The sequence below is a fragment of the Triticum urartu genome, chromosome 5A, assembly GCF_056163025.1.
Source record: "Triticum urartu cultivar PI428250 chromosome 5A, HENAU_Tu73, whole genome shotgun sequence".
NCBI lineage: Eukaryota > Viridiplantae > Streptophyta > Magnoliopsida > Poales > Poaceae > Triticum > Triticum urartu.
In genome coordinates, this window is record NC_141877.1 from 643,544,424 (window position 1) to 643,616,512 (window position 72,089).

The 72,089-nt window shown below is 47.3% G+C and overlaps 2 protein-coding genes across 4 annotated transcripts; both read left to right on the forward strand.

Moving 5' to 3' along the window:
- Window positions 1-22,643: 22,643 nt before the first annotated feature.
- LOC125511352 (inactive purple acid phosphatase-like protein) lies at window positions 22,644-27,724 on the forward strand. 3 transcript variants are annotated; one of them, XM_087522207.1, is made up of 11 exons: window positions 22,644-23,205; window positions 23,627-23,723; window positions 23,864-24,115; window positions 24,368-24,407; window positions 24,624-24,705; window positions 25,381-25,458; window positions 25,542-25,667; window positions 25,877-25,998; window positions 26,942-26,981; window positions 27,092-27,166; window positions 27,288-27,724. In XM_087522207.1, the coding sequence occupies exons 1-11, from the start codon at window positions 22,922-22,924 to the stop codon at window positions 27,451-27,453; spliced, it is 1,362 nt and encodes a 453-aa protein (XP_087378333.1). In that variant the 5' UTR covers window positions 22,644-22,921; the 3' UTR covers window positions 27,454-27,724. The 3 variants fall into 3 exon arrangements, with proteins under 3 accessions (XP_087378333.1, XP_087378334.1, XP_048532655.1); XM_087522208.1 differs by having other exon boundaries at window positions 22,647-23,205; window positions 23,864-24,057; XM_048676698.2 differs by having other exon boundaries at window positions 22,647-23,205; window positions 23,632-23,723; window positions 23,864-24,057.
- A 1,678-nt stretch (window positions 27,725-29,402) lies between these two features.
- Window positions 29,403-32,304, forward strand: LOC125511353 (chitin elicitor-binding protein). The gene is made up of 4 exons (XM_048676699.2): window positions 29,403-30,177; window positions 31,423-31,540; window positions 31,642-31,835; window positions 31,944-32,304. The coding sequence occupies exons 1-4, from the start codon at window positions 29,517-29,519 to the stop codon at window positions 32,036-32,038; spliced, it is 1,068 nt and encodes a 355-aa protein (XP_048532656.1). The 5' UTR covers window positions 29,403-29,516; the 3' UTR covers window positions 32,039-32,304.
- Window positions 32,305-72,089: the final 39,785 nt, after the last annotated feature.

Sequence of the window (72,089 nt, forward strand, 5' to 3'; positions counted from 1 at the left end):
CCTCCCAGTCAGAAGCTGGTCGAGGTCTGGTGCAGATCTGAGCCTTGCTTCGGGCGGCGGGAGAGGAGAATACAGTTGTATCTCAGTCGCGGGATAGGATCCACAGCAGATCTGTGATGGCAAACACAGTTCAGTCGGCCCATAGCCCAAGATCGCCTTCGAGGCGTGAGGGACGTGGGGATCGACGAGATCAGTACAGAAACCGAGAGCAGTATGATCATCGAGTCGCTCGTGATGATCGCCGTCGAGTGCCCACGAACTCCTCGGCAGCATGAAGATAGACATCCTCACAGTGTTGGGCGAGGTATTCCAATCGACCCCAGGGAGCCAGGCTTTGGTGCGAGATCTATTCTCGTGCAGGGCTTGGTCGACAGAAACAGAGCTCACCGGGAGGGCCATGGTGGAGGTCCACAAACCAGCAACAGGGTGCATGTCTCTGGTCCAAAGTGCTTCAGCAGAGCTATCAGAGTTGCGGTGATTCCCCCAAACTTCAGGTTGGTGTCTGGAGTTAGTAAGTTCACCGGGGAGTCCAAGCCTGACACTTGGCTTGAAGACTACCGAGTGGCTGTCCAGATTGGTGGCGGTAATGATGAAGTGGCCATGAAACACCTTCATTTGATGTTAGAGGGCTCGGCTAGAGCGTGGCTGAATCAGTTAGCACCTGGCAGCATCTATACTTGGGAAGATCTCGCCCGAGTGTTTGTCAGAACATTCGAGGGCACATGCAAACGGCCGGCAGGTTTGACTGAGTTGCAGTGTTGTGTTCAGAAACCGAATGAAACTTTGAGGGATTATATCCAGAGATGGATCACCCTGCACCACACAGTAGAAGATGTGTCAGATCATCAGGCAATTTGTGCCTTTAAGGAAGGCGTCAGGTATTGAGAGTTGAATATGAAATTCGGCCGGACAGGGAATATGACTCTGGCTCGGATGATGGAAATTGCCACCAAGTATGCCAATGGTGAAGAAGAAGAGCGGCTCCTGAGCGACAAGCACAAAGCAGTCGCCCACGAAGCCAGAGGAGAAAACTCCAGTCGGAAACAGAAGCGCAAGGCCGAGCCAGCTGCTCCGGGTGAAGCCTTGGCTGTGGTTCAAGGAAAGTTCAAGGGGAAGCCCAAAGGGCCATGGAACCCCAAGAAAGTAAAAGATCAAGATGGAAATGACGTGTTGGATCTGCCGTGCCATATCCACACCAAAAAAGATGAAGAAGGTAATTTCATTTACCCGAAGCACACCACTCGGCAGTGTCGGCTCCTAATCCAGCAATTCTGAGGGAAACAACCCAAGGAAAAAGAGAAGGAGACAGACAAGGCTGAGAATGAGGAAGAGGATGACGATGGTTATCCCCACGTGAATTCCACTCGGATGATTTTTGCTGATGTCGAGAGCAAAAGTCGATTGAAAGTTATCAACAGGGAAGTGAACATGGTCGCTTCGGCGACACCCAGTTACTTGAAGTGGTCACAGACTGCCATTACATTCGACCAGTCTGATCATCCAACGCACATCGCCACCCCTGGGAGGCAAGCACTGGTGGTCGACCTAGTGGTCGAAGGCACTCGACTGACAAAGGTCCTGATGGACGGTGGCAGTGGTCTGAACATACTGTATGCAGAAACGTTGAAAGGAATGGGCATTTCGATGTCCAGGCTCAGTGAAAGCCATATGAGTTTCCATGGGGTCATTCCAGGCAAGAAGGTCGCATCCCTCGGTCAGATTGCACTCGACGTGGTTTTCGGTGATTCCAAAAATTACGCAAAGAAAAGTTGACGTTTGAAGTTGTGGATTTCCAGAGTGCTTATCATGCAATTCTAGGCAGGCCAGCTTATGCACGATTTATGGCTCGACCATGTTACGTGTACCTCAAACTGAAGATGCCAGGTCCCAGAGGAGTGATTACTATCTCTGGTAATCGGAAGAAGGCAGAAGAGTGCTTCTAGAAGGGCTCAAAGATCGTCGATGCCCAGATGGTCGTAGTAGAATTGCAAGAATACCAGAAAAATGCCAGATCCGAGTGACTTGCTGCGAGCCAAGAAGCCAGCCATAGATTCAACATTCCAGTCGTCTGGTGAAACGAAGTCGATTCATATTCACCCGACAGATCCCAGTGCTGCTCCGACTCACATTTCAACCTCACTCGACTCCAAATAGGAAGAAGCGCTCATCCAGTTCCTCCGTGAGAACTGGGACATCTTTGCATGGAAGCCTTCTAACATGCCGGGTGTTCCCAGGGAACTGGTTGAGCATCGTTTGCGAGTCGACCCGAAGGTGAAACTAGTCAAAGAACATCTTCCACGGTCCGCCGTCCAGAAAAGAAAGGCAATCGGGGAAGAGGTGGCTCGGCTTTTGGCAGCTGAGTTTATCCGAGAGATTTACCACTCTGAGTGGTTAGCCAATGTTGTCATGGTCCCAAAGAAAGACGACTCACTTTGCATGTGCATCGATTTCAAGCATATCAATCGGGCCTTCCCGAAAGATCACTTTCCTCTCCCTCGCATCGACCAAATCGTCGACTCGACTGCAGGGTGCGAGTGTTTGTCCTTTTTGGATGCCTACTCCGGGTACCACCAGATCCTCTGTATGTACCCGACGAAATAAAGACAACGTTTATCACCCCGTTTGGGTGCTTCTGTTATGTCACAATGCCATTCGGTTTAAAAAACGTCGGAGCCACATTCATGCGGATGATTCAGAAGTGTGTGCTCACTCAGATCAGTCGGAATGTGGAAGCATACATGGATGACATTGTGGTCAAGTCACGTAAAGGCTCTGACCTACTGACTGACCTTGCTGAAACCTTTGCCAACCTCGGAAGGTATGATATCAAGCTCAATCCATCAAAGTGCACGTTTGGAGTTCCAAGCGGAAAGTTACTCGGTTTTCTTGTTTCCGAACGAGGAATCGATGCTAACCTAGAGAAAGTAGGCGCTATACTCCGAATGAAGCGCCATGTGTGTGTGCACGATGTCCAGAAGCTTACTGGTTGCTTGGCCATCCTAAGTCGATTCATTTCTCGCCTCGGTGAAAAGGCGCTGCCTCTTTACCGACTGATGAAGAAATCAGACAAGTTCGAGTGGACCCCAGAAGCTGATGCAGTGTTTGTAGAGCTAAAAGCCCTGCTTTCCACCCAGCCGGTGCTTGCTGCTCCAATCAGCAAAAAGCCTCTACTGCTTTATATAGCAGCCACTGGACAAGTCGTCAGTACAGTACTTACGGTCGAGCGGGAAGAAGAAGGAAAAGCTTATAAGGTTCAACGCCCAGTTTATTATATTTCTGAAGTCCTGACCCCGTCAAAGCAGAGATATCCTCATTATCAGAAGCTTGTCTATGGGATTTACATGACCACGAAGAAGGTTGCACACTATTTCTCATATCACTCTGTTACAGTCGTCAGCGACGCTCCATTGTCAGAGATTCTGCACAACAGAGATGCAATTGGTCGAGTGGCCAAATGGTCGATTGAACTCCTTCCCCTGGATATCAAGTTTGAGGCAAAGAAAGCTATCAAGTCCCAAGCAATAGCAGATTTCCTCGCCGAGTGGATCGAACAACAACTGCTGACTCAAGTTCACTCTGAACACTGGACCATGTTCTTTGACGGATCAAAGATGTTGAACGGTTCTGGTGCTGGAGTAGTTCTGGTATCCCCCCGAGGAGAGAGGCTCAGATATGTCCTCCAGATTCACTTTGATTCCTCCAACAACGAAGGAGAATATGAAGCACTCATGTATGGGTTGCACATGGCCATTTCACTCGGCGTCCGTCGCCTCATGGTCTATGGTGACTCAGATTTGGTAGTTAATCAAGTGATGAAGGAGTGGGATGTCAGAAGCCCAGCCATGACTGGTTACTGCAACGCAGTGAGAAAGCTCGAGAAGAAGTTTGAGGGATTAGAACTCCACCACATACCCCGACTGAAAAATCAAGCAGCCGACAATTTGGCAAAGATAGGTTCCAAGAGAGAAGCCATTCCCAGCAATGTATTTTTGGAGCATATCCACTCGCCGACAGTTCAGGAAGATCCTTTTACTGAAGAGCCCCCGCAACCTAAGAGCGCCAGAGATCCGACTGAAGTCGAGGTCCCAGCCGTGGTCGACCTGATCTTGGAGGTTATAGCCATTACTCCTGACTGGACGGTGCCCTACATTGCGTACATCCTCAGGAAAGAACTCCCAGAGGATGAAGAAGAGGCTCGACAAATCGTCCGTCGATCCAAGGCCTTTACTGTGATAAGAGGGCAGCTGTTCAGGGAAAGCGTGACTGGAGTCGGTCTGAAATGCATAACACCAGAAGAAGGTCAAATGATCCTCAATGACATCCACTCGGGGACCTGTGGTCATCATGCGTCCTCCCGGGCCATCGTGGCTAAAGCATACCGAGCTGGATTCTATTGGCCACGAGCAAATGAAATGGCGAAAGATATAGTCGACAGATGTGAAGGCTGCCAGTTTTACTCTGACATGTCCCACAAGCCAGCGTCTGCTCTGAAGACCATCCCCCTCATCTGGCCCTTTGCTGTTTGGGGACTGGATATGGTTGGACCACTGAGAACTGGCAGGAGCGGCTTCACTCATGTGCTCGTTGCAGTCGACAAGTTTACTAAATGGATCGAAGCTAAACCTATCAAGAACCTTGATGCTAGCACCGCTGTCAGTTTTATCAGAGAATTGACATTCAGATATGGAGTCCCACTCAACATCATCACGGACAACGGGTCGAACTTCGACTCCGATGAATTCAGAGCTTTCTGCACCTCTCAGGGCACTCGAGTCGACTATGCTTCGGTCGCTCACCCGCAGTCAAACGGACAAGCAGAAAGAGCCAATGGCCTAATTCTCAAAGGATTGAAACCCCGACTGATGCGTGATCTCAAACACGCAGCAGGCGCTTGGGTTGATGAACTTCCGTCAGTTCTGTGGGGCTTGAGGACAACTCCTGATCGGTCGACCGGACGAACTCCTTTCTTTTTGGTTTACAGAGCCAAAGCAGTTTTGCCAAGTGACCTGCTCCACAACGCACCCCGAGTCAAGCTCTTCTCCAAAGAGGAAGCAGAGCAGGCCTGACAAGATTCAGTCGATCTCTTGGAGGAGGAAAGAGAGATGGCCTTGATCCGATCGACCATCTACCAGCAAGACTTGCGTCAATTCCACGCCGGAAATGTGAGGGGTCGAGCCTTTCAAGAAGGAGACCTAGTTCTTCGAGTGGATCAACAGAAACCACACAAGCTTGCCCCGACTAGGGAGGGCCCCTTCATCATCACCAAAGTTCTCCACAATGGAGCATACCATCTTTACAGTGTTGAGCATCAGAAAGACGAGCCACGGGCTTGGAACACGGAGCTGCTCCGCCCCTTTTATACTTAAGCACTCGTTCGAATAAAATGTAATGAGAAACACCTTTTGTAATTCGTTTATCAAAGACAAGAGCTTACAGTTCTCTCATTCGATTGTGTTGTTCTTATTTACTTCTAAAATCCCCCAGTGGGTGGGCTTAGTCGCGAATCCGTTTCGCCTAAGTTCGAAAAAATCCTACCGAGTGGAGAGCAATCCTCCCACTCGGTGGCTTAGCTATAGTCCAGCACTCACCTAAGTTCTCTCACTAGGAGACTTAGCTGCAGTCCGGTACTCGCCTACGTTTGAAAAAATCCTACGGAGTGGAGAGCAATCCTCCCACTCGGGGGCTTAGCTGCACTCCAACACTCGCCTAAGTTCTCTCACTAGGAGGCTTAGCTGCAGTCCGGTACTAGCCTAAGTTTGAAAAAATCCTACCGAGTGGAGAGCAACCCTCCCACTCGAGGGCTTAGCTGCAGTCCAGCACTCGCCTAAGTTCTCTCACTAGGAGGCTTAGCTGCAGTCCGGTACTAGCCTAAGTTTGAAAAATCCTACCGAGTGGAGAGCAACCCTCCCACTCGGGGGCTTAGCTGCAGTCCAGCACTCGCCTAAGTTCTCTCACTAGGAGGCTTAGCTGCAATCCGGTACTAGCCTAAGTTTGAAAAAATCCTACCGAGTGGAGAGCAATCCTCCCACTCGGGGGCTTAGCTGCAGTCCAGCACTCGCCTAAGTTCTCTCACTAGGAGGCTTAGCTGCAGTCCGGTACTAGTCTAAGTGTGAAAAAATCCTACGGAGTGGAGAGCAATCCTCCCACTCGGGGACTTAGCTGCAGTCCAGCACTCGCCTAAGTCCTCCCACTAGGAGACTTAGCTGCATTCCAGTACTCGCCTAAGTTTGAAAAAATCCTACCGAGTGGAGAGCAACCCTCCCACTCAGGGGCTTAGCTGCAGTCCATCACTCGCCTAAGTCCTCCCACTAGGAGACTTAGCTGCAGTCCAGTACTCGCCTAAGTTTGAAAAAATCCTACCGAGTGGAGAGCAACCCTCCCACTCAGGGGCTTAGCTGCAGTCCAGCACTCGCCTAAGTTCTCTCACTAGGAGGCTTATCTGCAGTCCATCACTCGCCTAAGTTTGAAAAAATCCTACCAAGTGGAGAGCGACCCTCCCACTCTGGGGCTTAGCTGCAGTCCAGCACTCGCCTAAGTCCTCCCACTAGGAGACTTAGCTGCAGTCCAGTACTCGCCTAAGTTTGAAACATATCCCTATCCGCAAGAATAACGAGGTGCAGGTCGACTGCAACCTTATCCTTCGGAGCTACGGCACAAGTACAACGTCCGGTCCATCCCTACCCGCAAGGACGACGAGGTGCAGGTCGATTGCAACCTTCTCCTTCGGAGCTGTGGCACAACTACAATGTTCGGTCCATCCCTATCCGCAAGGACGACGAGGTGCAGGTCGACCGCAACCTTCTCCTTCGGAGCTGCTGCGTCTCCAGTGCAAAGACTGTTCAAAGCAGTGAGTAAAGTCCATTCGAGGACAAACACAAGCACATTCGAAAATAAACCAAATTCAGATAAATCCTAAAGATTCCGAGCAGCAAATCAAAAGTACTCGGGCATCAAGCCCGAAGGAGTTCAACGGTTACAGCAATCACTCGGCATTCCGAGGCAAATTTAAAGCGTATTCAGGTTTCGTGAGTCTGTTCACTCGGCCGGAGGAGGGCTGGCAGGCTCCACGAATAAGTCCAGGTCGATCCCATCAGCAATCCGAGTGGCGGCAGCGATGAAAGTCTCCATGAAGGACTGGAAGTCGTGCTTTTTGGTGTTAGCGACTTTGATCGCAGCCAGCTTATCTTCACGAGCCTTCTTGCAATGGACTCGCACCAAGGACAGCGCAACGTCAGCACCGCATCGGGCAGAGGATTTCTTCCATTCTTGCACTTGGTCAGGGATCTCATTCAATCGAGTCATCAAGGATTCTAGGTCATTCTGAAGCGTCGCCCCCGGCCAAAGCGATGAGTCGATTCGAGAGACAACCTCCTTCAGGCGTGCGAGGTAGCTTGTGGCACTAGCGATACGGGACTCTAGTCGGAGCACGTTCATCGCAGTTTTGTCGCAAACTAGGGAAGCGATAGGGTCCAGACCCGTCTCGACCCTTCCAGTTTCTTTGTCGAAGTCTTGGCAGAGTTCTGCAGCCAAAAGTTAGTCAATCGACCGAGCAAGATCCGATCGCAAGCATCAACACAGTCGGATTAAAGGAAATACCTTCCAGCGCAAGATAAAGCTTCTTGGCAAGAGTCCTCAGATAAGCTTCTGTGTCATTCCTCTTGCGGATTGCAGACTCCAACTTTTCATTCAGGACAACCTTGTCCTTCTTCAGACTGGTCACTTCGCGGTTAGCTTCATTAAGACAAGATTTCAGTTTGTTCACCTCTCCTTCAAGCGTTCCGATTGAAGCAAGCTTCTTGTCTGCGAGAGCGGTTTGTCTTAGGTTGCTTTCTGCGTGGCGGCGAGGTCCGTGTCTTTCTTCTCCAGAGCCAACTTCATTTTCTCTGCAAAAGAAGCAATCGAGTCAAAGAAGAGATCAAAGAGATATATTGAGAGTCAGTCTACAATCAGTTACCTTCCATACCAGCGGCCTCGTCTTGAGCTTTTTTCAGATTTTGCTGAGCCAATTCCAAGTCTAAGTTGAGTTGCCTCTGCTTGTCCTCGAGTTCAAGACTTCTGCAGAAGGCAAAAGACAGATCAATCGATAGGATCAAAGGTGGTTCACTTCCGAGTGAATAAAACCTAAAGAAGTCCATTTAGACCCCAGCTGACTGCACACAGTCGACTGCGGTCTCAGGGGCTACACCCAGCGGGTGCACTTGGCGTGCCCCCGCTGACTAAGACTCAACTCGTCCGGTCCGCCCGGACCAGGTTTAAAAAAAAGGGGGCAGCAAGCTGTTAAGACCCCAGTTGACTGCCAACAGTCGACCGCGGTCTCGGGGACTACACCCAGTGGGTGCACTTGGCGTGCCCCCACCGGTTCGGATCTTACTTGACCGGCCCGCCAGAGTCGAGTGTAAGGAGTAGAAAGAAAAGAACGAAGAACTCAGACCCCGGTCGACTGACAGCAGTCGACCATGGTCTCGGGGACTACACCCAGTGGGTGCACTTAGCGTGCCCCCACCGGTTCTGATCCCACTCGCCCAGACCGAGTGGAAGAGCGAAACTACCAAAAACAACAAAACACCTATTGGGTGCTCTAATTCGACGCAAACAACAGGAGATTGTGCAGAAGAAGATTTTTCGAGAACAAAAATAGTCGGAAAGTTTACTCACCTGGACATTGGCCCGAAGGGCGGCACTGGCGTCGTAGGCAGCCTGGTTGTTCTCGTGCACCGTCTTCACCCGCTCCATCATCATGTCAGCCTGTCGAATGGCTTTCGCAGCCGCTTCCGACTGGTTGTCCGGGACGAGGTAGCTAGTGAAAAAGTGTGCAGACGACCCAGGTGCGGTGGCTTGGAGCTCTGTGGCGTGGAGTTGGACAGTTGAAGGAACCACAGGTGCAGTCGATGGTGCGGGAGGCCCACTGGACAAGGGTGCAGCGAACGTCACAGAGGCCCTGCCCGCGTCTTCAGCTTGACGGGCGGGAGGTGTTGGAGTTGGTTCTTGCCGAGCCACCCTGCCAGCTGCTACCTTCTTGCTCTTCCTGGGCTTAGGAGCCACATCTTCATCGTCATCTGGAAGATCAATGATGTTGGGTGGAGCTGCAAGGCGGATCATTCGACCCCAAGTGAACCACACGAACGCAGTCGACCAAAGAATCCAGAACAAGATCACAAGAGTTTATACCTGGGTTGGAGGTTACAGCATCTTCCATTTCCTCGTCTCGGTACTGGAAAGAAGAGGTTCCTGACATAGCAGCACTGCAAAGACCGGTATTCAATCGTTTACGTCTGGTTAATCGAGTCGACGAAAAAGACAAGTCAGATGGTTACCCGGAGATAGTAGGAACGGTCACTTTGATCCTGGGCAAAGCTTTTGGCAGTTTGGAAGAGGTGGCTTTCGGCGCTGGAGGCGGCGCAACTTTGGACTGCTTTGGAGCCTTTTCAGCCGGTGTTGGGGAAGACGTCCTAGGACGCTTCGAAGTCTGATCAGTCGGCGCGGCCACTAAGTCCGGAGCACTCGCCAGGTCATGGGCTTGTTTGGATCTCCTCTCCCAGCGAGGAGGCGAGTCGACTTCTTCGTCACCAGTCGATTCGTCGCTCTCCTCGTCTTCCTCGGCCTCCAAATGCTCCTCGCCGCTCTCACCACTGCTCCCTTCTTCCTCAGCCTCTTGGTCCTGCACTCCGTTGGGCATTGAGTACATGTCGATGAGGGCCTGAAAGGACAATGATCAAAGGAAATTCAATCAACCATAAACAAGATGTCACTCGGTGAATCAAAAAGATACTCGATAAGACAGAATTATACCTGCTCCGGCTGGTGCGAGTTGTCGAATGGAATCACCCTCCTAGACCCCCGAGGGTTGTCTTTGTTGCTGGTGATCCCCATCAACCACTTCTCCAAGGTGTCCTCACTGACGTCCTCCGGGTGGATTCGAGTGGAATCCTCGAGCCCAGAATACATCCACATCGGATGATCGCGCGCCTGAAAAGGTTGGATGCGTCGACTGAGAAAGACCTCCAGCAGGTCCATCCCGGTCACCCCATCGCGGACAAGCTGGATGACCCGCTCGACCAGCACCTTGACCTGCGCCTTCTCTTCTGGAACTACCTTCAGGGGGCGGGCTTCTCCACTCGAGCCAAAGAAAAAGGAGGAAGTCCAGTCGACTGGCTGGGGGTCGGCTGATCCTTGCAGTAGAACCAAGTCGACTGCCAGCCCCAGACCGAGTCGGGAAGAATCATGGCTGGGAAAGTACTCTTGCTCCTCATCTAGATCCCCAGACCCCCGCACATCTGGATCACTTGTGTCCTCTCGTCACTCGACTTGGCCTTTTTGACCGACTGGGATCGGCAGGTGAAGATGTCTTTGAAATGGCCCCAGTGCGGTCGACAACCCAAGAAGTTTTCGCACATCGACACAAAAGCGGCCATATATACTATAGTGTTTGGGGTGAAATGGTGGAGTTGAGCCCCAAAGAAGTTCAAAAAACCCTGGAAGAAAGGATGGGAGCAGTGAGAATCCGCGATCTACGTGAGTGGCGAGGAGAACACACTCACCCTCCCTCGGCTGCGGCTCGGTTTCATCCCCCGGGAGCCGTGCTGACTTGTGGGGGATCAGTCCCCCCTCCACCAGGTCGTCAAGGTCGTCCTGGGTGATTGTCGAGCGGATCCAGTCGCCCTGGATCCAGCCCGCCGGCAGGCCGGATCTCGACAAGGATCCGCCCCGGCTGGTCCGCTTGCCCTTCGCCTTCGCTGTCGCCTTCTTCGCGCATTCCATCGCCACCGTCCTCTCCTTCCCCATGGCGGCGGGTCGAGCTCGAGTAAAGGTCCGGCGATGAGGGCGGAAGCGAGCGTGGCGGAGAGATTGAGAGAAGAAGAGAGAATGGGAGCGCACGGGGCAGAGGCCTGGTCCGAGGCATTTTATAAGGTCGTCATCCGAGTGACTGACGGGTGGACCCAGGCGATCTAAACAAATCCCGCAACAGTCGCGCGTGCAATATGTGGCGAAAAAGGTGGCGCGGGGATCGAGGAGACTTGCCTAATCCGTCCCGATAACCTCGTTTCCGTCCGTCTGGCGCACTTCCCAAAATTCGAATCCCGCGAGATCCGCGAAGAGCAGAACAACCTGTTAGACTGAAGACAAACATCATCTGCATCATCATTCGGAATTCTATCATGAAAATTCACTCGACAAAAACCAAGAATGGACCACGGCGACTGAGAAAGGAGTCGACGTCGTCACCTCAACTCATTGTTCCAGAACAGGATATACTCATAACACAAAGAATGGGTCGGAAGTGTTCCCAACTCCTTCCCCACTCAAAACCTGATCCATTGGGGGGCTAATGATGAAGATATGTACCGAGGGTAGGGTCATGGACCTGTCCGACATCCCCCCAAGGACATCTCTGCAAAGAATCAGAAGAAGTCGAAGAGAAACCATCGTCCACTCGACCACGAAGATGCGCTCACTCGACCACCTTGAAGACACTCGACCACCAGAAGATGAGAAACTCTCCACTCTGCAACGGTGAAGACTTAAACCATAGCTTTATGGGCATTTATAACACTTTACTGCAGGCGTTACCAGTAACGCCCCTCCTTTATGAACATTGAACCCTGTGTAACGGAGGGGAGCTGGGGTCCTGGCGCACTCTATATAAGCCACCCTCCTCCTCTGGGATAGGGGTTCGCACTTTTGTAAACACACACTCATATAATTCAGTCGACCGCCTCAGGGCACCGAGACGTAGGGTTGTTACTTCCTCCGAGAAGGGCCTGAACTCGTAAAACTCGTGCGTACAACTCCTCCATAGCTAGGATCTTGCCTCCTCATACTTACCCCCATTCTACTGTCAGTCTTAAATCCACGACAAGTAGCGCTGGCCTAAACAAGTGCTACTGCTACAAAATAGCCGGAGCGCCGTAGCAGTAGTGCTGGCGCCCGCGCTACTGGTAAGGTTTTCCCTAGTAGTGGCCCCATCTATCCCGATTTGTAGGCGAACCGGGACTAAAGGTAATGGGCTTTAGTACCGACCCTTTAGTCCCGATTCCGAAACCGGGACAAATGTGCCTTTTTCTACTAGTATAATTGGTCAGAAAAAAGTCCCACTTTGCCCAAAGACAGAAAGCAGCTAGAAATGATGTTGAGAGGGCTTTTGGAGTTTTGCATGCACGTTTTGCAATTGTTTGTGGACTTGCTAAACACTGCCCCTCGGTGACCTTGTAGGAGGTGATGACCTGTTTGTGTGATCATGCACAACATGATCATGGAGGATGAGGGTGAGAATGTTGCCGCAGGTCTTGAGTTTGAGAACATGGGTGATCCTATCGAACTTGCCGACCAAAATCCGACCACATTTGAAGAGTTTGTTCAAATGTATCAACAAATTTGGCATCGAGCAACTGAAGAAAGATCTGATTGATCATCTGTGGGTGGTTAAGGGGGACAACAATGGTGGAGTGTAATATTTGAACTTCTTTATAACTATATCTACCGCCGCATCTAAAAATTTGAACTATTTTAAACTATATACAGGGCCATTTGAACATGCGGACTAAACAAAATCAGGGTCACACACACACACACGGCTAACTTTGGATGGAATGGTCCTGTCCACGAACGGATGGCAGAGCAAATTCGCGTGTGAGCGTACACTAAGTCAGATTTGGCGCAGTACGACCGCTGCCGTCTCAAGACCTCCAATGTACTACTCTCTCCGTCCCATAATGTAAGACGTGTTTTGATACTAGTCTTATACAGTACTCCCTTCGTTCCTAAATATTTGTCTTTCTAAAGATTTCAAATTGACTATTACGTACGGATGTATATAGATATATTTTAGAGTGTAGATTCACTCATTTTGCTTCGTATGTAGTCATTTGTTTTTTTAAATAAAGTTCGACCTTTATTCATTAGAAATAATCATTACATCGTTTATGAGGATTGGTACAATTGCATTATGTGGTTCCTCGAGCCAATCAGAAATGAATGAAAATCTAGCCAACTTGGCAAGTTCATGAGCAACTTTATTTGCTTCTCTATTACAATGCTCAAATCTAGAAATAGAAAAATCGCAAGCTAAGTGAAAACAGTCATCAAAAATTGCAGCTGATGCCCCCGACGATCGTCCTCCTTCGTTCATGGTTTCGATCACCTCCATATTATCCGAGTTAATAATTATGCGATTACACCGCGTCCTTTGCGCAAGCGATAAGCCGAATTTTAAAGCCAAAGCTTCAGCCATCAACACATCTGCGCACCAGTCAATCTTACCATTTCCCCCACCGATGAACCTACCTTTGTCATCTCTTAAGACTGCCCGATCGTACCCTTGAGAAGGTCGTGGTCAAAAGAAGTATCAACATTAAGTTTAAAAAATCCCGTCGGGGGGCTAGACCATCCTCCTCTTTTCATAGAAGCCTTCAGTGAGGAGGCATTAACAAAATTGGCAGTGAGAGCGCGTATCCCCATGGATATCTGTTATGCATTCTGAGTAGTCTCATTGTGCACCGACTTGCGCCTTTCCCACCACAAATACCAGGCTGATATGGCAATCATGTCACGCATATTTTGAGTGCCCATAATACATAGTTCCTGATCTGGTAATGAAAGTAAATATTCCAAGACGGCCTCACCTGCATAGTCTATTTTACAAGCTCTGTCGATAATATCGTCCATCCCTAGTCTTCTCCAGACTTCTTTTGCTCTGTCACATAGAAACAACAAATGTTTTGTATCTTCTAGCCCAAATGAGTAGGCAAGAGACTCAGGCGAGACTTTCACATGTCTATTAGCTAACTTAACACGACACGGAAGAGTGCCGTGAAGTGTATGCCAAATAAATATTTTAACCTTTGCTGGACAAGCAAGTTTCCAAATCCTCCCCCAAATAGGATTGACCGTGGTACGTCCCATCCCATTGGTATGTCGTAACTTTTTCCCATATTAGTGGTCCCATTCCACAAAATAAGCAGACCGAACCGAAAAGATCCCATTTTTTTGTGAAATTCCAAGCTACGAAATCTGGCATATCATGTTGCGATATTGGGATCGCAAGCACTCGCTGAACATCAATAGGACATAGAGTCTGTCTGAGAAGATCTTCATCCCAACTATTTAGGACTGGATCAATCAAATCTGCTACCTTCCGTAACAACTGGCCTCCCTTAGGGGTATTTTTTTTTACAGTTTGCACAATTTAGAATCCAAGCGTCCTCTGAAATGTCAATATTCTGCCCATTTCCCACTCGCCAAATATGACCACGCTTCAAGGAGCTCACACCCACCATAATACTTTGCCAGGTGAAGGAAGAACCCTTCTTTAGGTCAGTGTTCAACAAGTCACCGTCAGGATAGTATTTGACTCTCAAAATAGTAGCACATAGAGAATCCGGATTCTCGATAAGACGCCAAGCCTGTTTAGAAAGCATAGCCAAATTGAAACAATGGATATCCCGAAAACCCATTCCTCCTTGGTTCTTGGGTACACATATTTTCCACCAAGCCATCCAATGCATCCTCCTTTGGTTGTCTTCATCTCCCCAACAGAAATGCGCCATCGCGTCAATAATTCCTTTGCATTTTTTTAGAAATTTTGAAGACTGACATTGCATAGGTGGGAATTGCTTGAACAGCCGCTTTAAGTAAGATCTCCTTTCCTCCAGCCGACATAAGTTTTTTCCTTCCAACCACTAATTATCTGAACAATACGATCGATTAAGTATTGAAAACAATCGGTTTTATCTAAACCCACATTGGCCGCCAGTCCTAAATATTTGTTATTCAAGGCCTCAGTCATTATATTAAGAATTGTACACATTTGTTCTCTAGTGTCCGCTCCTGTATTAGGGCTAAAAAAGATGCTAGATTTGTCGACACTGACCATCTGCCCTAAAGCTGCGTAATACGAATCTAGAACTGATTTTAATATTTCCGCAATTTGCAAATTTGCTTTCATAAGGATTAAAGAGTCATCAGCAAAAAGAAGGTTCGTTACAGATGGGGCATCTCTGCAAACCTTTACTCCTGAAATATTCCCATTTTCTTCTGCATGCGTTAGTAAAGCTGTGAGACCCTCCGTGCATAACAAGAACACGTAAGGAGATAGCGGGTCTCCTTGCCTCAGACCCCTAGTAGGTTTAAAACATAAGTATGGACGGACCATAATCTCCTTGAGAAAAGGCCATTCAACCACGTCATAAGATTTATGCATATCCAATTTTATCGCACATAATCCTTCTTTGCCTGCTCTCTTTTTCTTGATGCCGTGGAAGCATTCGTATGCCACCAATATGTTGTCTGTAATAAGTCTTCTAGGCACGAACACGCTTTGAGTTGGGCTAATAATATCTGGTAGGAACACCTTTAGGCGAGAGGCAATCATTTTTGCAATAATTTTATACACCACATTGCATAGACTAATTGGTCTAAACTGGGTTACCTTCTTCGGAGAGTTGACTTTCGGTATCATCACAATCGCAGTATCATTCCAACCAGATGGGATAGTGCAAGTGTTTACTGCTTTCAAAACCTCCTTGATCAGACCATCTCCTAACATTGGCCAAACCCTTTTATAGAAAATAGCATGGAGCCCATCAGGCCCTGGGGCTTTCAAATCCCCAATGTCGAACAAGGCTTTACGAACATCATCAGCCGTATACGGAGAAAGGAGGGCATTGTTCATCTCAGTAGATACTCTCCTCTTTACCAGTGATAACACATCCTGATTAGGTTGCTCAATCTCTGAGGTAAAAAGCTCTTTACAACACTACTAGGAAAAGGCCTACTAATGGCGCACCAGTTTTGCCTACTAATGGCGCACTACTGGTGCGCCATTAGTATCACGCCACTAGTATTTCTTACTAATGGCGCACCAAGCAGTGCGCCATTAGTATAGAACACCATGCGCCATTAGTATGCCTCCCAAGGGGCCATATTTAACCATGTGCTTTGGCATACTAATGGCGCACTGTTGGGTGATGCGCCATTAGTGTGATTATCGCTGTGCGCCATTAGTGTCTTGTGTGGTGCGCCACTAGTATGAATATTAAGATTTTTTTTCATTTCTGATATTTTCACAGGTTAAAAAATATTAGAGATAATATACAACACAGATCTGCTTAGCTTACATACAGGGGACCATATGTAACGATGTTACCCGCGTCCACCAGATCATATCCAACACACAAGTTTCATCATATATACATACATAGCCAACACATAGTTCCATCGTTACATATTACAAAAGTTTCACAATGTTCATTCAACACCGTTATCCATCAATTCACAAAAGTTTCACATTGACACAAAATAAAAACACAAATGGAAAAGAAGCACTCCATCCATGCAAGCTTCCGTGAATTAAATCAAATCTGCAAAATGATAAACAAGAAGTTAGAAGAAGAAGAAGAGAAGAAGAAGAAGAAGAAGAAGAAGAAGAAGACTAGAAGAAGAATAAGAAGAAGACTATAAGCTTATTATGTAAACTTGATCATTTTGTGCTAACATAAGTAATTTTGGAGCTAACCTATAGGAAACTAAGCATATAAGCTCTAAGTTAGCATATTAGAGCCAACTTAGGTAAAATGAAGCTAACCTATGTCATTTTGGATAAGAAGAAGAATAAGAAGAAGACTATAAGCTTATTATTAAACTTGATCATTTTGTGCTAACATAAGTAATTTTGGAGCTAACTTATAGGAAACTAAGCATATAAGCTCTAAGTTAGCATATTAGAGCCAACTTAGGTAAAATGAAGCTAACCTATGTCATTTTGGATAAGAAGAAGAATAAGAAGAAGACTATAAGCTTATTATGTAAACTTGATCATTTTGTGCTAACATAAGTAATTTTGGAGCTAACCTATAGGAAACTAAGCATATAAGCTCTAAGTTAGCATATTAGAGTCAACTTAGGTAAAATGAAGCTAACATATGTCATTTTGGATAAGAAGAAGAATAAGAAGAAGACTATAAGCTTATTATGTAAACTTGATCATTTTGTGCTAACATAAGTAATTTTGGAGCTAACCTATAGAAAATTAAGCATATTAGAGATAAATAGGTAACTAAGTATATATATATATCATTTTGGAGATCTGACATACCTGACATAGTTCAGTTCTCATTGTTCTTCTCCTTCTCCTTCCTCAGCCTGATGCGCCAAGAGCGGCGAGGCGGTGGAGGCAGCTGTGGGATGTAGTCTTCTACCACAATTGGCGTGGTCATGTCGCCCAGCTGTGGGATCGCCGGTGCCACCACCGGTGCGTGGTAATTGTCAGGCACCACCACCATCGCGAGGCCACCCTCAGCCACCACCATCTCTTGCCCATGGTCAGCCACCACCATCTCTTGCTCATGGTCATCCACCACCATCTCTTGCACCTGGTCAGCCACCACCATCTCTTGCCCTTGGTCAGCCACCACCAGCGCTAAGTCATCCTCATCCTGATGCCCATCGTCATCTTGCAGCTCCTCATCCCCACTCTGCTCCTCTTCTCCCCGACTCCAGTTCGGATCATCCTTCTTGTTGTCTTCGCTGCTACCAGAATCGCTGCTGCTTTCGCTAAGGCCAGAATCGTTGTTGCTTTTGCTACAGCCATAATTGCTGCTGCTTTGGCTGTAGCCAGTGTCGCTGCTGCTGCTCCCATTGCCTGTCCAAATGCAACAATGACCATTAACAATCGATGTGAGACAAAGCCAAATATAGAGGAATAAGAAGAGGCAGAACGCACTGGCATCTTCGTCTTCAGCGTAGCGCATGCGACACATAATCGTGTTGAAAACCTTCACGATGAGCATTGTGGTGTCATCGTCGTACCTCAAGAGAAGAAAGTACCCGGTCCGCAGGTCGTAGGCATTGTAGAACTTCTCCCAGCCACGGCACAGGTACATGTGGCCCTCCTCGATCACCAAATCCACGTCCCACACCCTGCGAACCCCGCTGCCGGCCTGTCGGAGCTTCACATTATCTGGCGGATCTTCACCCAGCATCTTCATAAAAGCGTCAGGCAGCCTCTGCAATTTGGGACAAGGAGTGATGTAGAAAACAACAGAGTTATCATAATGAGATGGGTGAAGGGGAGATCTCTCGTTTTATATACCTGCCTCGTGGCTGATACTGAAGAAGAAAGTATCATAGTGAAGAATTCGAAAGCATCCAACTTGTACTCCGGTGAGGCAGAGCGGCGGTGGCTGCTTCCCCCCATCTCTGATAAGTAGCAGAAGAGACCAATTAGTACCCTTACAACATTATAGTAGCATAAATTTTGAGCAGAAGATAATCAACATTAGTCGCAAGTACCCCATATGTCCTATTTTTAGCAAAGTCATGCTAAAATTCACGGAAAATTTCAGCATGACCTTTGCTAAAAATAGGACATATGGAGTACCCGAATTTGCCGGAACGGAAGTTAATCGACATTCCTGCAAACTCAAGGGCCTCTCGGGGTACCTGCAAATTCATCAGCAAGTCTGTACAAACACAGAAAGAATAGAAAATTATAGTCTATGCATCATGAAAATTATAGTGTATGGATCATGGCATTTTTTATTCTACATTTTTATTCTATGGATCATGCCAGGAAATTATAGTCTATGCATTTTTTTAATCTCCGGATCATGATCCAACAAAATTGCCATCTCCCATGGCAAATATAGCCTATGCATCATGGAATTTATACTGTATGGATCATGGCATTTTTTTGTCTATGGATCATGATCTATAGAACATTTTAGTCCATGTCATTTTCTGAAACATATTTTTGCCATGGCAATTTTGAATCAATAGACATACTTCTCAAAAGAGGCATGATCAAATTCTGGTGCCCTTGACTTACTAGTATTTATCTCTATAAATGCAGAACTAATCTGACCACTATAAATGACCCAGAAGACAAACTGAAAATAGTTGTTGTTGCTGAACTAATCCGACCACTATAACCTGTTCATCATTCATCCATAGTTGTTGTTGCTGCTACAAGTTCAGCAAGCAACATGCCTAAATCCAGTGCTTGTTTGACTTTACTGAATTACCAACACATGGCACACAACACATTTATATTTTGTCAGGTCACACAACACATGCCTGAGGAGGAAGACTGAATTTTCTACAGAAGCATCATCAGGTACACTTCAACATGTGCTAGCAGCAACAAATGGTCAATATTCATTCTTATTTATGGTCAATATTTATAACCTATCAACAAATGGCAAGAATATTGAGTAATCTACTCTAGTTTGATCTACTGCAAATAATCTGTTGCAATTTGATCTATTACATAAACATGGTTGATCTTCATTTTGCATAAACCTAGTTGAGTATTACAGAGCAATTGACAACGAATTGACCTGGTTGGAATTCATACAGCAACAGTAACAGTTAACTGAACTTCTTTTGCATGCATTTATCACTCCATAAAACTATCAGTAACAAGTGAGAAGCATCTGCATTTTCTTAGTGAACTTTTGAGTGCATTTATCACTTGTTGGAGTATGCTACAGCTTCTGCAAATCACAAACTCCTTTAGTTTACATCTCAGTTTTAGCAAACACTACAGTTTCAGTGAAGGAGTCATAACTGAATAACAGGCACTATAGTTTCTCTACAGTATTGGAACACTGAACATTTTCAGTATTGGCACTATAGTTCCTCTACAGCTTGACAACCAGTGTAAACTACTGTACTGAGAACAGCAAATTCAAACTCACAGCAACAAATTGAACAGTGAGTAAGCCTGAAGATTCTTCTCTTGCAAACCCCCAACCCTAGCTACTTAATTCTCCAACCCCCTTTCCTTGTCCAAAATTCTCCAACCCCCAACCCTAGAACACATCAGAAGGAAATCAAGAGGGGGAAGCAGCTCGGGTGCTCACTAGGGAGGTCGAGGGCGACTCGGGGTAGCCGGAGCTAGTCGAGGCGGCGCGAATTCGGCGTCGAGCGGTGGCGATGGTGGCCGAGGCGGAGGAAATCGGCGGGCGTCGAAGGGATGGCTCGAGGGCGTCCGAGCTCGTCCGGGTCCTCGTAGTAGAAGAGGAAGACGGCGGCGGTCCTCCTGGGCAGGCCGCGCGGTGTTGGACGGCGAGCACGAGGTTGACGCAGGCGGGGCCGCGGGGGGAGGGGGCGCTTGGGTGGGAGGACGTCGAGGGCGCGGGCGCGAGCAGAGGGGGGACGTCGAGGGAGGCGGCGCTCGGCTCGGGGAGGGGGCGTTGGGGGCGGTGGTGGTCGGGTGCGGCGGGGGAAGCGAGCACGGCCGGGGACGGCGAGCACGGGGGCGGTGGTGGTCAGTGGTAGTCGGGCGCGGGTGAGATGAGGCAAGGAAGGGATTAAAGAGAAATGTGAGAGATTGGGGATTTTTAGTGTGGGGAGGCTTAGCAATGGCGCACCACCTAGCGGTGCGCCATTAGTATGTTTTTTTAGATAGCAATGGCGTTTTTATTATTTTTTGTTGCATCTAATAATTTTTTAGAAAATGAATATGAATATGAAACAGTAATATTTTTTTATAAAAACAGTAATATTTTCTTATAAAAACAGTAATAATTGTTGTTTAACAACAATTGTAGTCTACACTTTTTTTATTTTTAAAAAATGAATATGAATATGAAACGGGGGGTGCTCGTCGGCGGCGGTGGAGCGGGGGAGGGTGCGGGGGGTGCTCGTCGGCGGTGGTGGAGCGGGGTGCCCCCTAATTTTTTATTTTTTTCGCTTTTTTCTGTTTTTCTTTTTTAAAATAATTGATGATTTAAAAAAAGTTCCAAATTTCTAAATATTTGCGAATTTTGGAAAATGCTTTCAGGAAATCATAAAATACTCATTCATTCAAAAAAAATGTTCACTTTTTTTTAAGAAATCATAGAATGTTTGGGCATTTAAAAACTGTTTGTGATTTTGAAATAATGTTCATATATTAAAAAACGTTCACGATTTTGAACAATGTTCGCATATACAAACATTGTTCATGAATTTGATTTTTCTCCACAAATTTAACAATGTTCATGATTTTTATAAAATGTTCATTACTAGTTTAAAAAATGTTCATTACTAGTATAAATTTTTATACTAATGCCGCACCGTGGCACAGTGCGCCATTATTAGTTTAAACTAGTAATGGTGCATTATACAATGGTGCGCCATTAGTAGTTTTGCAAAAAAGTAAAAAAAAAAGAATTACAGTAGTGGCGCACTCTATGGCTGGTGCGCCATTAGTAGTTCTAACTACTAATGGCGCACTTTGCCTGGATGCGCCATTAGTATGTTTGAAAAAATGAAAAAAAACATTTTGTTACCAGTGGCGCACCTTGTGCCTAGTGCGCCATTAGTGTGGACACTAATGGCGCATCTCCACATGATGCGGCATTAGTATATAGTAGTGGCGCACCACTTCTCTGGTACGCCATTAGTGTCAATTTCATCTTTAGCCCTTTTCCTAGTAGTGCAATATTCTGTGATATGATCCTTCAATTCCGTATCTTGTCGCCAGACCCCAGTATCAGCGAGAAGTTTTTTTAATATTATTTCTCCTTTTTCTAGCAGTAGCTGCATTATGGAAGAAAGAAATATTTCGGTCTCCGTGCATCAACCAATTTGCTCTACCTCTTTGTAACCAAAAAAATCTCTTCTTGATCCAACAGATTCTCAATGAGAACTACAATTTCTTTCACCTTGAAAGGGAATCTGTATTCACAAGGCCACGTTTCAATTTCTCTAACTCTCTTTTAATTTATCAATTCTCCGTTTTGGTCCCTTCAAGATCTCACGGTCCCGGGAATGTAGATCGGCGTGTATCGCTCGGGTGCTATCTGCGAGCGTCGGGCTAATACCAGCCAGCTTTGCCTTCTCCCAAGATGTCTTGACAATTTCACTAACAGTTTCTTCTTTAAGCCATGTGGTTTCAAATTTTTTAATACCCCTAATCGGCGGCCGAAACAGATTACCGTCAAAATAATCCATATCCAAAACTAACGGTCAGTGGTCAGAATGTACATGGTTTTCATTAATCGCAGCCGCCCGAGGAAATTTATGCGCCCATTGTACATTACATACTGCACGGTCAAGACGTTTCCTAATCTCACCTCTCCTTCATGTAAAGGGGTCGCCTATGAACCCCATATCATCCAAGCCACATTCTGCTAGACAGTCACGAAAATCCTTCATCATTCCATTCGTCTCGCGTTGCTCCCCTCTTTCTCCGAGGAATACAAAATCTCATTAAAATCTCCTAAAATCACCCATGGATGAAATCTTTAGAAAGACAAATATTTAGGAACGGAGGGAGTATTATTAGTTTACGGAGGAGTACATGTGAGCATGCCTTGTCCGTGTCATTTCCTGTTTGGCGTCTCTACAAGACACAAGCTAGTACGTTTCTCACCGTTTGTGCGTATGACCCATAGTACCAGCATCCATGGCCGAACTCGTCTTTTCTTTGCAACCGCCGAACTCACATCACATGGCATCCGCATGGACGGAGCATTTCGTTCGTCGACTATGGTCACGAGCACACGGCACACCGGCACACCCAGGCGCGACTCCGCGATCGCCACGCAGCGTGTCTGCGTCGCCCGCCCGAGACCACCGCATCGCGCACCGGAATCTGATGGACGCCGACGAGTGGGACCGACCCGCGTGCCTCCTTCGTCTCCCTCCAGCCGCATATGCCTCCACCTCCGCACCACACACACGCACGCTACTCCATGATGACATCTCACTCCTCCAGGATCTCCCCATAAAAAACTTCTCTTTCCCGTCTCGCCATCCCCGTGACCGAATCCACGAGCCGCCACCGCCAGTCGCTCTCTCTCTCTCTCTCTGGTGGGCGGCCGGGGAGATGCGCCCCTATAAAGCCCCCCGCCCCTCCGCCTCCCTGCTCCCGCCACTGACCGCCTGACCCGGCCCCCATTCCGCCGCCTGGGCTCCCGCTGGCCCGCGGCGCGACGAGATGGCCGTCTGCTCCGGGGGGCTCGTGGCGCCGCCCTTCGATCTGTCCACCATTCGGGCGGGGGCGGGGCCATGGCCGCGCCCCGCGCGTGGCCCCGCGCGCGCGATCCGCTGCTGCTGCTACGCCCGCCCGGACCCCACGCCGCCGCGGAGGCTGCTGCTGCTCTCCGCCAAGGCGTCCGCCGCGGCCTCGCCGGAGCGCGTCCACGGGAGCAAGCCCATTGCCCGGGGACGCCGCCGCGTCGGCCTCACCGTCACGCCATCGCTCCCGTTCCCCTCCTCCCGGTACGTGCGCGGCCGCTCGCCACTTCGAATCTAGGATTTATCCTCCTGCACATTCATTATTAGTTTTCTTTTCTGGGTAGATAGATACGCTTGCCTGTTATATCTTGCCTCACATTCGCTTCTGGCAACAATCATGAGCTTTATCTTTGTTTATTCCAACATGCGTGCATTTTTATACAGTTTAATCAATAACGTGCCAATGCTGTAGACAGAAGCTTCATATTCATAGAGTCAGTATGTTTGCGCTTGCGGAATATTACTCCCTCCGTCCGGAATTATTTGTCGTGGAAATGGATGTATCTAACACCGAAATCTGAAATCTGGCTAGATACATCCATCTCTGCGACAACTAATTCCGGACGGAGGTAGTATTTATTTAGGGAATGAAATCTCTGATACATGATTCTCTTTTGTTCACTAGTATAGTTCTAGAAGGCAGCCCAAGCAGAATGATTTCTATCCGCGGTGCACGCCGAGAGGGCCGGCTCCCCAGTCCCGCGACACCCCGCCCAAGAGAGGTGGGTTTCTTTTGTTGTCACTTTAAATTTTGAAGAAGAATGTTTCCCAGATGTCTACTCCAAAGTGAAAAATGCCCCAACTTGTAGTTATTCTGCGGTGCTAAGGAAATGCATGTGTTTCTTTGGCACCTGCCTTATAGACACTGGTATTGCTAGTGAGAAGGAGTGGGGAATCAACCTGCTGGATGAAGCAGTCAAGGAATCTGGCACAAATGAAGATGGAAGCACCTGGTACAGGGAGAGCGGCGAAGATCTCGGTGAGAATGGGTACCGTTGCCGCTGGGCTAGGATGGGGGGACAGACTCATGATGGTTCCACTGAATGGAAAGAGACTGTATGTTCTCGCTGCTGCTTTACTTATTCTGATAGACTGCACTCTGGTTTTCATCACTGTATGTTCTTGTCCTTTCTTTCCCTTATCTGCTAGGTCAACATTGGTGCTTGAAATAGGCGTTTCATTCAACTGAAAAATGTTTTTGCTTTTAAAAGGTTATTGCCCAAGTAGGCATGTAATATCACAGATGGCCGATCATTTTTTATCACCGATAAGTTTTTAGCTAGTCCTTAGGAGTTTACGAGTTTCGTAGCCATGTCCATTGATCTTTTATGTAACAAATCTCTATCTATTTATTTTTATGTGGCAGTGGTGGGAGAAAAGTGACTGGACTGGATACAAAGAGCTAGGTATGCAATTACTCTTTATAACTTCATTTATTTTTGGTGATACATGGTCTTTCTGACTCCATTTTTTAATAACACCAAGGATTTAATTAATGTGATGGGATAGTAACTAGTAAGTACTAGTACATAAATTGATTTATGTTCATTGACAATATTTTTAACCTTTATACATTTGTTGTCATTATTTCTTGACCTCTCAATACAATTTTAACATGTTAGGTGCTGAGAAATCTGGGAAGAATGCTGAGGGTGACTCTTGGTGGGAAAAGTGGAAAGAAGTTCTGCACCAAGACGAATGGAGGTGAATTAGTTGACTTGCAATTTCAGTGTTATAAGTATGTCATTCCTCGTTCAATGAATAAAAGGAAACCATTCCATATCTAACTAAGTGATTACAATTGTAACTGCAACATTCCTTGTTGTTCCTTGACATCGAAAGCTAATTTTGACAAATGTTGCCAGTTCCACAGATGTACTTGCATATATGCGGACATAGAACCTAAGATGGTGATAAAACCAAGCAACATGCTCATTTATTATATTATAATGTCATCAACAAAAAATTACAGCAAGCAAATGGGTCATCTGTAGATTTCTCTTTTATGTGTCCCAAGTGTATAAGATCCACAAAAAGACAGATGGGATCATGATTTCCTGACCCATGTGGGATGTGGCATATCTCGTAGTATATCACTGATATTCTTCCTAGAATCACAAGCTTTGTTTTTCTTCCTATCCACTCTACTTCCAATCTTCAGTTCGGATAGCACCTGCTAGTGGACAAAGGGCTAGTCGCTGTAATATATACTCACTTTTGGCGTAGTATTTGTAGCATTTATAACTCTTTGTAGCATTGATTACAGTATTATCTGTGTGAAGAAAATGGAAAATAAGTAATAACCCTATTACGTGAAAATATGAATTTGCAGCCCGTAAAGCTAGATCATGGTTTAAATGTTTAAATTGTGTAACACAGCAATCTTGCAAGACTTGAGAAGAGCGCAGAGAAGCAAGCCAAATCAGGGACAGAAAATGCTGGGTGGTATGAAAAATGGTGAGAGTTGCATCGTGTTTTTGTTTAGGTTTGCTTACAAGTGTGCTTCAGATTATTTAATTAAACTGTTAATTTTCTCCAAGGTGGGAGAAATATGATGCCAAGGGCTGGACAGAAAAAGGTGCGCATAAATATGGAAGGTTAAATGAGCAGTCCTGGTGGGAGAGATGGGGTGAACATTACGATGGTCGTGGCTCTGTATTGAAATGGTGAGCTTCTTGAGCTTCGACTTTCTTATTCTGTAAGCACCTTCCTACCTGTATTACTAAGTAATCGGACTATATGTATTCAGTGGTTTATGAGTATTACACTGTATATTTAGTCATAGTTCCTTAGGTTACCATACATACTGCATTTGCCAATTTGCCCTGTCCAATGGAGATTGACAACTGTTGCAATCCCTTTGATGGTCTTACAGGACAGATAAGTGGGCAGAGACAGACTTAGGCACCAGATGGGGAGATAAATGGGAAGAGAAATTCTTTGCCGGAATTGGTTCACGACAAGGGGAGACATGGCATGCTTCTCCTGGCGGTGACCGTAAGTTTCGCCACCATTGATAACATATATGCACAATGCACGTTTTATTGGTAACAATGTACTATGCTAGATTCTAGTAGTCGTTAACTTAATAATATTAACATACATATCCTGGGTACGGGGTCATAACAATATGCCTTGTATTTTTTTACCTATATCTCTAATAAATTACAAAGGTTTGTTGTGAACAGAGCTACACCAGGAACACCACCCTATTTTCTTTTGCTAATCATGCATGATAGCCTTTTGTGATTCCCTTTGACCTACAGGCTGGCGCTGGGCTCACTACCTTAATGGGTGACAGAAAGATATTCCCTGAACATTCCTGTACCAACTGATTTGTACAAGCTTCCACGAAATGCAAAGCATTGTGCTTGTTGCATTGATTGAAGAAAAACATTATGTACAATCCTGAAAGTTGGCTAACCCAACCGTAAACAAACAGCCCATTCTACACAAAGTAGCTAGGCCAAAACCAACCCGTAGCTTCTTTATGAATTTTGATTAATGTTATTATTTGCTAAATAAATTTTATTTCATTATAGTTGTTAACTATTCACCAATTAGTTCCTAAAAATGTCATTCGTAGCCACATATGTTGCGTCTCATCGTGTCCAACTAGCTAAGATGCTACTAGCTGTCTGCTCAAACAAAACACACGTTCAACATCATTAGTGCCCACACACTTCTTTGTAGTGTCTTCCGTTGCTGTCCACATCAGAAATAGCACTAACTAGCTAGTTTGTGGCAATTGGGTCATACATTACCAACGACTGAAATCCTTTAATACTGTAAACTAATTGTACCATTCTGTGTAAGTTGCATGCAGTATATGCAGAATCTCATTCTTAGAAATTGGATGCTCAACATGTATGGCGCTAGCAGTATAACTTATATTATGAAATCTTCATAGGCAGTTACTTATCTGATTTGAAAATTTCAGGCTGGTCAAGAACTTGGGGAGAAGAGCACTTCGGCAATGGGTATGTGCCGTCCATCATGATGGTGTTGTTAAGATGTGTACTGAAATCATTATAGTATAAATAAACTACTCGGTGGATAACCAGTGAACTAGATGTCTCTCATATTTCAGGAAAGTTCACAAATACGGGAAGAGCACAACTGGCGAGAGCTGGGATTTAATCGTAGACGAGGAGACGTACTACGAGTAAGATTTTTCACCTGTGAAGCTTATTTCCAGATTCAGAACAATTTTCTGATGCGATCAGTACTAGAATTATCCTGAGCGCGTTGGATCTCATATTCCTGTGCGTTTCACCATATACCAGGGCGGACCCTCACTACGGGTGGGCCGACGTCGTCGGGGACTCGTCGCAGCTGCTGTCGATACAGCCGGTGGAGAGGCCGCCCGGGGTGTTCCCGACCATCGACTTCAGCTCCTCACCCCCGCGCACGGAGGAGCCACCAGGCATGCCGCCTTCGTCCCTGGAGTGAGTTTGCAGTAGCATCCATCCCGTGGCAGGAGTAGAGTTCAGGCCCCCGGTTTTGCCCCCATCATTCATTCTTTGTAGTAGAAAAGAGCAGCAAGCGCAATCTGGCTTTCATTGGTTCATTGGTTAGACCTTTCTTTCCCGTGTAAATTTTTCGCTTTCATGTTCTATATTAGCATTCCGTCGGTTCTAGCAAACACTTTATTTCTGACAGACAGACAAAGTAGGCGAAATAATCGACCCGCTCGCGGTTAAATCTTGCCGTGTGCTTGAAATCTGTTTGTAGAGGTGCAGTGCGGTCGGATTTGCTGTGATCATGTGGCTGGACTAGTGCGGTGCTACGTCGTTGTCCCGGCGACGGCGAGAAGGAAGAAAGGTAGTAGAAAAATGGTGCTTGCGCGTTGGGTGATGTGGACGGCAGTGGCGTCCGGCGTGGAGACGTCGAGCTCATTCTCAGGGCGTCGCACCCCGCCGTTCAAACTTGGAAGTCCACACCGGCATTGACCTGCTTTTCTGCTCGAGACGGCTAGCGTGGCTCTCTGGCTGGCAGAGTCCTAATCATTTTCCCTTTCCCTGTGACGCAACCCGTGAGCGTGGAATTCCAGCTCCTCTCCGCTTATTAGTCACGCCGCACCGCAGCCCCTGTGGAACGCCACGCCAGAAAGAGAACAATCTTTTGTTTTTCACTGAGCTGAACTTGTACCTTCTCCACCCCGCAACAAAAAAGAGGACTTGTACCTTCTCCACCCCGCAACAAAAAAGAGGACTTGTACCTTCTCCGAATTAGGCTACACCCGCAACCAATAATAATAATTTGACCGGAACCTGCAAAATTCTCAGATTCTAGAAAACGGATAAATTTTACAGGCGCTCTTAAACGTACAAAATTAATAGACCGGAACTTACAGCGGCATGGCGTATCGTCGATGATTTTTAGCGGTTTGTTTTGAAAGAACTTTACAGGTTTATAAGTTGTACTCCTGCATATCTAGTGCTCCCTCCATTTTTATATACAAGGCCACAAACTAAGATTACAGATACCAATATAAAATTTAATGCATTCTTTGCAAGTTAGGCCTCATTCGGTTTGGAGGAAACCAAGATGTAGGAATTAGGAGTAGTATAGGAATTTCATAGGATGACACTTGTCATTCTAAGGAATTGTCTTGCCTCGTTCCTACGCATAAAATGAGCTTTAAGTATATACGTATATTCCTCCATAAACATAGGAAATAAATAGTACTCCTATAAAATTCTCATACGCGTTTCCTACAAACCGAATGCATCTATAAGAAAATTTCCTACGGAATCCTTGTTACTATGTATTCCCCATAGAAATCCTCCAAACTGAATGAGGCCTTAGTTTTTCTTTTCATTCACTGAGATCATTAATACTTCCTCTGTTTCTTTTTACCCCTCGTATAAAATTTGATCAAAGTCAAACTACATAAAGTTTGACCAAATTTATATTAGAAAATATGAACACCTACAATACTAAGACTATATAGTATGAAAATAGATTATTATAATATTGATTTTATATTGTGAATGTTGATATTATTTAATACATAGTTGGTCAAACTTTATAAAGTTTGACTTTGACCAAAACCTTATATGCAGACTAAAAAGAGACCAAGGGAGTACACCACATGCATACAGGAAAACTGTGTGAAGGAAGTAGCTGACTATCATTATGACTGCATGCATGCAAGTATTAAACAAATTGCTAGTACAAGAAAATATCATTAATTTTACCTCGATTAACGCTAGTGGCCTTGTATAGATGCAAAATGTATAGTATTTCATAGTGGCCTTGTATAAGTAAATGAAGGGATTAGTACGATTTTATCCCCATTATTTCACACACTTTGGGATCACAGGTCGGCTAAGCAAGCCGGAGGTTCATCCTCCATTTCGAGCCAAAAACGAATAAATGGGGGCAGGAGCCCACACAGCACATACAACCATTTAAGCCGGGCCTCCCGTGAGCAAAGCTGCCGAGCATCATCTCGTCCTCCTCCACCCGCGTCAACGCCGCAGTCAAAACTCCACATTCCCACTCCCACCATGCCGCCCGCCCGGCTGGCCGCGCCGGCCGCCGTCCTCCTCGTCCTCCTGCACCTCGCCGCGACGGCCACGGCGACCAACTTCACCTGCAGCGCGCCGCGGGGCACCACCTGCGACTCCGCCATCGGCTACCGCGTGCCCAACGCCACCACCTACGGGGACCTCCTCGCCCGCTTCAACACCACCACCCTCGCCGGCCTCCTCGGCGCCAACGGCCGCCCGCTCGCCACCTCCCCCAAGACGCGCGTCGCCGCCCAGGCCACCGTCCGCATCCCCTTCCGCTGCCTCTGCGCCGGCAACGGCGTCGGCCAGTCGGACCACAAGCCCGTCTACACCGTGCAGCCGCAGGACGGGCTGGACGCCATCGCCCGCAACTCCTTCGACGCCCTCGTCACCTACCAGGAGATCGCCACCGCCAACAAGATCGCCGACGTCAACCTCATTACTATCGGCCAGAAGCTCTGGATCCCGCTGCCCTGCAGCTGCGACCCCGTGGACGGCGCCGCCGTCTTCCACCTCGCCCACATCGTCGGCGGCGGGGAGAGCACCTCCGGCATCGCCGCCACCTTCGGCGTCACCGAGGACACGCTGCTCAAGCTCAACAAGATCGCCGACCCCAAGACACTGCAGAAGGACCAGGTTCTTGATGTCCCGCTCCCTGGTACGTAAATTACTTACCCGCGCTCTGTTTCCTCTTAATGTTTTCTTGCACATACAACTAGTTCAATTAATACATGGAGTTTATTAATTGTTCTTGCAAACTTGTGAGTTCTGAACTACTTACAGAGATAAGTTCTGAACTCAGATTTCAGTTTTTCACCCGCAAAAAGAGAACTCAGATTTCAGTTTATCTTGAACCTTGCCAGTAGAGGAGTGCCAAGGAAGAATGCAAGTTATTAGGATTACAATAGGATAAATTAGTTATAGTCAACTACACGCAGGACCAGCCGGGGGAAATTCTAGTTCAGTTGCTTTGTTTAGTAATTTGCCCCATGGAGCTTAGGTGTTACTGACTTGCTGTTATAGTTCTGATTAAAAAGTAACATGGAACGTAATTCTAATAAATTTATTGCGGAATGCTAGTTAATAATCAAGAATGGAAAATTCAGGTATCTTCTCCGCGAAGTGCTTGTGCGGTGCTCTTCTTAACGTCGCACATATGCTTCGACTGATTCATCTAATTCAGTAATTGTTTTAGTAGTTTAAAAGGTGTAACTAGGACTATTCTTGCAATATGAGGTACTGCCACTAAGTCTGTGTTGAAGTTTTCAGTTGACTGGTGACAGTTTGCCGGAATGCAATTTAGGATAAACTAATGAGTTAATTATGGAAGGCCACATGCATGACCTGGGACCGGGGAAACTGAAAATTAAGTATGCTTGTGTGGAGCTTTATTCCAAATATTCAGCGATGACTAGGCGAGCCGAACAAGATGAGGTTGATGCGCATGTTTAAGTTGTTCAGAGAGATTGAGACCTCATGCTTCCACTCTCAACTTGGAAGCTTTTAGAGATGTCGCTATTTGTACATCCTGTATGCCAGGGCAGAAAGCTAATAAATTGCAGCCGTTTAATTGTCCAGAAAAAAAATGCATCTCTGGTGTGAAATTTGTTGAAGAAAATCAGTTTTGAAGGTTCAATTGATTGAGCCCTACTTGGACTTGTTTAATTGGTTGTTAGCTGTTGCTGTCTCCGGGCAAACTCTCTGACTTTTTGGTCTCAAGCTATGAACATACGACCAATCCACAAAGTTGACTCTGACTGGACTGCTCAGTGCCCACGCATTTTTGAAGATTATACATGGATTCTTTTGACCACTATTCATTATGGTTCATAAGAAAAAGCCACTTATACAAAATGTATTCTGAATCTGGTACTAACTGCTCGTCGAATTTTTGTGTACTCAGTTTGCAGCTCATCAATCAGCAACAGCTCGGCCGATCATGATCTGCGCATCCCGAACGGCACCTACGCGCTCACCGCGCAGGACTGCATCCAGTGCCGCTGCAGTTCAAACACCTTCCAGTACGCAAACTTAGCTCCCCTGCTTCCATATCTCTCGAGCTGTTTCTATTTCTCAAGCAGTGACCAGGAGAATAACCATTTCTTCCCCATGTGGCTACCAGGCTAAACTGCACCGCCCTGCAAGGCAAGAAGGGGTGCCCGGCAGTGCCGGTGTGCAGCGGAGGGCTCAAGCTTGGGGACACAAGCGGCACCGGTTGCGAATCCAAGATGTGCGCTTACAGTGGTTATTCCAACAGCTCTTCACTCAGCATACAGACCACTCCTTTCAAAAACCAGACAGCACCAGCATGCGAGAGTAAGTGTAACCTCTAAACTCACAGACCCTCTTGGGGCCCCGAGCAACCGAGTTTCTCGATCTGAGCCGGCGATGAGACGTGTCTCTAACCTCTTGTTGGTATTGCAGAAGGAGGATCTTCGAGGTCGGTGTTCGCGGGGTCCATGTGGAGGATATCTGCCATCTCCTTCCACATGGTGTTGATATTGGTATGCTTCCTTTGATACCGAAGATGCCAACTCTAGCTGGTATATATATCTTGAAAAAAGGACTCACGATAGTACATCAATTTGTCGATCGATGTGACTGTTGTTGTAACTTGAAATTCCGATGACCGGTTTGTTGAGCTTTTTGTTTTTGACTATTCTTCTAGAGAATGAGTGGCGCTAGCTGCCTGAATAAAGCAATCATATGTGTAAGGTTTGCATCTGGAAGTGAATTGTACTCATTAGATTGGGTAATTGCAATAAAACGTTACAAGAGTAAACAACTTCAGAATGGTACTATACCAATCAAACTTTGTCGGTGTATCGCGACCTTTGCTATAAGGCCATCGTACCCCACCCCTACTAAATGTTTGTCCACTAATCGCATGTTGCCTCGAGGGTGACAATAGAACACAACCACAAGACCCCATACATCACAATCTTATCTTCAAGCTTTCCTAGGGGATGAAGTTGTCTGATTCGGCAGTGAGTCAGTGATGGTTCCTGGTCTGGCTGGGCAGTATCGAATCTGGTTCCTTCCTAGGATAAAAGTGAAAGTTTTGCACGAAGGTATTAGTAAGTAGGAGGTATTGGTCGCACTTATCTTGGATGAAGGGGACGATGCCGGCATTTTTCGTCAAATAATAGAAATCATCATGAATTCCCGCCTCCTTAAAAAATGTGTCACTCGGCCATTCACACAGCCGAACCTCCGCCACACGCGGAAGATATTGTGGATCATACTACTTGTGTTGCTTGCACCATGAGACTTATCGGTCATCTCATACTACTTGATTGCGCACATGTTAGAGATCTTGCTTCGACTTGCCATTTTCACATTTTCATACCTCATACATATTTACCTTGTGTGTTGCATCCAATTCTTGGACTCCTTGCTCCTTTTGGAATTGAAACTTTGGCATGAGCCTTTTTAAGCCATTTCTTTTGCGTGCATTATCTCTTAGCTTCAATTTATCATACTACTACAGTACTACTGCTACTCAGAATTTTGCTCCTTGGTCATCTTTTGCATCAGTAAAACTATCAAATTTGACAAATTAGCACAAACACTTGATACGGAGAGTTATGATAATCCATGTACTAAATCTCGTTGCCATGAACTTGCTCAATTCACCTGTAAGAAAGAAGGGCCTGTCAGCTCTGACAAGAGAACTACTTCATCTCATCTATAAAAGCTCGTGTCGGTAACTAAGAACAATAGTTGCGTGATAACATAACACAGAAGCTCTAGCAGACTTGGAAGCGTCAAGTAGGTCACCTAAACAGAGTGCCAGTACAAGCAGCAGCAGAATTTTTGTCTTCCTGTTTGGCTGTTTCAACAGCGTCTTGCTTCATCGGCTGTCTCTCATAATCATAACCATCATAATCATAACTGGTAAAGTAAGTTTAGTTACTGATGAGATGAAGGATTACTGGAATAGGCATCGATGAAATCCCTCAGCGGGCAGCAGAAAGGCAAATTTGTTGATTGTTTCTCAATTCTTTCATCAGCTCGGTTCCAGAATTCGGCAAAATGAACCCGTGGCATCATTTGAGACATCACTGCTCGCCAAAAAGTTGACATGAAAGCAGGTTGTGCAGAAGGAATAGCGGTAGCGGTATGTGGCTGTTGTCACTCCACAAATAGTACCAAGCTTGTATGTGTGTCCCTAAAGCAAGCAAGGAGGTGTGGAATATTAAGTACACTTGTTAGGACAACCAAAAATAGTAAAAGCTAAGTATGATAATTAATCTACAGGTGATCAAAAGAAGCAAGGAGGTGAGAAATTAGACATATTTGTAAGAACAATTGACAAAGGCAAAAGCCAACTACTCAAAAGTATTTAATACCTTATCGTGGCCATAGTGGAGCAGTAAATTTTCCAATCTTGTGCGAACATAAGCATGTTCAGACTTGAAGGTCGACCTCCTTTCAGATACTCTATATAAGTTAGCCTGGCCCAGACGAGGAGCAGGACTTTGCACCGTTGTTGTTGCATTGTCTGTTGTTTCCTTGCTCACCATCTTCTTTATCCGGTTTAAAGTATCATCAGAGAGAGCATAGCCTAAACTTCTGTCAGATACTATAAGGGAGCGCAGACAATGAAGTTTACCGGGATTCAGCGAATTGAGGAAATCCTCAAAGGCGGAGGGTTGTGAGTGTTTGGCAACCTGTTCGGTTTGTAGGAATTTCAAAGGAAAAGGTATAGGAATAAAAAAAGGAGGAAATGTAAGAGAACCAGCGTTCAGCATGCAGGATTTTTGGCTTCACATTCCTCTGGAAAGATTCCATATCCTGTACTTTCACGGGAAAATAAAAATCCAATCAGAGCTCTTGTTTTCGCGGAAGACCGAGGCAGGCGAGCGCTAACAACTGATGGAGCCTGACAGCTGTACTGTGCATTCAAATAAAATATACCTTTCCTATGCATACTTCAGCTTGGAGACAAAAGCAGCTACTCTGCATGCCGAATAGATTATGTTTTGTAATCTGTACTTCACACTTCATGCATAAGCTGCCTCCTGTGTTATTCCTGCAGCCAGCCGAACGCGTTTCCCTCAAGCCTACCTATGTTTCTAGATCCTCTGTTCTGCTCCGTTTTCATTTTCTATTCCTACGATTTTTCAAGTTCCTATGTTTTAATACCCTTTGTGCCGAACAGGGTCTAAATTGGATAATATGTTCTTTGAGCCCTGTTGCAACAAGTCTGCAGGGAGGTTGAAGCGATGCTCGCAAAGTAGTATCACTGCTTGTAGCTCTGAGATTGAGTACGTAGAGCGGACGAACACGACAAGGCCATTGAGGGAACGAGATTCAACAAGGGACATCGACCTAGCATCGAGAATATCGGCTGTACCAACCCGATTGCAAATTTTCTCTGGGACCGGGAAGACAACATTTTTTTTTTGAAAAATCACCGGGGGGACCCACCTGAATATATTTCTCAAGTTTGCAATCCATCGTTTGACTGATTACAAAGGGGAATTATATAAGCACGTGTAAACGTGATAAGAGGTAGGAACGCCAAGAAGAGGCGGCCTGTTTCTGCGCTGGTTTCTTCATCCTGTAAGTCCAGAGCATGAGTTCTTCAATGATTTGCTTGAGGGTGAAGACACTGTGGTGGTTTTGCTGTCTGAAAGTCATTGCGTTTCTGGAGCACCAAATTTTCCACAGAATGATCAGAAGCATGGAGTGCCAGATGACTGCATCAACTTGGGGAGGCAGGCTGCAGTCCCATAGTTCGTCTATGCAGTGAGGTGGTCGGAGCCCAATCCTTTGCCAAATTCGCTGCGCGAGCGGGCAGTCCAGAAAGATGTGCGAAGTAGATTCGCCATCCGAGCCACATCTTGGGCAGGTTGAGTTGGAGACAATATGCTTGCGAAGGAGATTGGCTTTGCAGTTCAGCTGACCATGAAATAATAGCCAGGCAAAAATCTTCACTCTATTGGGGACGCATGAAGACCATATTGGGATAGTGGGATAGTGTTAGCGTTTGAGCTGTCAACCTGTACGGACAGATCATAAGTCGCCTTTGTGGAGAAGCGCAGGCCGCCATTAAGGTAGCGGTCGTCCGGTTCCGGTGAAGGCTGGAAGTCCTGTAGAAGTGACAACAAGGAGCACAACTCGGCAGTAGCATTAGATGTTAGGCGGTTCCGCAGTATAGATTCTAAACCATGATTAAAAACAGTACCCACACGAGCAAGTGTTGATGTAGTGTGCGAGAAAAGGCAGGGAAAAAGCAGCAGCAAGCGGTTCATGGTGAAGCCAAACATCAAACCAAAAATATGTTAAGGTGCCCGAGTTTGTGATTACAAAGGAGATAGCCTGTAATGCTGGTAGGTGGTGGTTAATGGTACGGCAAAGGAAGGACCGATTATTATGTGGGGCGATGAAGGCATTGGGGTGTTGTAGATCAATCCATTCCAGTCAGGGTGTCTGGTTTGGTAACATTGCTTTGACAGCAAATTTCATTAGGAGACATTTATTCTGCTGGTGGAGGTTTTTGAGTCCTAAGCTCCCAAACCTTTTTGGTTTACAAACATTTTTCCAGGCAACTAGGCATTGAGCACCGGTGCAAGTTTCCTCTGCAGCCCAAAAGAAGGCTCGTCGAATCGAGTCAAGTGTTTTTAGAACGCTCTTTGGGATAAGGAAGACAGACATAAAGTAGACGAGGATGGAGTCAAGTACAGCAGACAGGAGGATGAGTCTGTCGCCCTTAGAGAGGAGTTTGGCTCGCCAGCCAATTAGAAAATTTCGACATCTGTCAATGATTGGTAGAAAAGCGTTAGCAGGCAAGCGTGTGGGTGCTAGGGGTAAACCTAGGTAGATTTGTGGGAAGGTGGAGGTTGTGCACTGTAGGGTGGTGGCAATGTCGGCAGCGATGTTAGGGCAGACGTGCATGGGTACAAAGGTGGTTTTCGTGTAGTTTATAGTGAGGCCAGTGGCTAACGCGAACTTGTGAAGAATGTTTTTTAGCTGGGCAGCTGCTAGAGCTGAAGCCTTGGCGATGATTAAGGTGTCATCGGCGTATTGCAAGATTGTGGGCGGTAAGTGTGAGAATAGAGGGTGACTAAGATGTAGAAGGTTGCAGTCTCGGTTGATCATCTGCTGCAGTAGATCGGCGACAATGATGAAGAGGTAGGGCGATATAGGGTTGCCTTGTATGAGGCCATTTTTGCACCGAATCCAGTTCCCTGGAATCCCGTTTAGCATGACTGCAGTTTTCCCAGTGTGGAGGAGATCATTAACCCAGTTACAGAATTTTGTCGGGAAGCCACGGCATTTTAGAATGGACGCGAGGGATTCCCAGGAGGGAGTCAAAGGCTTTGCTAAAGTCAAGTTTAATGACCATAGTTGGGGCTTTTCTGGAGTGACAGGTGCTGATGATATCCGCAACAAAGACAAAGTTTTCTGCGATGCAACGGCCCGAGATAAAACCAGTCTAATTTCCATGTACGAGGAGTGGGATTAATGGTTTTAATCTGTTTGTGAGTATTTTTTCTGTAGCTTTTATTGGGCAGTTTTGGAGGGAGATTGGGCGGTAGGCATCTGGTGTGTTAGCATGGTCTTTTTTGGGCAAGAGAATGATGTGTGCTCTGTTTAGGCATTCCGTTTGTGCGGAGAGGTTCTGAAAATCAGCCATGAAGGAATTTATGTGAGGTTTGACAATGTTTCAGAATTTCTGATAAAACATCGGGCCGAAACCGTCGGGTCCAGGATCCATCGGGCCGTAGCAGTGTCCGGCTGTCAAGACAGCACTGACGAGGTGCTGCTCGCGTAAGGCATGGTTGGGCAGTATGCGAAGAGCGTCGATGTAGAAGCCATGAATGGTACGAAGAAGAGGCATCTTGAGAAGCGGAAGGAACTCGGGGTTCTCCCGCCATGCGTTGTTCACTCTCGAGTTTCTCTCTATGGCTAAAACAGTTGAGAGATAATTGACATTATCGTCGTTGCCACCCGTGTAATCATCATCATCATGGCTCAGACAAGTTGAGGTGATTGTGGTCGTGGCAATAAGGTCTCTGGATATGGTGGTTGTGGCGAAGACGCCTTGTGAACTTGATGATTATGGTGACATTCCCACTATTGTCCCAATAAAAGCCAGGAGTAGGCGCAGGGGTTGGCGGCGGCGTCCATGAGCAGCGCAGCAAGTCGCAGATTTTGTAGATGCAGTCGGCACTAAGCTGTTTTCCACTGCACAAGTCATCCAAGATGGGGTTGAGGAGTTCATGAGGGTACCTCCATGTCATGAGCCGCACGACACCGCAAATTACCTCCAGTTCTAGCTTCACGAGCTTGCATTTTCTTGCATCACTAGCCTTGAAACCAGGTGATATATCGGGGACGTCACCTTGAGTATGCATTGATGGGCTTCCAACGTCAATTTAGTAGCTAAAAACTCATGAACAACTAAAAGATGCAAATGATCAGAAAACACAATGATCAACAAAATTTTAAGCTAGAGAAACACACACACACACCACAATACTTTAATATACAACAAATAAATCTCAAACAAACATAATTTAATCATTACAAATACAAAAACAGGTAGTTTAGATTCAACTACACACATGTTGATGAGATAAACTGCATACTACTATTGAATTGTATCTCTAAATGATAATGTCAAGCAGTGTCTCTAGTCATAACCATAGGTGTCGCGCTCGATGTCCTCATCAATTTAGTCCTTGTCTTGCCATAGTTGTAGTTCCTTGCAACATGAACTATCATATATTTTATACTTGTCATAGTATTGTGGACCTTCCCATACTAGATTTTATCCTTGCCCCAATCAAAAGACATGCAACCAAACTTCTAAAGACCAATTGGGTTGTTAAGCTTGATTATAAGTATGGTGGGGACTACCGAAGTGTTACCAATTTGCTGATTTCGACAATAATATAGACATCCTCTACGCGACATGCATATAAATGGTATGAGCCACACTGCCCCAAATTGCTTTCAGAGGCTTCACTTTCTCCATCTACAGCATCCATATGTGAAATTTTTAATCTTTACTTTTTTTACTAAGCAGACATCAATCCATACCACTACAAAATTCATACTAAGCAATAAATCATACAAAATTTTCACTACATGTCATCAACATCAATATCACTACATGTTTGCACCATCCAAATTGGCATAGAATTTAGCAAACAAGTAAGCATCCAATTTTTTACAGTGCTAAACAAGGAAGAAAATAGAAACCGAGATATGAGAGGGAGAGAGGGTGAGACAGAGAGGGGCATATAGGAGGATACATAGAGGCATCGGACAAAGGGAGCTCACTAGCAACAATGAGGCTGGCTCTGGCGAAGATGCTGCCTCCTTTCGGGTGGGGGGGGGGATGGGGCGGCGGGATCAGAGGTGACGAGGATGGTGGCGGAGGAGAAGGGGCAGTCAGGCACTTATTGTTGGAAATATGCCCTAGAGGCAATAATAAAATGATTATTATTATATTTCCTTATTCATGATAATTGTCTATTTTTCATGCTATAATTGTGTTATCCGGAAATCATAATACATGTGTGAATACATAGACCATAACATGTCCCTAGTAAGCCTCTAGTTAACTAGCTCGTTGATCAATAGATAGTCACGGTTTCCTGACTATGGACATTGGATGTCATTGATAACGGGATCACATCATTAGGAATGATGTGATGGACAAGACCCAATGCTAAGCATAGCACAAGATCGTGTAGTTCGTTTGCTAGAGCTTTTCCAGTGTCAAGTATCATTTCCTTAGACCATGAGATTGTGTAACTCCCGGATGCCGTAGGAGTGCTTTGGGTGTACCAAACGTCACAACGTAACTGGGTGACTATAAAGGTATACTACAGGTATCCCCGAAAGTATCTGTTGGGTTGACACGGATCGAGACTGGAATTTGTCACCCCGTATGACGGAGAGGTATCTCTGGGCCCACTCGGTAATGCATCATCATAATGAGCTCAATGTGACCAAGTGTTTGGTCACGGGATCATGCATTACGGTATGAGTAAAGTGACTTGCCGGTAACGAGATTGAACGAGGTATTGGGATACCGACGATCGAATCTCGGGCAAGTAACGTACCGATTGACAAAGGGAATTATATACGTGATTGATTGAATCCTCGACATCGTGGTTCATCCGATGAGATCATCATGGAACATGTGGGAGCCAACATGGGTATCCAGATCCCGCTGTTGGTTATTGAACGGAGAGTTGTCTCGGTCATGTCTACGTGTCTCCCGAACCCGCAGGGTCTACACACTTAAGGTTCGGTGATGCTAGGGTTATAGAGATATTAGTATGCGGTAACCCGAAAGTTGTTTGGAGTCCCGGATGAGATCCCGGACGTCACGAGGAGTTCCGGAATGGTCCGGAGGTGAAGATTTATATATAGGAAGTCCAGTTTCGGCCATCGGGAAAGTTTCGGGGGTAATCGGTATTGTACCGGGACCACCGGAAGGGTCCCGGGGGTCCACCGGGTGGGGCCACCTATCCTGGAGGGCCCCATGGGCTGAAGTGGGAGGGGAACCATCCCCTGGTGGGCTGGTGCGCCCCCCATGGGCCTCTCCCTGCGCCTAGGGATGGAAACCCTAGGGGTGGGGGGCGCCCCACTTGGCTTGGGGGGCAAGTCCCCCTTGGCCGCCGCCCCCCCTTGGAGATCCCATCTCCTAGGGACGGCGCCCCCCTAGGGGCCCTATATATAGTGGGGGGAGGGAGGGCAGCCGCACCAAGTCTCTGGCGCCTCCCTCTCCCCACGTAACACCTCTCTCTCTCTCTCTCTCTCTCTCTCTCTCGTTGGAGCTTGGCGAAGCCCTGCCGAGATCACCGCTGCTTCCACCACCACACCGTCGTGCTGCTGGATCTCCATCAACCTCTCCTTCCCTTGCTAGATCAAGAAGGAGGAGACGTCTTCCCAACTGTGCATGTGTTGAACGTGGAGGTGACGTCCGTTCGGCACTTGGTCATCGGTGATTTGGATCACGATGAGTACGACTCCATCAACCCCGTTCTCTTGAACGCTTGCGCTCGCGATCTACAAGGGTATGTAGATGCACTCCCCTTTCCCTCGTTGCTAGATGACTCCATAGATTGATCTTGGTGATGCGTAGAAAATTTTAAAATTCTGCTACGTTCCCCAACAGTGGCATCATGAACTAGGTCTATGCGTAGTTTCTATGCACGAGTAGAACACAGGTTGTTGTGGGCGTTGATTTTGTAAATTTACTTGCCGTTACTAGTATTATCTTGATTCGGCGGCATCGTGGGATGAAGCTGCCTTCCTCGGCTCGGTAGAATGCGGCGGCATCGGATACGCTGCGGGGAAGATCTGCGAATGCCCCTGGAGAGCTCGGGATTTGGGTAAGTAACAAGTAGTTTACTTTTATATGTCTGCTTTGCATAGAGAATGCCTTACCCGCCGCTATCTTTTTCACCGCATCCAATTCCTGGAGGGCCTTCTGGGCTTCGGCCTTGGCAGATTTGGAAGTTTTAAGGGCCGCAGCAAGCTCGGACGCTCGCGTCTTCGAGTCGAGCTCCAAACTCTCATGTTTTTTCATGAGAGCCTGAAGCTCTTGCTGCACCTCGCCGACCTACGCCTCAAATTTCTCCCGCTCGGTGCGCTCCATGGCCGCTCTCTTCTTGGCCTCGGACAGCGCCTGCTTGAGGGTCGCCACCTCAGTTGTGGCCCCTACAATAAGCAGTATACTCCTGTCATTTTTTGCAATTGCGTCTTCTTATAGGCATTTTTTTCTATAAGGTATCTCTTACCTTCTTTCTCCTCAAGCTGTCGTTTGGCAAGGCCGAGCTCTTGTTCGGTCCGCTCGAGGCCCTGCTTCAGGGCACCCACCTCCGCAGTCAGTGCGGCGGTGGCCAGCAGCGAAGCCTGCATACGTATATTGACTCCTTTTTAGTTATACTCCTGCGATATTTAATAGATCCTCTATTCGGCTTTTCTTTCCGAACGCCAAACAGAGCATCAGGGGCTACTGTCTATGCGGTAATATTTTTACATATTTCTACTTACCTCGAAGCCTGTTAGAAGGCTAGTACAAGCTTCAGTAAGTCCGCTTTGGGCGGACCGAACCTTCTGGACCACCATACTCATGATGGCACGGTGCTCCTCGTCGATGGAGGTGCCCTTAAGCACCTCCAGCAGATTGTCCGGCGCCTTCGGTTGGACGGGGGACGCCGGCTCAATAGGCTTGCTCCTCTTGGCAGGAGTTCGCCTGCCGTGGTCCGGAACCGTTGATGATTCCGGCGCAGTGTCCGGCTTAAAGCCGGACTTGGAGCCCTAGGGGTTCTTGTCCCCTTCACTCCTCGAGTCCGGGAGGTCGCCTCGCGGCTCCTCCTGGACCACCTCCTCTTGCCCCGGAGCTTGTCGCGACGCCACTTTGGTGTCATCCGCAACACAGGGGGAGGCAGCGGGCGGAACTGAATTCACGTCCGATGAATCCAGGGAGCCGCTCGACGACTCGTCGAGCCCGTCCTTGGGCGGGCTGCATGATTATATTCGACATTAGGGAAAGCTGCGCAACAAAAGGAATATCATGAGTTACTCTGGTATCCGAACACTTATGATTTCGCCGGACGCTTGGCCCTGTCCGGCCACTCCTCTTCGTCCTCGTCGGCGTCGGGGGCGTAGTCCGGCGGAGGGGTTTTCCTCTTCTTGGACCCTTCGCCCCCCTACTAGGGCGGCCTTCCTCTTCTTTCCTCCCCCCGCTGGAGGGGGAGAGGTCTCTTCTTCCCCCTCCTCGTCTTCACGGGAGGAGTGCGTCTCAAACTCATCGGACGACGAGTCCGACACCACCATATGCCGGGAACTCTTTCGAGTCCCTGTGGCCTTCTTCTTCTTGGCCTTCTTCTCTGGCACCACATAAGGTGCCGGAACCAGCAGCTTCACTAAGAGAGTAGGGACTGGGTCTTCGGGCAAGGGAGCCGGACAGTTAATCAGTCCGGACTTCGCCTGCCAACCCTGTCAAAGGTGAGGGAGTTTAGATCCCGCATAGAATCAAACTATGAAGAAAACTTAACATCCTGTAAAAGGTGAAAATATTTTACCTCGCTAGCAGGACGCTGCGAGCTGAATCTGCGGTCTTCGGAGGCGGATGTGGGAGCCTCAACGCCTTTGGTTAGCCCCTTCCAGACATCTTCATACGTCGTGTCGAAGAGCTTGCTCAGAGTTCGGTGCTGCGCCGGGTTGAACTCCCACAAATTGAAGTCCCGTTCTTGACACGGAAGGATCCGGTGGACGAGCATGACCTGGACTACGTTGACAAGCTTGAGCTGCTTGTTCACCAGGGACTGGATGCATTTTTGCAGTCCGGTCACCTCTTCTTCGTCGCCCCACAACAAGCTCGTCTCCTTCCAGGACGAGAGCCGTGTAGGGGGTCCGGATCGGAATTCAGGGGCTGCGATCCACTTCGGATCGCGTGGCTCGGTGATGTAAAACCACCCTGACTGCCACCCCTTCAAGGTCTCCATAAAGGAGCCCTCGAGCCATAGGACGTTGGCTATTTTGCCCGCCATGGCACCTCTGCACTCTGCCTGGTTGCCGCGCACCACCTTTGGCTTGACGTTGAAGGTCTTGAGCCAGAGACCGAAATGGGGGCGGATGCAGAGGAAAGCCTCGCACACGATGATAAACATCGAGATATTGAGGATGAAGTTCGGGGCTAGATCGTGGAAATCTAGGCCATAGTAGAACATGAGCCCGCCGACAAATGGGTGGAGAGGAAAACCCAGTCCGCGGAGGAAGTGGGGAAGAAATACTACCCTCTCATGGGGCCTGGGGGTGGAGAGAAGCTGCCCCTCCTCAGGAAGCCGGTGCGCGATGTCTTTGGACATGTATCCGGCCTTCCTTAGCCTTTTGACATGGCCCTCCGTGACGGAGGAGACCATCCACTTGCCTCCCGCTCCGGACATTGTTGGAGAAGGTTGAGGTAGGAAGTGCGGGCTTGGGCGCTGGAGCTCGGGTGCGCAGAAGATGGATAGGCAAAGGAGGAAGAAGGCATAGGTAAAAAGGTGGATCCTTATCCCCTTATATGAGCGGATGCGACTATCCATCCCCACCAGCCTAGTAAAACTCGCTTGCCTCCCAAGCGCCGTGATAAATAGCGCGGTTGGGTTACCCATGTCCGTATTGGTGAGAATCCCGTAAATGGAGGACACAATCTCTGCTTTGACAAGACGTGCCAAGGAAACCGCCTCGCAAAACACGCTGAGGTGGAAAATTGAAAATGATTCGAATAAAGGCTTGGCCGTAGTGTGATGTCACGCTGCGGAATACGTTAGCAGATTAGATTTGTGTTAATATTATTCTCTCTGTGGCAATACGTGGAAACTTATTTTGCAGAGCCGGACACTACTCTTGGTGTTTACAAACTTTTATGAAGAATTTGGAGGAGGAACCCGCCTTGCAATGCCGAAGACAATCTACGCGCCGGACTCGTCGTCATTGAAGCCTGGTTCAGGGGCTACTGAGGGAGTCCTGGATTAGGGGGTGTTCGGGTAGCCGGACTATACCTTCAGCCGGACTCCAGGACTATGAAGATACAAGATTGAAGACTTCGTCCCGTGTCCGGATGGGACTTTCCTTGGCGTGGAAGGCAAGCTTGGCGATGCGGATATTCAAGATCTCTTACAATTGTAACCGACTTTGTGTAACCCTAACCCTCTCCGGTGTCTATATAAACCGGAGGATTTTAGTCCGTAGGACAACTTCATCATACAACAATCATACCATAGGCTAGCTTCTAGGGTTTAGCCTCCTCGATCTCGTGGTAGATCTACTCTTGTACTGCCCATATCATCAATATTAATCAAGCAGGACGTAGGGTTTTACCTCCATCAAGAGGGCCCAAACCTGGGTAAAACATCGTGTTCCTTGCCTCCTGTTACCATCTGGCCTAGACGCACAGTTCGGGACCCCCTACCCGAGATCCGCCGGTTTTGACACCGACAACGTCTAACTTGTTTTTGCAGCATGTGCCATGTGATGTGATATGGCCAAAAGGATGTGATGAATGAAATATGTGATGTATGAGATTGATCATGTTCTTGTAATAGGAATCACGACTTGCATGTCGATGAGTATGACAACCGGCAGGAGCCATAGGAGTTGTCTTAATTTATTTATGACCTGCGTGTCAACATAAATGTCATGTAATTACTTTACTTTATTGCTAAACCGTTAGCCATAGTAGTAGAAGTAATAGATGACGAGATAACTTCATGAAGACACAATGATGGAGATCATGATGATGGAGATCATCGTGTCATGCTGGTGACGATGATGATCATGGCGCCTCGAAGATGGAGATCAAAAGGAGCAAATGATATTGGCCATATCATGTCACTATTTGATTGCATGTGATGTTTATCATGTTTTACATCTTATTTGCTTAGAACGACGGTAGCTTAAATAAGATGATCCCTCACATAATTTCAAGAAAGTGTTCCCCCTAACTGTTCACCGTTGCGAAGGTTCGTTGTTTCGAAGCACCACGTGATGATCGGGTGTGATAGATTCTAACGTTCGAATACAACGGGTGTAAGCCAGATTTACACACGCAATACACTTAGGTTGACTTGACGAGCCTAGCATGTACAGACATGGCCTCGGAACACGGAAGACCGAAAGGTCGAACATGAGTCGTATAGAAGATACGATCAACATGAAGATGTTCACCGATGTCGACTAGACCGTCTCACGTGATGATCGGACACGGCCTAGTTGACTCGGATCATGTATCACATAGATGACTAGAGGGATGTCTGTCTGAGTGGGAGTTCATTAAATAATTTGATTAGATGAACTTGATTATCATGTACTTAGTCTAAAATCTTTGCAATATGTCTTGTAGATCAAATGGCCCACGCTAATGTTGCCCTCAACTTCAACGCGTTCCTAGAGAAAACCAAGTTGAAAGACGAGGGCAGCAACTACACGGACTGGGTCCATAACCTGAGGATTATCCTCATAGCTGCCAGGAAAGCATATGTCCTTGATGCACCGCTAGGTGAAGCACTTGTTTTCCCTGCAGAACAAGATGTTATGAACGCTTGGCAGACACGTAGTGATGATTACTCCCTGATTCAGTGCGGCATGCTTTACAGCTTAGAACCGGGGCTCCAAAAGCGTTTTGAGCAACACGGAGCATATGAGATGTTCCAAGAGCTGAAAATGGTTTTCCAAGCTCACGCCCGGGTCGAGAGATATGAAGTCTCCGACAAGTTCTACAGTTGTAAGATGGAGGAGAACAGTTATGTCAGCGAGCACATACTCAAAATGTCTGGGCTGCATAACCGCTTGTCTCAGCTAGGAGTTAATCTCCCGGATGATGCGGTCATTGACAGAATCCTTCAGTCGCTCCCACCTAGCTACAAGAGCTTTGTGATGAACTTCAATATGCAGGGGATGGAAAAGACCATTCCCGAGGTATATTCAATGCTAAAATCAGCGGAGGTGGAAATCAAAAAGGAACATCAAGTGTTGATGGTGAATAAAACCACTAAGTTCAAGAAAAGCAAGGGTAAACAGAACTTCAAGAAGGACGGAAAGGGAGTTGCCGCGCCCGGTAAGCAAGCTGCCGGGAAGAAGCCAAAGAATGGACCCAAGCCTGAGACTGAGTGCTTTTATTGCAAGGGAAACAGTCACTGGAAGCGGAATTGCCCCAAGTACTTAGCGGAAAAGAAGGCCGGGAATACCAATGGTATATGTGATATACATGTTATTGATGTGTACCTTACCAGCGCTCGTAGTAGCTCCTGGGTATTTGATACCGGTGCAGTTGCTCATATTTGTAACTCAAAACAGGAACTACGGAATAAACGGAGACTAGCGAAGGACGAGGTGACGATGCGCGTCGGGAATGGTTCCAAGGTCGATGTGATCGCCGTCGGCACGCTACCTCTGCATTTACCTATGGGATTACTTTTAAACCTCAATAATTGTTGTTTAGTACCAGCTTTGAGCATGAACATTGTATCTGGATCTCGTTTAATGAGATGGCTACTCATTTAAATCTGAGAATAATGGTTGTTCTATTTATATGAGAGACATGTTTTATGGTCATGCCCCGCTGGTCAATGGTTTATTCTTATTTAATCTCGAACGTGATGTTACACACATTCATAGTGTGAATGCCAAAAGATGTAAGGTTGATAATGATAGTCCCACATACTTGTGGCACTGCCGCCTTGGTCATATTGGTGTCAAACGCATGAAGAAACTCCATGCAGATGGACATTTGGAGTCTCTTGATTATGAATCATTTGACACGTGCGAACCATGCCTCATGGGTAAAATGACCAAGACTCCGTTCTCCGGAACAATGGAGCGAGCAACCAACTTATTGGAAATCATACATACTGATGTGTGCGGTCCAATGAGCGTTGAGGCTCGCGGTGGCTATCGTTATGTCCTCACCCTCACTAATGACTTAAGTAGATATGGGTATGTCTACTTAATAAAACACAAGTCTGAGACCTTTGAAAATTTCAAGGAATTTCAGAGTGAGGTTGAGAATCAACGTGACAGGAAAATCAAGTTCTTACGATCAGATCATGGGGGAGAATATTTGAGTCACGAATTTGGCACGCACTTAAGGAAATGTGGAATAGTTTCACAACTCACGCCGCCTGGAACACCACAGCGTAATGGTGTGTCCGAACATCGTAATCGCACCCTATTAGATATGGTACGATCTATGATGTCTCTTACCGATCTACAACTATCATTTTGGGGTTATGCTATAGAGACTACCGCATTCACTTTAAATAGGGCTCCATCAAAATCCGTTGAGACGACACTGTATGAATTGTGGTTTGGCAAGAAACCTAAGCTGTCGTTTCTGAAAGTTTGGGGATGCGATGCTTATGTCAAGAAACTTCAACCTGAAAAGCTCGAACCCAAATCGAAAAAATGCATCTTCATAGGATACCCTAAAGAAACTATTGGGTATACCTTCTATCTTAGATCCGAAGGCAAGACCTTTGTTGCCAAGAATGGATCCTTTCTAGAGAAAGAGTTTCTCTCGAAAGAAGTAAGTGGGAGGAAAGTAGAACTTGATGAAGTATTGCCTCTTGAACCGGAGAGTGGAGCAGCTCAAGAAATTGTTCCTGAGGTGTCTGCACCAACTAGGGAGGAAGTTAATGATGATGATCATGAAACTTCAGATCAAGTTGCTACTGAACTTCGAAGGTCCACAAGGACGCGTTCCGCACCAGAGTGGTATGGCAACCCTGTCCTGGAAATCATGTTGTTGGACAATGGTGAACCTTCGAACTATGAAGAAGCGATGGCGGGCCCAGGTTCCGACAAATGGCTGGAAGCCATGAAATCCGAGATAGGATCCATGTATGAAAACGAAGTATGGACTTTGATTGACTTGCCCGTTGATCGGCGAGCCATAGAAAATAAATGGATCTTTAAGAAGAAGACAGACGCGGATGGTAATGTGACCATCTATAAAGCTCGGCTTGTCGCTAAGGGTTATCGACAAGTTCAAGGGGTTGACTATGATGAGACTTTCTCACCCGTAGCGAAGCTAAAGTCCGTCTGAATCATGTTAGCAATTGCCGCATTCTATGATTATGAGATATGGAAAATGGACGTCAAAACGGCATTCCTTAATGGTTTCCTTAAGGAAGAATTGTATATGATGCAGCCGGAAGGTTTTGTCGATCCTAAGAATGCTGACAAGGTGTGCAAGCTCCAACGCTCAATCTATGGGCTGGTGCAAGCATCTCGGAGTTGGAACATTCGTTTTGATGAGATGATCAAAGCGTTTGGGTTTACGCAGACTTATGGAGAAGCCTGCGTTTACAAGAAAGTGAGTGGGAGCTCCATAGCATTTCTCATATTGTATGTGGATGACATACTATTGATGGGAAATGATATAGAATTCTTGGAAAGCATAAAGGCCTACTTGAACAAGTGTTTTTCAATGAAGGACCTTGGAGAAGCTGATTATATATTAGGCATCAAGATCTATAGAGATAGATCGAGATGCCTCATTGGTCTTTCACAAAGTACATACCTTGACAAGATATTGAAGAAGTTCAATATGGATCAGTCCAAGAAGGGGTTCTTGCCTGTATTGCAAGGTGTGAGATTGAGCACGGCTCAATGCCCGACCACGGCAGAAGATAGAGAAAAGATGAGTGTCGTCCCCTATGCCTCGGCCATAGGGTCTATCATGTATGCCATGTTGTGTACCAGACCTGATGTAAACCTTGCCGTAAGTTTGGTAGGAAGGTACCAAAGTAATCCCGGCATGGAACACTGGACAACGGTCAAGAATATCCTGAAGTACTTGAAAAGGACTAAGGATATGTTTCTCGTGTATGGAGGTGATGAAGAGCTCGTCGTAAAGGGTTACGTCGATGCTAGCTTCGACATAGATCTGGATGACTCTAAGTCACAAACCGGATACGTGTATATTTTGAATGGTGGGGCAATCAGCGGGTGCAGTTGCAAGCAAAGCATCGTGGCGGGATCTACATGTGAAGCGGAGTACATGGCAGCCTCAGAGGCAGCACAAGAAGCAATCTGGGTGAAGGAGTTCATTACCGACCTAGGAGTTATTCCCAATGTGTCGGGCCCGATGACTCTCTTCTGTGACAACACTGGAGCTATTGCCCTTGCCAAGGAGCCCAGGTTTCACAGGAAGACCAGGCATATCAAGCGTCGCTTCAACTCCATTCGTGAAAATGTTCAAAATGGAGACATAGATATTTGCAAAGTGCATACATACCTGAATGTCGCAGATCCGTTGACTAAACCTCTTCCTCGAGCAAAACATGATCAACACCAGAATTCTATGGGTGTTCGATTCATCACAATGTAACTAGATTATTAACTCTAGTGCAAGTGGGAGACTGTTGGAAATATGCCCTAGAGGCAATAATAAAATGATTATTATTATATTTCCTTGTTCATGATAATTGTCTATTGTTCATGCTATAATTGTGTTATCCAGAAATCATTATACATGTGTGAATACATAGACCATAACATGTCCCTAGTAAGCCTTGAGTTAACTAGCTTGTTGATCAATAGATAGTCACGGTTTCTTGACTATGGACATTGGATGTCATTGATAACGGGATCACATCATTAGGAGAATGATGTGATGGACAAGACCCAATCCTAAGCATAGCACAAGATCGTTTAGTTCGTTTGCTAGAGCTTTTCCAGTGTCAAGTATCATTTCCTTAGACCATGAGATCGTGTAACTCCCGGATGCCGTAGGAGTGCTTTGGGTGTACCAAACGTCACAACGTAACTGGGTGACTATAAAGGTATACTACAGGTATCCCTGAAAGTATCTGTTGGGTTGACACGGATCGAGACTGGAATTTGTCACTCTGTATGACGGAGAGGTATCTCTGGGCCCACTCGGTAATGCATCATCATAATGAGCTCAATGTGACCAAGTGTTTGGTCACGGGATCATGCATTATGATACGAGTAAAGTGACTTGCCGGTAACGAGATTGAATGAGGTATTGGGATACCGACGATCGAATCTCGGGCAAGTAACGTGCCGATTGACAAAGGGAATTGTATACGGGATTGATTGAATCCTCGACATCGTGGTTCATCTGATGAGATCATCGTGGAACATGTGGGAGCCAACATGGGTATCCAGATCCCGCTGTTGGTTATTGACCGGAGAGTCGTCTCGGTCATGTCTACGTGTCTCCCGAACTCGCAGGGTCTACACACTCAAGGTTCGGTGATGCTAGGGTTGTAGAGATATTAGTATGCGGTAACCCGAAAGTAGTTCGGAGTCCTGGATGAGATCCCGCACGTCACGAGGAGTTCCGGAATGGTCTGGAGGTGAAGATTTATATATAGGAAGTCCAGTTTCGGCCATCGGGAAAGTTTCAGGGGTAATCGGTATTGTACCGGGACCACCGGAAGGGTCCCGGGGGTCCACCGGGTGGGGCCACCTATCCCGGAGGGCCCCATGGGCTGAAGTGGGAGGGGAACCAGCCCCTGGTGGGCTGGTGCGCCCCCCATGGGCCTCCCCCTGCACCTAGGGTTGGAAACCCTAGGGGTGGGGGCGCCCCACTTGGCTTGGGGGGCAAGTCCCCCTTGGTCGCCGCCCCCTTGGAGATCCCATATCCTAGTGCAGGCGCCCCCCTAGGGGCCCTATATATAGTGGGGGGAGGGAGGGCAGCCGCACCAAGTCTCTGGCGCCTCCCTCTCCCCACGTAACCTCTCTCTCTCTCTCTCGTTGGAGCTTGGCGAAGCCCTGCCGAGATCACCGTTGCTTCCACCACCACGCTGTCGTGTTGCTGGATCTCCATCAACCTCTCCTTCCCTTGCTGGATCAAGAAGGAGGAGACGTCTTCCCAACCGTACGTGTGTTGAACGTGGAGGTGCCGTCCGTTCGGCACTTGGTCATCGGTGATTTGGATCACGACGAGTATGACTCCATCAACCCCGTTCTCCTGAACGCTTCCACTCGTGATCTACAAGGGTATGTAGATGCACTCCCCTTTCCCTCGTTGCTAGATGACTCCATAGATTGATCTTGGTGATGCGTAGAAAATTTTAAAATTCTGCTACGTTCCCTAACACTTATGTGACAGCGGACGAGACAGGGCGGCGACGTAGGGGACCGGTCGTCGACGGATCTGCGGGCACTGGGTCGCGGCAGCCGGCTGGCGGCGTGAACCCTAACTCGGGTCGAGTGCTTGTGAGTGGGGATGAATGAAAGTGGAGAACGAACATGAGCTTTTTCACTGGATTTGTTTGTTTTGGGCCTTGCTCGCTCTGGCCCGAGTGGCATTTTGGTTGTAAATACGATGTCCAGTAGGGTTAGTCATTCAGAATGAATCGTTTTCTTTTGAGGGGATGGTGAGAATCACCATAAATGCCAACTTTCGATGATTCTAAAAATGCCACAATTCTAGAATTGATTCTAAGCTATTCCTGGAGCAGAAATGAGTTCTTTGCGGTTTTAATTCCCAGTGAATCTCTAGAATTGAGTGAGGGAGTCCTGGATTAGGGGGTCCTCGGGTGTCCGGATTATTCAATATGGGCCGGACTGATGGGCTGTGAAGATAAAGCAGAAGCCTATCCCCCATGTCCGGATAGGACTCCCATATGCGTGGATGGCAAGTTTGGTGTCCGGGTGTACTCTTTCTTTCCTTTGCAAACCAACTTTGTACAACCCTAGGCCCCTCCGGTGTGTATATAAACCAGAGGGGTTAGTCCATAGAGGCTATCAGAATAATCATCGGCTAGACAACTAGGGTTTAGCCATTACGATCTCGAGGTAGATCAACTCTTGTAACCCTTATACACATCGAATATAATCAAGCAGGACGTAGGGTTTTACCTCCTTTAAGAGGGCCCAAACCTGGGTAAAATATTGCGTCCCTTGTTACCATCGATCCTCAGACACACAGATTGGGACCCCCTACCTGAGATCTACCGGTTTTGACACTGACGTTGGTGCTTTCATTGAGAATCCGTTGTGTTGTCGACAGAAGGATCGATGGCTCGCCTTGTCATCAACGACGATGCTGCTTTCGGGGAGACCTTTCTCCTTGGTCAACTCTTTGTGTTTGGCGGCTTCGAGCTACATGCCAACTCGACCGGTCACCTTGAGTAGGTCGACATCTACGCCCCTGGTCACCAGACCAGGTTTGGAAGTTTGAACTACATCACCAATATCCGAGGAGATTTGATCTTCGAGGAGTTCACGGCCTTGGCCGCCGCTCCCCACCCATACAAAGAAGGCCCTTCAGATCCATCATTAAATCCCGTTCAGGGGTCGACTCTCATGCCCGCCCTGGCCTTAGATTCGGGGCAGGCCAATCTGTCCGAAGACGGGAGGGTGAACCCCGTCGGACTCTCTCTCCCATCAAGGAGCTTCCAGCCGAAGAAAAATAAGTGGCTACATGGTAAACCACTCTGTTAAAATAAAGGACAATCAGATGTCAGGATATTGAGTCATACTTATTTGGTTTGCGCATAAATTTTTTGTCTCCTATTACAACGCATGGGCATATTTACCAGTATGTAACAGTGTAAGGTTTGCACTTGAAAATGAATTGCCCTCTTTAGATCAGATAGTATAGGGCCCATCTATTGTGCAAGTGGACGAAATTTGCTCGCGGGAGCTCCACCACGCCTTGTTGTGCCTGGACTACACAGATGCATGCATATTGATCACACTCGGCCCTACAAACTGTCGACGGCCGCATGCGAGCCTAGCAGCAGCACGCGCATGAGCATCTGATTATCTCTCCATCAAGATTATCCCTAAAGGAAGGGTAGCCAAGAAAGTCCGGCTCATCGACTCTGTCATTATCAGGATTTAGGCAGTTCCATTCTCCCTCGATGCTTGCCTAAAATAGACCGGTGCAGTAGAGCACAAAGCCAGCCAATAGCGCGGGCAGAAGAATCAGGTATAGCGAGATGGCCACGCAAAGGCCGGAGTTGCCAGCAATACCCATCGACCGACGCCTATCTCATGGCTCTAGTATAAGAATAAACAAGACATTTAATCCAACCAGAGAAGTCCATGCACAAATGTGAAGGATGCGTTGCATTGACCAGCGCATAAAACTGCAGATGGAAGATCTTCAAGGTCAGTATTCACGGGTCTAATGGCATCTTCAAAGGCGACCCGCAAATTTTTTCCCGCATTTGTTCGCGGAGACAGGGACCAGTCGGCGGACAGGGAATGCGGGAGGCTGCCATTCAATGTTGCACGCATACATTTTAGACACTTTATGAATAAACAAGACGAAATTCATACAAACACGACGAATTTCATTAAAATTCGGACATAATTTTTTTACAGTACCCTGGTGAGGGAGTCCTGGATTAGGGGGTGTTCGGGTGGCCGGACTATACCTTCAGCCGGATTCCAGGACTATGAAGATACAAGATTGAAGACTCCGTCCCGTGTCCGGATGGGACTTTCCTTGACGTGGAAGGCAAGCTTGGCGATGCGGATATTCAAGATCTCCTACCATTGTAACTGACTTTGTGTTACCCTAACCCTCTCCGGTGTCTATATAAACCGGAGGGTTTTAGTCCGTAGGACAACTTCATCATACAACAATCATACCATAGGCTAGCTTCTAGGGTTTAGCCTCCTTGTTCTCGTGTAGATCTACTCTTGTACTACCCATATCATCAATATTAATCAAGCAGGACGTAGGGTTTTACCTCCATCAAGAGGGCCCGAACCTGGGTAAAACATTGTGTCCCTTGTCTCCTGTTACCATCCAGCCTAGACGCACAGTTCAGGACCCCCTACCCGAGATCCGCCGGTTTTGACACTGACATTGGTGCTTTCATTGAGAGTTCCTCTGTGTCGCCGGAATCAGGAAGGATGCCTCTTCCCGTCTTTAAAGACGGCGCTGTTACTAAGGGAGCCTTGGCTGTCGGCCAAACTCTCCGGCAAGGCGGTTTTCTCATGACCGCCTGTTCGGCCGTTGCGCCGACGGTGACCTCTCGGGTCATCAAAAGCAATCTTCATGTCAGCTCGGAAATCGTCGAGCAGTTAGATCCAATGGAGCTCTATTCCATAAACGAGCTCTTGGATCGCATCGCCGCCTTAGGGGTCACTACGGATTATGACCAGGTTGGGCTTAAACCCGATCTAAGAGAAATTAATTCTCCCCAAGTCACCCATCACGTTGCCGTAGTAGAGGCACAGTGCGGCGACTTTTCATCTATCTTAAGGACTAGCTACGTCCGGATTCCAGATCCTTCCAAGCCGGATACCCGCGGAGGGGAGGATGTAACTCAAGACCTGAACTTAGAATCAGGCAACGGGCTAGATTCACTGGACAACATCCAAGAATTCAAACCTCAGAGTTCGGAAATTCCTTGGCCTCTGAGTCTTAGATTGGGTGAAGTTCCGGATTTAATTCCACCCACCCGCCCGAACATAAGCGATCTATCCTAAATCAGGCAAAAGCCCGAAGAAACAGTACATCATTACTGGGCAAGGTTCCTCCTGGTTATGAACAGGATAAAGGACTGCCGCGAGGAAAACGCAATCTCAATCTTCTGCAATAATTGCACGGACAAGGGAATCCTCAACGCCACAGGTCGTCATGATCTTACATGCTTCGCTGACTTGGCGTCCATAGTACAAAAGTACCGTGCGATGGAAAGCGCCCGGAAAACCGAAACTAAATTTTGGGACAATCCGGCCCTGAATAGAAACCTCGTCCGAAATAAAAGGGTGCATCACCATCAGACACCCGGGTTAAAAACCAAAAAACCAAAACCCTCTACAGGGCATGGAACCGTACTGGAGGGATGGCTTAATGGACCCTGTAAAATTCATAGTACAGAGGACGCCACACCAACTCATAGCCTTAGAGCATGTTGGATACTCCGGCAGGTGGCCAAAAGGGGCGAAGATCTCCTAATTCCAGAGGCCGCAGAAAGCCACCTCAGGGATTCCAGTATAGTCTTAACAGTCTTCGAGACTTTCACATCAAATTAAATGCGAAAAAGAACACTCCGCAGCTTCGCTGAAGTCTATCAAGTAGCAACAATAGACCCATGGAGTGACACGGCTATTACCTTTAATGCCAGCGACGAACCTAAATTCCGAATAGCTCGAGCACCAGCCGCATTGGTACTCAGTCCTATAGTGGACGGCTTTCGCCTCACCAAGGTACTCATGGATGGAGGCAGCGGATTGAACCTCATTTATGAGGAAACCCTTCAAAAAATGGAAATAGACTGGAACCGCATTGAGCGAAGCAGCACAACCTTCAGAGGAATAATCCCCAGTCGGGAAGCACGCTGTACAGGAAAAATCACACTAGATGTGGTGTTCGGCACGCCGGATAATTATAGGTCCGAAGAGGTCACATTCCAAGTGGCCCCGTTCAGCAGCGGATACCATGCTCTGCTGGGGCGGGAAGCGTTTACAATCTTCCAAGCAATACCCCATTACGGGTACATGAAGCTCAAGATGCCCGGGCCGAATGGAATCATCACTCTCGCTAGTGATCCGGACATAGCACTCTGCGCTGAAAACAAGACAGCCGCACTGGCCCTTGAGGCACTGTCCGAAGCCCTAGCGGCTGAGGAACTGACTACGCTGCGCTCCACGGTAAACAGGGACGATGTGATACTCGACAAAAGATCCAAGTCCACCTCCTTTAAACCAGCGGATGAAATAGTCAAATTCCAGGTCCATCCAACGGACCCCAATAAAACAGCTTCCATCGGGGCACAATTAAACCCTGATGTAGACGCCGCACTACGAGAATTCCTACGGGAGAACTGGGACATTTTTGCATGGCACCCTTCGGACATGCCATGAATCCCACGCAGGCTGGCCGAACACAACTTAAATATCCTAAAAGGATTCAAACCTGTCAAACAAGCCCTTCAGCATTTTTCTGAACCCAAGAGACAAGCAATGGGAGAGGAGCTAGCCAAACTATTGGAGGCCGGATTCATCAGAGATATAAAACATCCGGACTGGCTGGCAAACTTGGTGATGGTACCAAATAAGGACAAATCCTGGCGCCTGTGCGTTGACTTCAAAGACCTCAACAAGGCCTGCCCAAAGGATCCCTTCCCCCTCCCCCGCATCGATCAAATTATCGACGCCACTGCAGGACACGACTCGTTGTGCTTCCTCGACGCATACTCCGGTTACCATCAAATCAAGATGGCCGAGTCAGACCAAGCCGCAACGGCATTCATCACCCCATACGGCCCATTCTGCTTCAACACAATGCCTTTCGGGCTCAAAAACGCCGGCGCAACATATCAGCGCATGATTCAGACATGTCTGGCAAACCAGATCGGCAAAACAGTAGAGGCATACGTGGATGATGTGGTCGTAAAAACAAGACATGTCGAATCTCTAGTAGACGACTTGAGGCTTACATTTGACAACCTCCGAGCATATGACATCAAGCTAAATCCGGAAAAATGCGTTTTCGGTGTTCCAGCCGGAAAGCTCTTGGGCTTCATTGTATCCGGTAGGGGAATCGAAGCAAATCCAGCCAAGATCCGAGCTTTGTCACAATTGGATATCCCAAAGGACCTCAAACAAATACAAAAATTAACCGGATGCGTGGCGGCTCTAAGCCGCTTTATCTCTCGGTTGGGAGAAAAGGCGCTACCCCTCTATCGCCTCCTTCGGCGCACCGAACACTTCGAGTGGACGGACGCCGCCACGGCCGGACTCGAGGAAATAAAAGCCATATTGGCAACAAACCCCGTCCTGGCCGCGCCAAACATCGGCGAACCAATGCTATTGTACATTGCTGCAACCCATCAAGTTGTCAGTGCAGTACTCGTCGTCGAGCGGGAAACGGACGGACACAAATTCCCCCTTCAAAAGCCGGTTTACTATGTGTCCACTGTCCTCACTCCATGCAAATCACGGTACCCACATTATCAAAAGATTGCATATGCGGTATTCATGGCATCCCGGAAGCTACGACACTACTTCCAAGAGTGTTCAATCACAGTAGCATTGGAAGTACCACTCAAATGATATTATAAACAACCGTGATGCAACGGGCCGAATTGCAAAATGGGTCATCGAGCTCCTCCCGTTCGACATAACTTATAGGCCACGGCGAGCTATCAAGTCGCAAGTTTTGGCCGACTTCGTCGCAGAATGGACGGAGGCCGAACTCCCTAAAGAGTACGGCACATACTCAAACTGGATAATGCACTTCGACGGTTCCAAAATGTTGGCCGGACTAGGGGCTGGCGTCATTTTGACGTCCCCCACAGGAGACACAGTTCAATATGTACTCCAGATTATGTACACGGACTCCAACAATGCAGCCGAATATGAGGCCCTTTTACATGGTCTCCGGATGGCAGTGTCCATGGACATTCAACGCCTAGAGGTGTGCGGGGATTCGAACCTCGCGATATCCCAAATAAATGGAGACTTCGATGCCAAGGATCCAAAAATGGCAGCTTACCGCAACGCCATCCTCAAAATGTCAGCTCGGTTTGAAGGGCTCGAATTTCACCATATAGCCCGAGAAAACAATCAGGTGGCAGACGTCCTGGCACGCATCGGCGCAAAACGCGATGCGGTCCCCCCAACATCTTCCTGGAAAGGCTGTTCAAGCCATCCGTAGTATGGGAAGGGGAACATGGCAATATCAGTCCGGACCCAACCGCACTGTCCGACGCCGAACAACCTGACATAATCGGAGGCTCTGCCAATGAAATAACAACCTCAGCCCACGTACTAATGGCCGTTATCGCCCCGTGGACAGAACCATTCCTAGCCTACCTTACTAGGCAGGAACTCCCAGAGGACCAAAACGAGGCACGCTGTATAGTGCGGCGATCTAAAGCCTATAAAGTCCATGAGGGAGAACTTTACAAGAAAGCACTACCGGAGTCCTTCAAAGGTGCATCTCCGAAGAGGAAGGGCGGAACCTGCTGGCTGAAATTCATGCCGGACTCGGTGGCCATCACGCCGCAGCCCAGTCCCTCGTAAGCAAGGCTTTCCGTACAGGCTTTTATTGGGCGACGGCCCGGGCGGACGCTCAGGACTTGGTCCATAAATGCATCGGTTGCCAGCTTTTTGCAAACCAAAGCCATATGCCACCCACCGCCCTCCAAACTATCCCCATCACTTGGCCTTTCGCGGTCTGGGGGCTTGACATGGTGGGACCCCTTAAAGGCGGAACCCACAAGAAAAAATACCTACTGGTCATGGTGGATAAGTTCACCAAATGGATAGAAGCCAAGCCTATTAAGACGGCCGAATCCGGACCTGTGATAGACTTTATATCCGGGGTCGTACACCGTTATGGCGTCCCCCACAGCATCATCACCGATAACGGCACAAAATTTACGGCCGATGAGGTAAAACTCTGGTGCAAAAACATGGGCATCAAGCTCGATTATGCTTCCGTCTATCACCCACAAACTAACGGTCAGGTTAAACGTGCAAATGGTCTCATCATGAGCGGCATCAAACCCAGATTAGTGCGGTCCCTCAAGGAATCTAACATGCACTGGGTAGAGGATCTCGACTCCGTACTCTAGGGGCTGCGGACCACGCCGAATCGCACCGCCGGATACACACCATTTTTTATGGTGTACGGCGCAGAGGCAGTCTTGCCCTGCGACATAATTCATGACTCACCTCAAGTGCGCATGTACGAAGAAAGGGAAGCCGAGCTCGATCGGCAGGACAGTTTGGACGCCTTAGAGGAGGAGCGCGACGTGGCAAAAACCCGTTCCGCATTCTATCAACAGCAGGCTCGAAGATATCAAAGCAGAGAAGTGCGGGCCAAAAGCTACAACGTTGGCGAATTAGTTCTACGCCTGCCGGACAAGAAAAAGGACAAGCTGAAGCCCAAGTGGGAAGGTCCCTTCATAATCGACCAAGTCCTGACTGGTGGAGCATACCGCGTGCGAGATGCGTCGGATAACCGACTCGAGCCGAACCCATGGAACGCAGCCCGTCTCCGAAGATTCTATGCCTATCGCCGGACTCTGTGTTTGTCTCCTTCCTCTGTCCATTTTTTACATTTTCTGTCTTACATTTCTCTCCTTCCCCTCTTCTCTTTTATAGCCCTTAAAGGCTCCTCAAGTGAAGTGCTACTCGCGCTCATTAAACCTGGGGGCTTCTTTAACAGAAGCTTATTTATACAGGCTTCACGCCCACTACATGTGTCAAACTTCCGCATGTACCTTTTCTTCACCATTATATGCATCGATATGACTTAAGTTTTGGCCAAGCTGGGTTGCCTGACTCCTGTGCTTACCCCTACGTTCCCGATTGTTCGGCTAGGTGGTAAAGGGAGCACCTCTGCGATTGTTACTGGCGGATCAGCCGGATGTGTACCTCAGACTGGGTGAAGCCGAAAGCTAGCGTTCTTAAGGGAATATTCGGTCGGTGAACTAAAAGATGACCTCTTTTACTTATTTATGTATATGCCCCCAGATGATTTCCTGCGTTTGCAGTCCGGACATGCACTTTAGGGCATGCCTCCCAGAGAAAGGAACCCCTAACGGAACTATTCTCTCTGGAAGATGTTTCTTACTAACCATGTAATATAACATAACTAGTTGGGCACTTGTATGATAAAGAACTAATGACCCCTACGCCTGGTCTCCATGCATACCACGGTTCTTACATAACCGGTAGGGTATTCGGACACACTCCGGACCGTCAGGTCCTGAGGTTGAAGCGAAAAGGTCGGCAACGACAAACGATCTACAATATGGCTAGAAGGCATTACACATGTCAATTAAACATTACATAGTCACTCTGACTGATTGTATTCCTCTTCAATACCATCTAACAGGCTGTCTAACTTACAGTCCTGCTGGGAATACTTTGCGGCCAATTCTACTTGGCCGTACACTAAGCTTACAGGGATCTCCTTCCCGTCAGGCCCCACAGGTCCGACCTCGGCCATGTGGTTTGGGTCAAACTTCGTGTACCGCGTCTTCACCATGGTCCAGGCCTCCCTAGCTCCTTGTCGGCAGGCCGATATCTTCCATAACCGGAAGCGCCGCCGAGCTCCCTTAAGCTTCTCCGAAAGCTCTCCAAGGCCCTCGGGCATGGAGTGGGAAGGCCATAAGGCTTGGGCAACACCTCGCATCACCTGCCGAACTCGCTCGTGCAGTTGCGAGAGCTCGGGAAGAAGGTCACCCATAGAACCGGGCATCTCCTCTGCAGGATGACCCGTTAGCATACCTACAGACATTACTCTGTTAGCCGACTTCCTCGCCGAACTCTTTTCTTTCAAAGATTCGCTTAAGCACTTACTAAATATGTCACGTCGAAGCCGCTGATTCTCCTTAGTAGAGTCCGACAGCTGGCCACGAACATCTTTAAGTTCAACGTCCAGCTTGGTGTTGGCATCCTGAAGCTCATTCTTCTCCCGCCTCACCCTTGTCAACATACTCTCACCGGCCTTTAGCCGGCGTAAGAGTTGTTGCCTCTCCGGATCCAGTCCGGCGCCATCTGCAATATGATTTGGCAGATTCATACCCACGCCGCACTTCGCAAGATATTAATCTTTCGAAGTGTATCTTACCAGAGAGGGTCTCTTTAGGCTCCCCTGTCGCGGCTAGTGCGGCCTCCAGTTGGGCTTTGCACTCTTTCAGCTCCTGGGACAGTACAGTATTCTTCTCTGTAAGAACCTGCATAACAAATGATCCTTAAACCAGTTACTCTAACTGTTTCAAGTCTCGGGGGCTACTGGTATATACATATATATTTACCAAAATTTTCTTACCCGTATGTCTTTTACATATTGCTCCGTGGCTCTGGTTAAACCATTTTGATCGGCACGGAGGTACGCATCTCCCGAATTGAAGGCATCTAATGCCTCTCGGGAGAAACAAGCGTCGCGAAGAACTGTCCGGCGATGCCTGTGGTTCATGGCACTCTCCACCTCGGAATTGGTGGCAGACAGCCTGTTCGCATCCTCTGTCGGAGGAGCGTCCGGTGCACGCCTCGCGTTCGCTCCCGCTTCCGGGCCAGGCGTTGGAGCCTGGCTGGTGGAGGCGTGGTTGGCAACCTCTCCGGATGTAGTCCGGCGAGGTCTCTTCGTCCTGAAGATAGCACGAACGTTAATATGCCCTGAAGAAATAACACCAGGGAAAAAGAGGATGCGCTATACCTTTGCGCCGGCATCCCAGTCTGGACTACATTCCTTTTTGCCCCACAGGGCCCTGCGGCCCCTCGTTGGCTAGCCGCCGCAGGTTCGGCCTCCCGCCTTGGAAACCTCCCCTGCAAAACACGGTCGTTGTCAAGAAAACTGAAATGCGTGAGAATGGATTCCTTCTCAAAGGGATGAGACTCCGCTCTCTGTTACCTGGGAGGCCGGGATTAACCCTGGGTAATCAGCCGTAATGGCCACCAAGGTATTGTCCTTGCTTAACTGATAAAACACCCCGTCAATCAACTCCACCGATATATCTGGATCCTCTTCGGAGTCCGGATCGAGGGACCGTTCTGGATCCTCGGGTTGTGGGGGACGGCTGTTTATATCCTTTACTTCCTGACGCAGTTCCTGCGTTGAAATCGTTGGACTACATGTTTAATCATGGGAATATAAAGCGGATGGGCAGGCACAATTGTTCACTTACCCAACTCGGGGGGTTGTACATACTAAATCCGCCCTGCGGGTTGACGCGGAGGAATTCCTCCTCTTCTCCCTTGTACAAAGAGGATAAGATCTTTACTAGAGCGGCAGCTGAGGCTGGCCCCTTACGACCGTAATGGGTGGCGTCATCCTCCCCATTAAAATCCCACATGGGGTGGCCTCTATATTGAAGCGGCTGCACCCCCCGCATAATGCATGCGGCCATGACTCCAATCATGGTTAGTCCGGAATGAGCCAATAGTCTTATCCGGCCCATCAGGCGAAGGACGTCCCTGTCGCTTTCTCTCTGAGAGCTCCGCAGACGCCAGCTCAGGCGTTTCTTTAAGAGAGCACTGTTGAATTCGGGGAGACCAACCCGGATAGGGTCCGGTAGCGGGACATCATCTATATAAAACCATTCCTAAGGCCAGTCCTCGGACGCCTTCTTTGGGGTTCCGGATAGATATCCGGTCCCGGTGATACGCCACACTTCGGCTCCGCCCACTTGATATATAGACCCCTCTTGAGAGCGGGGCACGAGACAGAATAATCTCTTCCACAGCGCGAAATGAGCCTCAACACCCAAGAATAGCTTGCAAAGAGCAACAAAGCCCGCGATATGCAATATAGAGGCGGGCGTGAGATCGTGCAGCTGGAGGCCGTAGAACTCCAGAAGCCCACGGAGAAATGGATGGATTGGAAATCCAAGTCCTCTTACTAGATAAGGGACGAGGCACACCCGCTCTCCTTTGGAGGGACTGGGGGTGCTCTCCGCTTGCTCTCCGCCATTATAGGTGGCGAGTCCGGCTCGGACCGGGACCATATAGGCCTGAGGGAGAAATCCCTTGGCCTGAAGCGACACTAGCTCACTGTGCGGGATGGAGCACCTCTCCTAGTCTCCAGGTTTAGGACTGGAAGGGCGAGAGGAGTAGCTGCGACGGCTGGCCATGTTGGAATGAACCTTTGCTGGAGGCGCTCTGATGATTACTCGCGGAGAGGAGGAGGTGTGGTTTGGATCTGAATCCCCATCCCATTAAATAGGTGGCTCGTTTATGCGGCTAGGGGTGTGAATGTAAAAACACCCCGACTTTTCACATTCGTTTGACACGTGGAAGACGGCCATTATTGGGCGTGGAAGCCAAGGTGCGCTACATTATGAAAATCGGACATTATTCAGCAGGTACACGGAATTTGGAGAAGAACCCACCTTGCAATGCCGAAGACAATCTGCATGCCGGACTCGTCGTCATTGAAGCCTGGTTCGGGGGCTACTGAGGGAGTCCTGGATTAGGGGGTGTTCGGGTGGCCGGACTATATCTTCAGCCGGATTCCAGGACTATGAAGATACAAGATTGAAGACTCCGTCCCGTGTCCGGATGGGACTTTCCTTGGCGTGGAAGGCAAGCTTGGCGATGCGGATATTCAAGATCTCCTACCATTGTAACCGACTTTGTGTAACCCTAACCCTCTCCGGTGTCTATATAAACCGGAGGGTTTTAGTCCGTAGGACAACTTCATCATACAACAATCATACCATAGGCTAGCTTCTAGGGTTTAGCCTCCTTGATCTCATAGTAGATCTACTCTTGTACTACCCATATCATCAATATTAATCAAGCAGGACGTAGGGTTTTACCTCCATCAAGAGGGCCCGAACCTGGGTAAAACATTGTGTCCCTTGTCTCCTGTTACCATCCGGCCTAGACGCACAGTTCGGGACCCCCTACCCGAGATCCGCCGGTTTTGACACCGACACCTGGTACTCCATAGATAGAGGTGGGAGTGCCAACAAAATCTCATCGTTGATTTAAGAGGGCACTTTAGACTTTTTGTCTCCTTAATTTAGGTATAATGTTGAGATATTTCCGTGATCTAATTTCCTAATTTGATCAGCTAATTTTTTTAGTCATGCTATCAAGCGCACGCCCACCGCCTCTAATCGTGCGCAATGATGGTTGCCGGCTTGCCGCATCCTCCCGGAGGAACCGTCCCCGGGCCCTATCACGCACATGCATGGAAATTTGGCAACTTAGAGCAACTCTAGCAAACCCCGCATCCCGCCGGCCCGCAAAACGCGTTTGCAGTTCGCGCAAAACTGCTTTTGCGGGCCGGCGCAGGCTGACACAGATGCGGACCCCCCAAATGGATCCGTAAAAAAATTATTCGCGCAATATGACTTCTTACGGGTCGGCTTCTACAGGATCTGCTCGGGCACCACCATGACGACCCGCAAACAGATAAACTGCAAATCTCGCATGTGACCTAGGATTTCATAAATAAGTTCAAATTCAAACGACATAAACAATTTTACGTGCAAATAGAAGCCAAGTTCATTACGGCTGACGCAAAAGAGGGCCCTGCAAAAGGTTTGCGCCCTTGAAGCGACTGAAGTGTGCGTGGAGTCCTATTGGGATGCTTTATAATCCGGAAGTATTGATCTTTGATCCTTTGCCAATATCTCTTGGAAGTTTGAGAAGTACCCGTGCATGCATCAAGAGACACCACACTCCATGCTTGAATCAAAGCTTGATCTTCCAAGATCGTGTAGTTCTTCGATCTTATGCTTTTTCCAGATTTTGCTTGCGATTGCTCAAACGCTTCCGCTTCGATCTCCTCCAATTCGTTCGCACAACCATGATCATCCACGCCGCCCTCCGTTTCATTGTAGTCGAATGGTTTGAAAGGGGCTTGATCAATGTAAACCGCGTTCGTGTCCAACAAGTTCACGAACTCGGTTGTTGCATTGTTCGAACCACCGCTATAGCAAACGATAACAAGTCACGCGCTATTGAGAATAATGGCGAAAAATGAAAGGGAATCGCCAAGACCGAAGATGCATACCTTCTGGCCATTTTGTCGAACACCTCGCTCGCGCGGGGAGTGGCACCGTTGAACGGCATCGCCGGAGCACCTCCTTGCGGGGGGATGGAGCGAGAGGTTGAAGAAGGTGGCTTCTTTGAAGCCGGAACCTTCCTCCTCTTTACGCCCGCGTCCTTGCCGACCTTCTCCACCGCCGGCCAGGATCGCGCTGCCGCGTTGGCGCCTGGAGCGCGGGCCATCGCGGCGGGGGCAGCCGAATTCCCACCCTGCACAACCACGTTGCCCTGCCGCTTGCCGGCAGGTGCGGCGTGGGCTTGGGCGACGGCGTCGGGGCCAACATGGCCGGCGACGAGATCCGCCCGAGGGAAGGAGCGTGCGCGACCTCGGCGGTGACAGGGGATAGCATGGGGTCATCCATGGTGGCGAGGGACGGCCGGGGAGGAGCAGCCGGAGCTTGCGGAGTGAGGGCAATGGTGGCGGAGGGTGTGGGGAGCGGGAAGGGCCGCGCAGAAGTTTCCCTCCCGCCAAATCTCGTGTGGGATAGGGGTTGAGCTCGGTTCAGCCTCCCAACCCGTGAAGATAGAGGTTGGGGGAGAAGATTTGCCGCGCCCCGCAAAAAAATTTGCGGGCCAAGGCGGGATGCGGGATCTGATCGTTCAGATTTTCTGGCCCCGACCCGCAATTTGGCAGTTATTTTGTGGGCCGGGGCGTTTTACAGGGTCTGCTAGAGTTGCTCTTAGCCGCCGGGCGCGGGTGACCCGGCCCTCCGTTGGATCTGTGCACTGCATGCACCTCTGTTCCTAGCATCGTCAAGCAATCAGTTCATGTTTCTAATTCCAACAATCACATAATTACTAATAGTTGCATTTTTAGATTTTCACTCAAAAGCCATTTTAACTAGATACTTCGCCTATCTCTTTTCTGATCTGATGTATTGATTTTGTTTTTGGGATGTGAAGAAGTCCTTCTCTATGCATCCCGTGAATCATGGCTGGATCGCCAGCGTAATCGCTGCCTGCATGTTGATTTTATCCCTTAATTAGTGGAGAATTAACGATCCAGTCCTAGATTACCAAATTACCCTCGAAGTGGTGGTACTCCCCAACTTTTAACGGTAGTACTCCAAGGCATTTATATTGGAGTGCCAAACAATCATATCCATCAGATCAGAACAAATGGAGGGCTTATATTAGTATGAGGGTACCATAAAACAACTCTACATAAAAAGGTTCCATTTAAACTTAAAAATTATAAAAGAAAATCCTAAACTCTGTACCGGACGACAACCTCGTACGTGTGGCCACCCTGTCTCGCTGCACCGTCATCGCCGTCTGCGCCCTGCCGTCGTTGTCCCTCCAGCGGTGCAAGGCTTTAGAAGAGCCGCAGCAGCCTTGGCTGGCCGCTGCCCGCTGCTCGCGGTGTAGCCGCTCTACCTCCTGCTACACGGTGCAGAGTGCCGCCGCAGCCAGTGTCGACGGCGCGGGCGAAGCCCTTGCGGCGGCCTTGCCCTTGCCAGCACCGGAAGTCTTGCTAAGAGACCACTCCTTTGCCGTACTTGGCAATCTCGATGTCGAGGCGGCGGTGGCGTCTGGCATCCGTCTCACTGGTGGTGATGGAACGGTCGAGGGCCCACGCGGCAGGCGGTGCTTTGCTGTGTGCTGGTGGCGACGCGGGCTTCTCCTTCATGCGGCATCCAATTTGGATGTCGCATCCGCGACTATGCATGGGGGGTGGTGGGAGGCGGTGCTTCAGCTTGACGCGGTAGCGCAGCAGGGACGATGGTGTTGGGCCCATCTGATGGAGCGAGCGCAATGTCATTATCTCCATTTGAGGGAAGAATTCTTCGTCCATTAGAGCCACCTCCGTGAGGAGGCGCGGTCACTGCTCCGGCTGCTGCTGCTCCTCTGCATCGCTAGAGAAGAGGACGATCTCCTCCTTGCCAGAGGAGCCGGCTGCCGTGGACACCAAGGGGCCCGGAGAGCGCGATCGCCGTCACCAAGATCCATCGTACCCGAGAATGAATTTGTACCGCCATCGCTTGCCGGTGCGGACCGCCACGACTTCGGCATCGCCGCTATTGGAGGAGGAGCTCAGATAGGTAGAGGAAAGGCTCGGAGAGGAGTCGACCTGGGAGAGGGAGATGCGGATGTGCATCGTTGGAGCATGGCTTATATATCCGCGACAACTCACTTCAATGCGGCGTAGCGGCCAGAGTTAGTACCTCAGGCAGCTACGTCTACATTGAAGCGGCAACTGCCGAGAGGTCATGACGGTCAGCGCCGCCCTCTCGCCAGTCACATCGCGCGACACCAATGACGTCCGCTGCATGCTCTAAGGCGGCATGAATGTGGCACCGTATGTAGTGCGTGCATCGAAAGGAAAGCATGGGAGGGGCGGGGTGGGGGTTTTGGGTGGGCCAGGACGGTCAGAAGCGGGTGCGGCAGCGGTCGGGAATCCCGCAAGGCCTCCCCACGTTTGTCTTCGGTTTGTGGAAGAAAGTACGTTTGGACCGCACCGCGGACCGATACAGGACCATGTTGGATGGCTTTTGTGGTCCAGGCGTATGCGGGTGGTTTGAGAGTCGCCATTGGAGACGCCCTATGTGCAGTATATCTACTATCTGTACATCCTTGTTTTGAGCTTGATATGCTGCCTTTGACATGAAGAAAGTTACTCTGGCTGGTAAATGTATCTTGAAGAAAACTCGGCCACGATAGTATACCAAATTGTTGATCGATGTGATTGTTGTTGTAATTTAACCTTTCGAGCTTTTCATTTTGACTACTCTTCTCAAGAATGACTGACACTTGGTATAGCTACCTGAATATAGCAATATACATGTGTAACAGTGTAAGGCTGCATCTGCCAATGAATTGCACTCATTATATTGGATAGTATAGAGTCTGTCTCAACTGAATACATGCATAGATTTTCAGCCACTTTTGATATGACCGTACAATAAAAACATGTGATTGTTTCTTTCTTTCAATCAACTGTGGTGTAGCTAGTTCACAGAAAAGTGAATGAAACTTCTATTGGTTCCAGTAGATTTTTTTCATGTGCCGGTTGTATTAAATTTGTAGCCGATGCAAGGAAAAAAGTGTGTGAGATGCACACAATCTTTTCCACCGAATAAGCACATTCAAAATCAGAGATCGCCACTAGTTGTGATGCACACAAACTAGAAAGTTGATCCTGCAAATCAAAAAAGCATCATGATTTGTAACAAGAGAAAGTAATTAATGAACTAAAATTAAATATAAAACAGAAGAAACATTCGGAAGATCATGATCATGGAAATAGCATGACAAGATAACATGAACAAAGACAAAATCAACATAGAAGTTGAGTGCATGGCACCAACATCCAAAAGTGAAACTAGAAGTTTGGTACATGACACCAAATGGAGTTAAAGAAGGCTTTGAAACGAGTATAATTACAATGTCTTGATACCCAAAAAATATGACCCAAACATGATAAATCCTTTGAGAGATGAATCGGAGAAAACCTAGAGGGCAAATTAGAACGCCAGTTTATCGTTCACTCAGCAAACATCGATCTTGACAATCTTTGCTTGTTGTAATCCGGACTACCGGACAAAATCCTTCCATCCACCTGTTACTGCCAGACGTCCGTCAGGAGGATGCATAGACTTCCAAATATTATATCGTGTCGGTGCTACAACGGTGGACTGGACTTCACCACTCTTAGTAACTTTGAACTTGTTAGCCCTGGCCTTGGGAATTGTCTAAAACAATACATGATTAACATTCACAATAGAATAATAATACAAGTTACTAAAATTTCAACATGAGGAACAAATAAGCATTTGACACATGACACCAAATATAAGATTATTCAAATTACATGTATAAGAAACTAAATTTGCAAAATAGTTTTGTAAGTGCAAAAACTAACCCATGCTATGCATTTGAAACAAAAGTAAATCTAGTCACGAGTTCAAAAGCATCCATGTTTGAAACCAATATCAACTTGCTACAACCATAACTTACCAGAATAGTCCTGATGTCTGAAGGAGTCAAACACAACTTGAAGCTATCAAGAACATGAGTAGTGTCAACTCCAGTTGTAGCAGCATGTTCCTCCTCTTGAGTGGGTACAACATTCTCAGGTGCAAGTTGTCTAGCATTTTGGACAACTGCAACCTGACTAGGATATTGATTAAAAGGAGCATGAGAAAATGAAGGATGCACACTCCCGACCATGGTGTATACTAAAAATTAAAATTTAGGCAGAGGTAAGTGGCAACAAAAAATTTGGAAATGAATACATTGTGTTTTCGTTGTAAATATTACCTTTAGATGTCTTGTGTCGATCCCTTTTAACTTTAAATCCAAGGACTAAGTGAGGTTCATTCTCTTGAAAGCAGAAAAAGAGTTCATCACCAACACAAAGACCGTGGTCAATAATAAACTTGGTCCAATCTCCATTAGCAAATGTACTTATATATATTCATTTATGCAGACTAACATTCTAGGTGTTTCCTTCTACAGACTTGATTTGAATTGTTGATCTGTCCAGAGCATGGAGTCTATCATGCACACGATATGGAATGATCTAAAACAATTAAATCTTGTAAGGTGATAAAGTGAACAAAACTTCATAGAAACCAAGTTGTAACAAAGTTTATCAAGTTTACATAACTTACCAATATATTATGGTTACTCCTGTTTCCATTCTTCTTAATCTTCATTGAGAAGAAAGAATTCATCCTAGTGTTTGGCTTACGGGTATCACCATGCTTGAAGGACAAATTACAAGCGTCCAGTTCAAGCCTCTCTGCATGACCAACACAAACTTCATAGTCCTAGCTGTAACAACAAACAAACATCTCCAATTTATAACAACTTTATACAAAAGGAATGTAACTATATTAATTTATGGCACTGCTAGTTACACAAGAGTACAAAATTAGCAAAGCTCCATTTCTATCTTCACAGGCTTGCATTTTCTTGCATCACTAGCCTTGAAACCAGGTGATATATCGAAGACGTCACCTTGAGTATCCATTGATGGGCTTCCTATGCAGATGATCAGAAAATGCAATGATCAACCAAATCTTAAGCTCAAGAAACACACACACACACAACACAATAATTTAATGTACAACAAATAAATCTCAAGCAGACACAATATAACCATTACAAATACAAAAACAAATAGTTTAGATTCAACTACACACATAACCATAGGTGTCATGCTCGATGTCTTCATACTACTATTGAATTGTATCTCTAAATGATGATGTCAAGCAGTGTTTACTCATAACAATAGGTGTCATGCTCAATGTCCTCATCGATTTAGTCCTTGTCTTGCCATAGTCGTAGTTTCTTCCAACATGAACTACCATATATTTTATACTTGTCCTAGTATTGTGGACCCTCCTGTACTAGATTTTATCCTTGCCCCAATAAAACTACATGCAATCAAACTTCTAGAGACCAATTGGGTTGTTAAGCTTGATTAGAAGTATGGTGGGGACTATCGAAATGTTACCAATTTGCTGATTTTGACAATAATATAGACATCCTGTACGCGACATACATATAAATGGTATGAGCCACACTATCCCAAATTGCCTTAGGAGGCTTCATTTTATCCATCTACAACATCCATATGTGGAAGTTTTAATCTTTACATTTTTACTAAGAATCCATCAATTCATACCACTACAAAATTCAAACTAAGCAATCAATCATACAACATTTTCACTGCATGTCCTCAACATCAATCACTACATGTTTGCACCATTCAAATCAGCGTAGAATTTATAAAACAAGGAATAAAATATAGACCAAGATATGAGAGGGAGAGGTGATGAAACAGAGAGGGGCATATAGGAGGAGACATAGAGGCAGGGGACGAGAGGAGCTCACTAGCAGCGGCGAGGCTGGCTCTGGCGAAGATGCCGCCTCCTACAGGGCGGATGGGATGGGGCGGCGGGATCGGAGGTGACGGGGATGGTGACGGAGGAGAAGGGGCCGCCGAGCATCCATGTGACAGCGGACGAGACGGGCGGCGACTTAGGGGACCGACTGTCGACGGATTTGTCGGCGCCGGGTCGGGCAGGTGGCTGGCGGCATGAACCCTAACTCGGGTCGAGTGATTGTGGGCGGGGAAGAATGAAAGTGGGGAACAGACACGAACCTTCTTGCTGGATTTGTTTGTTTTTGGCCTCGCCCGCTCTGGCCTGAGTGTCATTTCGGTCATAAATACAATGTCCAATAGGGGCTGTCATTCAAAATGAATCATTTTCTTTTGAAGGCTGGCGAGAATCACTAGATATATGCTAATCATTTTTTATTTGAATACATGTTGAACATTTGTCAAATGCACATTGAACATTTTCTATACACGTGCTAAACAATTTCAGATAACTTGAACATTTTCCAAATACATGTTAAACATTTTTCTGAATACACATTGAACATTTGTTCCTAATGCGCATTAAAAAACTAAAACACATGGTGAACTTTTTTATTATCACATATTAAACATTTTACATAAATGGAATTAACATTTTTAAAATCATGAGGAAAATTGTTAAGTGTTAGAACACTTTTATAAAATCTCACAAACATTTTTTTGGAATGGTTCAACGTTTTTTAAGTTACATTAATATCTTTAATATTGTATAAGCATTTTCTAAAAATGTCACAAACATATTTTTGTAACACAAGAATATTTTTTAAATGTGATGAACGAATTTTTTGAATGATATGAATAATTTTACTAACTACATTAACAATGTTTTCCATTTTTTTGTATTTTTTTAAATTGTCACAAACAATATTTTTGAACCTGTGAACACTTTTAAAATGTCATGAACATTGTTTTGAATGGTATGAACATTTTTTAGAAGTTGTATGAACAAGGTTCTCACATTGCATGGGCATTTTTTTAATTTCTTTTTTACACTATGAGCCTTTTCGTAATTTGCGCCAATGCGCCCTTTGATTCCATGTCTGTTCCACAACACATAAAGTGTTGGTTGGATCTTCTGATCATAATCACCGAGCTGAGCATTATCGATGGTAATGGCAGGGGATCAATAGTGTTGAACGAGCCCGACACGAGCCATTTGACTACCCATGTGTGACTCACCTACGAAGTGCCCGAGATGAAGAGTGACATTGCGCTACCTGGCGATGTTAGTGCCCACGTCTTATTGCATGTGCCTAACGGTCTTCAATTGTTAACACTTGGTTATTTCAGACAATTTCGTCTAATATGAACACGAAGGCGAGTTCCAAATCTCATAAAGTGTTTCATACCACAATTTAAATGGTATGAATGGCACTATCCCACTTGTTTTTAATTGCTGGTGCTTTAATTGCTGGTGGTTATAGGTTCTCCCGGACTGCTCAGTGAACTTAGTAAGAAAATTAGCTTGTCCTACATGGGACAAAGTGGTGTTTCCTGTGGAGCTGTTATTTGCTCGCACCTCCTCCACGTGAACGTGCATATAAATGGTATGAGCCGCACCAACCCAATTTCTTTCGGAGGCTTCACTTTCTTCATCTACAACATCCATACATCAAAGTTTTAATCTATACAATCTTTTTACTAAGCAGCCATCAATCCATACCACTACACAATTCATATTAAGCAATGAATCATACAAAATT

Coding starts and splice junctions, on each gene's coding strand:
- LOC125511353 (XM_048676699.2), top strand. CDS start 29,517: ATGCCGCCCGCCCGGCTGGCCGCGCCGGCCGCCGTCCTCCTCGTCCTC. Junction 31,541..31,641: donor TGCAGTTCAAACACCTTCCA/GTACGCAAACTT, acceptor TGTGGCTACCAG/GCTAAACTGCACCGCCCTGC. Junction 31,836..31,943: donor GACAGCACCAGCATGCGAGA/GTAAGTGTAACC, acceptor TTGGTATTGCAG/AAGGAGGATCTTCGAGGTCG.
- LOC125511352 (XM_087522207.1), top strand. CDS start 22,922: ATGGCCGTCTGCTCCGGGGGGCTCGTGGCGCCGCCCTTCGATCTGTCC. Junction 23,206..23,626: donor CTCCCGTTCCCCTCCTCCCG/GTACGTGCGCGG, acceptor TTTGTTCACTAG/TATAGTTCTAGAAGGCAGCC. Junction 23,724..23,863: donor CGACACCCCGCCCAAGAGAG/GTGGGTTTCTTT, acceptor CCTGCCTTATAG/ACACTGGTATTGCTAGTGAG.